At 40.8% G+C, this 54192-nt stretch overlaps 1 protein-coding gene, 1 long non-coding RNA gene and 2 other non-coding genes across 4 annotated transcripts; all 4 read left to right on the top strand.

The window, feature by feature from the left end:
• The first annotated feature begins 13862 nt into the window (after nt 1–13862).
• LOC148665296 (uncharacterized) lies at nt 13863–19906 on the top strand. The gene is made up of 2 exons (XM_088631581.1): nt 13863–14464; nt 17263–19906. Exons 1-2 carry the CDS (start codon nt 14092–14094, stop codon nt 18840–18842), a joined length of 1953 nt encoding a protein of 650 aa, XP_088487707.1. The 5' UTR covers nt 13863–14091; the 3' UTR covers nt 18843–19906.
• A 3812-nt stretch (nt 19907–23718) lies between these two features.
• Nucleotides 23719–25033, top strand: LOC148665297 (uncharacterized). The gene is made up of 4 exons (XR_015936548.1): nt 23719–23865; nt 23941–24496; nt 24695–24862; nt 24942–25033. It is a non-coding gene; the product is annotated as an uncharacterized LOC148665297 (long non-coding RNA).
• Nucleotides 25034–32221: 7188 nt separating this feature from the next.
• Nucleotides 32222–32332, top strand: trnal-caa (transfer RNA leucine (anticodon CAA)). The gene is made up of 2 exons: nt 32222–32259; nt 32287–32332. It is a non-coding gene; the product is annotated as a tRNA-Leu (tRNA).
• Nucleotides 32333–35171: 2839 nt separating this feature from the next.
• On the top strand, nt 35172–35253 carry trnas-gcu (transfer RNA serine (anticodon GCU)). The gene has a single exon. It is a non-coding gene; the product is annotated as a tRNA-Ser (tRNA).
• Nucleotides 35254–54192: the final 18939 nt, after the last annotated feature.

The following is a 54192-nucleotide window of genomic DNA, read 5'->3' on the forward strand; positions in this document are numbered from 1 at the left end:
CCATGTCCTTTTCTCTGCTTTAGAGGCCTCAGCCTGAATATCCTGTAGCTGTCCCCTTTTCACCAACAGAGGTCTCACAGGGGTCTCAGACTCCTGTTCTACCAGGACTGTGCACCTGACAGCTACATCTGCAAAGTTGTTCCCTCGAGTTACTGGAAACATTTCTTTATTATGTGATTTATACTTTACCACAGCTACTTCAGTCAGTAGTTGCAAAGCTTCTAACAGTTCAGAGACAAACCCAGCATTCTTGATTGGAGTCCCTTCCATGTTGGGGAAATCCCTATTCCTTCACTGCCATCCAAAATTGTGGCATACACCAAATGTATATATACAGTCTATATACAGTGCCTTGCGAAAGTATTCGGCCCCCTTGAACTTTTCAACCTTTTGCCACATTTCAGGCTTCAAACATAAAGATATAAATTTTTTATTTTATGTGAAGAATCACCAACAAGTGGGACACAATTGTGAAGTGGAACGAAATCTATTGGATTTTTGAAACTTTTTTAACTAATAAAAAAATGAAAAGTGGGGCGTGCAAAATTATTCGGCCCCTTTACTTTCAGTGCAGCAAACTCACTCCAGAAGTTCAGCGAGGATCTCTGAATGATCCAATGTTGTCCTAAATGACTGATGGTGATAAATAGAATCCACCTGTGTGTAATCAAGTCTCTGTATAAATGCACCTGCTCTGTGATAGTCTCAAGGTTCTGTTGAAAGCGCAGAGAGCATCATGAAGACCAAGGAACACACCAGGCAGGTCCGTAATACTGTTGTGGAGAAGTTTAAAGCCGGATTTGGATACAAAAAGATTTCCCAAGCTTCAAACATCCCAAGGAGCACTGTGCAAGCGATCATCTTGAAATGGAAGGAGTATCAGACCACTGCAAATCTACCAAGACCTGGCCGTCCCTCTAAACTTTCAGCTCAGACAAGGAGAAGACTGATCAGAGATGCAGCCAAGAGGCCCATGATCACTCTGGATGAACTGCAGAGAACTACAGCTGAGGTGGGAGAGTCTGTCCATAGGACAACAATCAGTCTTACACTGCACAAATCTGGCCTTTATGGAAGAGTGGCAAGAAGAAAGCCATTTCTCAAAGATATCCATAAAAAGTCTCGTCTAAAGTTTGCCACAAGCCACCTGGGAGACACCCCAAACATGTGGAAAAAGGTGCTCTGGTCAGATGAAACCAAAATCGAACTTTTTGGCCACAATGCGAAACGATATGTTTGGCGTAAAAGCAACACAGCTCATCACCCTCAACACACCATCCCCACTGTCAAACATGGTGGTGGCAGCATCATGGTTTGGGCCTGCTTTTCTTCAGCAGGGACAGGGAAGATGGTTAAAATTGAGGGGAAGATGGATGCAGCCAAATACAGGACCATTCTGGATGAAAACCTGTTGGAGTCTGCAAAAGACCTGAAACTGGGACGGAGATTTATCTTCCAACAAGACAATGATCCCAAACATACAGCAAAATCTACAAAGGAATGGTTCACAAATAAACGTATCCAGGTGTTTGAATGGCCAAGTCAAAGTCCAGACCTGAATCCAATCGAGAATCTGTGGAAAGAGCTGAAAACTGCTGTTCACAAACGCTCTCCATCCAACCTCACTGAGCTCGAGCTATTTTGCAAGGAAGAATGGGCAAGAATTTCAGTCTCTCGATGTGCAAAACTGATAGAGACATACCCCAAGCGACTTGCAGCTGTAATCGCAGCAAAAGGTGGCTCTACAAAGTATTAACGCAAGGGGGCCGAATAATTTTGCACGCCCCACTTTTCATTTTTTTATTAGTTAAAAAAGTTTCAAAAATCCAATAGATTTCGTTCCACTTCACAATTGTGTCCCACTTGTTGGTGATTCTTCACATAAAATAAAAAATTTATATCTTTATGTTTGAAGCCTGAAATGTGGCAAAAGGTTGAAAAGTTCAAGGGGGCCGAATACTTTCGCAAGGCACTGTAAATTGCTACAATTTTCCATTTAGCATATTTACAAGTTTCAATTAAATATTTTCATTCGGTCTGCTAGTTCTACACCAGATTATTCACAGTTTATACAGCCAGGCAGGTAGCCTGCACAACACATAAACACGGCCCCTTGGCCACCGCATCAAGGGGTCCTGAATAATAATAAACCCACCAGACGATGCCTATCTCCATGCTCCTGCACCAGCACAATGGCTCACAACCCATTTCTTTCACTTACAGACAGATTACATACAGATGATCCGTCTGAGGGAATCCAGTCCAGGGCCAGTGCCTGCAAGAAAGCTTGTTTCAAAACATCAAAAACAGTTTCTGCTGCAGGGGTCAAGGCAATTTTGTCTTTAGACTGCACTACCCCCCTTAAACCAATACGTCACTGGACAAGCTCGTTCTGAGAAGGCATTCACCCTGGCTTTATCATGTAGTTGGTTTTATACTCCTTTTTTTCCTCTTTAGATCCAATACTTGGAGTAGCCCGGCCTTATGGATTCCTTAATTAGGTAAAACAATCACAATATCACATAACTCTATTGAGTTAGTTTACATAAATGCTATTTCATGCAGTAATTCCTTATAAAATGCTGCAGTCTGGGCCTAAAATAGGTCTGGGGTGTCCCCCACCCACATCAGTAGTTGAAACTGTACATCTTTTCCCAAGCAGACTGTGACAGCTTATATTTGCTTTAAACACAACCCTTGCACCCCTTCTCCTGTAGCCTCCTGTTACCCGTTAGAAAACTTTATATCACATCTTTATGCTGTTTTAGTCTAAAAACAGGACAGCTGTGCTCCTGTGTCCCCCAGTTACTGCACACTGTAAGATTTTTTCACTTTTATTTAAATCCTGAGATAAATTTAGGAAGGCTACAGAGGGGTTTACTAGATTAAAACTGTTAGTTCACGCACGGCTCTCGTTTCAGCTTCTGACATGTTCTTTAATTGTGAAATCAAGCCTCTTTCTTACAATTTCTCCAAAAAACACCTTTTTTTTAGTAACTGCACACCAGCTTATTAGTAGTTTTGTCTTTGGGGTTTTATATCTCGGTATAACATTAAAGTCGCACGATAATTTCGACAAACTGGCGGCTCCCTTTTCTCCTCCTTGGGAGTCTTTTTACCTCCCATTTGAAGTGCTCGCACTTCTGCATGCATGCTTCGCGAGTTATTAAATCAAATCTGTCTCCGCTGTCCGTAATATCAGGAAAGCATAGTTGTACATTCTTGGCAACATCAGGTTTTAACCCACTCAAGTAAATTTGTTTTATTACTGTGGAAGTATCTTCATTCACTTCCTTCTCATCGGCTAACCCCGAGTATACTATCCATAAAGCTATAAACCTTTCTGTAAAATCTGAAACATCCTCGCTTCCTTCTGCTGACATGCTGTCTAATCAGTTTTCGGTGGGTAATGCTCTTTCAAAAATCTCCACACTAATTCCCACCCTTCTCCAAGATTCTCTCTTAAGGCGTTCTATTTCTTCTTTTGCTGTTTCTTTTTCTGCATATATAACTTTGTTTCGTTCAGCCATTGCTTTTAGCTTTTCCATCAGAGATTTGTGCGTGTCATCTATGATATTCTGTTGAATTCTCAAATATTCCTCTAAATATTGTTTATTTTTATCCAAATGTTCATACACTTTTCTACATTCTTGTTCAGCCTAAATTCCGTCTGACATATTTCTTTCAAGTTTCACTTTGGATTAATCAAACTTTTTTTTTTCTTCACACCAAACCATTTTCACGTCTCCCACGCGCCCCGCGGAACCCCCCAGTTGAGACAAACTGACGAACGATCACAATTCGGGAACACGGACCAGGTTCCAAATCCTGGCTTTAAACACACAGTTGAATCGAGTTACCATTTTCGGCTCTTCTGCGAGTACAGTTCTAGTAACTACCTTCAGCCGTACTGCAGTCGTGTACCAGGATGCAACACCTGGATTTTTTCGCACGGGCAGGGCGAGATGCTATTCCTTCAGCAATCCCTCCTTTTCTACCCCACCTTCACAAAACAGGCATCTAAGACACATACACCATTAACTCATTTTTCTGTTGTACTCGCTTCAGCTTCAGGAAAACCCTGAACCCACCACAGCAACATGGAGAGGACAAGGGACTTTTTAGAAAAGAGGAGTCCTTACCTCTTTTTAGAAGCGGCCGCCTAACTTTTCCTCTCCATGTCCGTGTGGTTTAATTTAGATGGATACTTCTTCATCATTTGGGTCACGTATCCGCCAATCTGCCTCCTCCTTTTTAGAGGACGTTGTAAACCTTTAGGAACAATATGATCTAGCAACAAGGTTATGTCACTGTAATTAGGCTTAAGACAATCAAGAAAAAGGCGCTTCCCTTTCTTCTAAATTCTTTACGATCATCAGGCAATTTAGGAAAAGACTTAACTAATGCAAATAATTCACCAGGAGACCAATGTCAATGTACTGTACATATGCTGGAGTTCCTTCTGGACCTGGAAAAGTGCACATTGGCATTTCACAAATAAGTGGCTCCGGACCGCTTTCTAATTTCGGTGGAGACTTTTTCTTTTTAGTAGGCATGGCCATGACTTTAGCTGCAGCTTGCTGTTCTTTAGTTTCAAGACTAGTCTTTTTTGAAGCTTCCCATTATTTCTGTGATTCCTCTTTCCATTACATAAGTTTTCCAATTCACTTTCTTTCCTTTCTTCTCCTTCTCTTCTAAGTTTCCCCTTCTTCAGGAAACTTCTTTTTCCTAATTCAACTTTCCTCTGTCCATTCTGATTCACTTACAAAGATCCTTCATAGTTATGGGCCCCTAATTATCATATATAAATTATGTGCAAGTTCCCTTACACCTATTACCCTAGCTTTACAGTTCATGAACATAAAACATTTTTTTTACTCTAACCCAGGCTATAATTGTTTCTCTGAATTTGTCGTACATGTACTTTTGCTGGACTGCTCGGTCCCATTTTCATCTTTGAATTTTAATTTCCCATTTTTACTGATCGGTGCCTTACTTAGAACCTTATCACATCAACTACTCCGCAGAGCAAAAACCACACGTCTGTGTTAAGATAAGTTCTTTATATGAGTCCCAGATTCATCAAACCCGCGTGAGAACACCCCTGTGGCTCGCTTCTCAAACTATGAATTTTTAAGGATCACTTACTGGCGTCAGACAGCTGCCAATTCTCCAGACGCGTCTCTGGAAGGATAAACAATTTATCCTCCGAGGTTCGTCCAATTTTGCTAAAATTGTCAGGGTCCAGATGGAGTTTTAGCAGCCTCAAATTGTCATGGAACTCTCAAGGAAGCCACAAGAGAGAGTTCTCACCTGAGTAAGGTCTTTATTTCAATATTGCAAGCCCTGCTGCCACTTCGCAAAGTGCAACCAGAGACTCAATTTGTTACAAGCAGTACAGGGTTTTTAAAAGATGTTGCGCTGTAAAAAAGCTCAGCGCTTTGTCCCTTCTAAAAGTTCCCCTTTCCCTAAGAGAAAACAGATTACATCAAAAAGCGAGAGAAGAAGCACTATATTTTGTTATTCAAAGCTTATCAGTTACTTTCAGCTAATTCTAACAACCCAGACAGCATATATTGTTTTGGTACCTTGTCTTCTAAAGTAACCTAAACAGTATACTTTGTTGATGCACTGTTTTCTAAAATTCTGCACGTACTGTAGCACAGCATTTACAGTGCCTTGCGAAAGTATTCGGCCCCCTTGAACTTTTCAACCTTTTGCCACATTTCAGGCTTCAAACATAAAGATATAAATTTTTTTATTTTATGTGAAGAATCACCAACAAGTGGGACACAATTGTGAAGTGGAACAAAATCTATTGGATTTTTGAAACTTTTTTAACTAATAAAAAAATGAAAAGTGGGGCGTGCAAAAGTTAATACTTTGTAGAGCCACCTTTTGCTGCGATTACAGCTGCAAGTCGCTTGGGGTATGTCTCTATCAGTTTTGCACATCGAGAGACTGAAATTCTTGCCCATTCTTCCTTGCAAAACAGCTCGAGCTCAGTGAGGTTGGATGGAGAGCGTTTGTGAACAGCAGTTTTCAGCTCTTTCCACAGATTCTCGATTGGATTCAGGTCTGGACTTTGACTTGGCCATTCAAACACCTGGATACGTTTATTTGTGAACCATTCCTTTGTAGATTTTGCTGTATGTTTGGGATCATTGTCTTGTTGGAAGATAAAGGGGCCGAATAATTTTGCACGCCCCACTTTTCATTTTTTTATTAGTTAAAAAAGTTTCAAAAATCCAATAGATTTTGTTCCACTTCACAATTGTGTCCCACTTGTTGGTGATTCTTCACATAAAATAAAAAATTTATATCTTTATGTTTGAAGCCTGAAATGTGGCAAAAGGTTGAAAAGTTCAAGGGGGCCGAATACTTTCGCAAGGCACTGTACATAAACTGTACTGTGTATGGCTGGTCTTGATAGTTTAAAGAAAAAATACACACCAGTTTTCCATTTCTCCCTAAACATTTTAAGCATGAAAGTTTTATGAAACGGTACCCAAATATGTGATTGCTGTATAGAATGAATTTTAATTTTTAAAAATTATTTAACACGAAAATTAAGCTGTTTACATCTTCCGCCTGAGAACAGTCACCCGTTGCTACCCAACGCAGAAACACAGCCACTAACTAGCAAAGAGAGGACATTAGCTAGCCAATATGATAAAGAAATAATTTAAAGAAACAAAATGATTATTTTGTTTATTTCTTTTGCACATTTATTTGAACATTTCCATCGATTGTACAAGCACTTGGAAACTATCCAATCCCTAGTTCATCAAGCATTTACCAGTCTGGCGCCGGTCTGTGTCTTCTAGGATATAATGCCAGCGAACTCTTGTTTTTATGTCCACTATAACTACGCTGGGCAAACGTTCCAAGGTCAAATTCTTCCAGCACGGGGGTACCTTTAAAGCGGATATGATGGCACCGAAATTTTTTGGCGCGCCTTCTCTTTAAAGCTCTGGCTAAATATGAAGACAGTACGTACAGTTATAATTCAAACAAATTCAAATTAAAAACTACACATCCCAGTTACCATGGTGGTGCTTGTGATCATTGCGTTTAACCAACGAAACAGGGCGAAAAATCAGTCACATGACTTTGGGGCAGAGTTTCGAAAGCTTAACCTATCAGCAACAAAGCGAAATTTACACGATAGTGTCACGGACGTCCAAAGGGACTAACCGTGGGGAGCAGGAGAGCAGAAAAAGACCCATATGCGTAGCGGCGAGACGGGAAAAAGGCCCGGGCTCATTAGTGCAAAGAGTTCAGGAATGCTGTTTAGAAACCTATGCCCTCAGGGAGCGGACGTGGGGCGCCCTGGTGCTAGGCGGGTCTCAGGACATCCGAACGTCAATGCTGAGCGAGGACAGAGTACAAGACCCGGAAATATATAGCCCAAGGGAAAGAGAGGAACCGGAAGGACAACAGACCGGAAACCAGGGACAGGACAGAGAAGGAGCGCCCTCTGGCTGCAGAGGGCGTGACAAGTCTCATTGAAACCCAAATACTGACATATCCAGCCAATCAGATGTTTGAGGTTGATCAGCTGCTGATCTATTATGAGAGAGTGAGGTCTGGGCAGAGCACAGCTCTGGATTCCCCAAGACTAGGAATTCTGTTCTCTGACTGCAGAGAGAATTAGTCCAGAAAATACTGTCAAAGTATTTCTTCACTGTGGTTTTAGAGCACTGGAGCTTCATAAGCATAAGTGAAATCTGCACTGAACCATCAACTCTTCCTAAAAAATACAATTTGATTTAAAAAATGTCCTATTCAAGGCTTTTGACTAAATGATTGTAACAACTGTTCTGATTTTGATATTGATTTTGTAGCATCCAGGTTCATAAAGAGAGAGATTTAAGTGTAGGTCGTATTCTATTTGATTTTTAAAAAAGCGGCTACTGTATATCTCTTCTTTTGGCCTGTGTAGGTGTTCTGTAAAAGTTAAATACTTGGTGACACTTTGTGGTTTCTCTGGGTGGTTAGGAAGTAGTTGCCTAAAACACCTTGTTAGTTAATTTGTACAATGCATGTGTGCTGTATGTTTATTCTGTGTGTTGTTTAGTGTGAGTATTGTCATTGTTAACAAATATTTAACTCATTGTGTCTGAAATATTACTTGTTTTCCTAAAGCTGTACCAAAGAACAAAGAACGCATCTGCCTTTAACTATACCAAAAGCTTGGGTATATTCTTAGCAAATTTTTAACAATTTTTACAAGGTGGGGGCTATGATTTTTTAAATTATTAATTTATCTACTCTGTCATTTCTGATATTCACCATTTTCATAACCCCTATTTGTAATTTGTAATATTATTTCAATACCTGACTCATTTGACAAACCGAATTTCAAGTATTTATTTTGTGATACTATCTATTTCTAGCATTGTTTATAGGCAATTAATTCCTATAGATTTTAAAATCGCACATATACAATTAAAAAAATGCATACTGTACCCATGATTAAAAATTGATGGGTCCAATTTTAATGACCTGCTAAACCAAAAATATCAGCTTAGAGTGTCGTCCCTTTCCATCAGCTGTCCACTGCCTGTCTCTTAGGCTGTGTCTCTCTGTCAGGTGTCCCCCACACTTGCCCTGGAGTGGACAGGGTCCTGCCCACAATGCCCTCTGAAGAAGGAGCCCCTACCCCTCACAGGACTGACTACGATGATGTTGGGGACGAGTCTCAGGGAGAGGATGGGTGCTGTGAGACTGACAGGGCTGTCTGGGAGAAGCTCCTCCTGCAGGTCTAGACACAGAAGAGCTTCACCAACAGAGTCACACAGTCTTAGAACAACTGTGAGCACTGAGACTGTCTGACATTGTCTGTGGCCTGAGTCCACTTCACTCCACGGTTTCCACACTGACACTGTCTGTGACCTGAGTCCACTTCACTCCACTGTTTGCACACTGATACTGTCTGTGACCTGAGTCCACTTCACTCCACTGTTTCCACACTGATACTGTCTGTGACCTGAGTCCACTTCACTCCTCTGTTTCCACACTATCCTCAGTGTCTGTGTCTACAGTACCTGCAGCTTGTGTTTTAGAAAAGGGAGGCTTGAAGATCCCATTTCTGCTCAGTCTTTCTTCTTTTTATATTTTGATGTTTTAGAAATTAGAAATAAAACCATTCATTGATGTACAATTCTGAATGTACCACTTTTGATGGTAACAATTTTTATAAATGTTATTAAAAAGATGTTTTGCAATAAACTTTTTAAAACTATTTTTGTTATCTGCGTGTTATTTCTAATGTTTGATATTAAAAGTATCAATAAAAAATTAAGGAGCCCTTGGCCAATCACAATGATAATCTTCACCCCACAGGAAAAGGAGATTTAAATGTTTATCAACTTAGTCATATAAATTGATCTACACAAAGGACACTGTAGACAAAACCAGACACAACATGAGACAACCTGGTATTGAAATTTCCCTACAAGAAGGCACAGAATCCCAAATTTTAAAACTTCAGAAATGTTATAACTACAGACATCTCCTAAAGCATCTGGATTCAAATGACAGGAACACAGGAGAGTTAAAAGTATGCTCAAACAATACACACTTTGACAAGTGTGACAAACTGACATTACAAAACTCATGATCCTGAAAGAATGAGCCTTTTAAGCTCACTTCCTAAAATAATATCAGAATGTTTTAGTTTAGGAGGAAACTGGAGCGCCTGGAGGAAACTTATGCAAACATGGGGGACAACATACAGACTCCGCACAGATAGCACACAGGTCAGGAATGAAATACAGGGCTCCAGCACTACATGGTAGCAATGTTAACCACGGTGCCACCTGTAAAATAAATATAATTTGTGAAACACTAAGGGATTGTGTAAAACTATATTCTATATACTTTCAGTCTGGATCTTTAACAATGTATTTAACCTTTTGTCTGCAGAAAATGTTAGGTTGCCTGGTTTTGGGACGAAAGGGAATTTTCCAAATTAAATGAAATTAGCAATTATTAACAGAATATATTTCTACATATCAACACTATAATAAAATATGCAAAATATTATTTAATGATTTGAGTTCTATAATACTGACACAGTAATTGTATTTGAAAAGGTATTTTCAGTCTTGTTACTGTTATTTCCAGATGTTTTTAGCACCAAAACCAGACAATAACAGTTCAGTTTCAAGTAAAGAATCCTGGCGCTACATCACAGAAAGTCTTTCCCACTTCAATCTGCATCTCTCCACTATATTCTCACCAGTGAGGAAGTTAAACACAGTGTTTTTAAACACACTGACTTCATACAAGTCACCCCACTGACCTGACAGCTCCAGTTTCGTGTGCATTTCTTCTTTTATTATTCCAGTAACTTCACAGGAAAGCAACTCAGACCACGTGTATCCACTTCCAGGAAGTAAGGACACGTATTTGCAAGAGTTTCAATTCTTAGTAAAAGAAGCTCTAAAACACAGTCTATGTTGCACAGTGAGCAATCCTTCCCTCTTCCAAGGAGGACTGGGATAGAAAATCAATGACCATTTTGTCCACTTCCAGAGAGTCCACACACTTAATTGGGAGAGTTTCAATTCAGTGTAGGAAAAAAAATCTCTAAATGAAATTTTATGCTACACAGAGAGCACTTTCTTCTGTATGGCCGGTTAGCTCAGTTGGTTAGAGTGTGGTGCTAATAACACCAAGATTGCTTGTTCCTATACGGGCCAGGAGAGCTCCTTCTCTTCTGCCAAAAGCCTTTGATCTTTCTTTCCATGGTGAAATATGATGCAAAGATACCACTAACTATAGATAAATGAGTGTGAAGAGGAAAGTGCTCAAATATTTAAAATCTGGTATGTGAAGAACAGATAGAGTGTCGCTATTTGCAAAAAATGAGGCTTTCAAATAATTTTTTCGTAAAGACGCTCAAATCCAGCCTATTAAGTCTCAGGACCAGATGATTGGCTCATTACCTAGGTGAAGATGGCCAATTAGAGAACTTAGATATTAAAATTGTGTCAGAGTGGATGTTTATTAGTCTTTTAAGGCAGGAATTTGGGTCTCAAGTCCTATATGGGGTGGGGTGTGTCTCACTTCTGTGCTCAAATCCCAAGATTACACTCAAAGTGAGGAGGAAGTGTGTTGCGGCAAATGTGATGTCAAATCAACTGCTTTTCCAGAAGCCAATGTGATATAAATTAAAGTTCTCGTTTGACCGAGGATCATCGTGTGCTGAAATTGGTCCTGGAGAAGTGCATACAGTAAGGCAGAAGGTTTGTGTTGTTTATAATAATAATAATAATAATAATAATAATAATAATAATAATAATTGCTTACACTTATATAGCGCTTTTTCTGGACACTCCACTCAAAGCGCTTTACAAGTAATGGGGATCCCCTCCACCACCACCAATGTGCAGCATCCACCTGGATATACTGTGTCAGGCCAATAGCTCCCTGTTGTTATTACAATATTTTATATAACTAAATATTTCTTGTGCATCACTGTTCTTATAGTAGTAAAAAGTAGACGTTTTGCTATGAGAAGCTGGAATGGGTTCATGGAATGACAGTGTGACAAGCCTTGGAAAAAGACATGTTGTGTGCCCATCTTCAAGCGATCAAATCCTATGATTAAATGATGTTCCAGCAAAAGTGCTCTGTTTTACTAAGTCATTATTTCTATGTCTTGTAGAGAAATAGGTGTTTCTATCGGTTCAGGTATAGAACACAAACACCCATTGTAAGCAATTGAGCATTCATAATCCTGAATTTTAAACTGCCAGAATATTTATACTTTGTTTTAGTATTTGTGAATATTAGAGCTTTAAAAAAATGTTTTTACAAATTGTGTGAGCATTTTCTGTTACATCACTTCATTGTTTTGTGCATTCTGCTGACTTTTTAAAAATATATATTTTATAAAAATATTGTTGTCTTTTGAATGTATTTCTAAATGATTGCTTTTAATATAAATTGCATGAAACACAAACAACACCCACGAAAAGAAATTAATTATTGATCGTTCATTTTAAACTTTTTTACTGTATTTAATTATGCTGAGTTTTTTTACATACTGTTAGTATATCACTTTTTATCAAGTGTGCTTTAAATCTTTCTCTACACCATTGATATTCAGTTACACCTACAGTATTTAAAAGTATGTTGTACAAAAATATTTACCGTTTTATTATTTTTGCACGTTACTTCCTAGCACTAAATAGCAATGCATGTATTTGGTCCAGCTAAAGATTAGCAAGAAGCAAATCTCTTTCCTTGCTTTAGTAGATGAATCAAGGACTCTGCTCTCAATGTATTTTAACCAGACACTAGGACAGATAAACGCAGTTAATACGTGCCAAATTATAGTATGAAATTGCTTGAGCAAAACATTGTTCATTATTGCAACCATTATTGGTAGCTTAGTTCCTCTCTATTTTTTATACAGTAGTTTCTTTAAAAAAAACATGCCTGTCAGAAGGCCAAAGAAACGAGGTGAACGTAATAACCACCGCGCTACGGAAACGACAGTACACCCCACTCCCAGAGCAGGATTGGAGACTCCATATTCTACAGCTTTCTAGCAATAGAGGAGTTCCGACTAGAGAAATGGGGATAACCTCCTCTTCAAGATGTGGAAATATATTTACCGAGACGAGTCCTTTTTTTGAAGGTCAGCACTCTCTGCCAGTCACTCCTCCCCTCCTCGCGCAATGTATCTCTGTTAACACACCAAAGCGATAACTATTATTACACGTTTTTGCACTACGCATGCTGTTTTACAGGGCTCTCTTCTGCGCTGAGCTGCTCCTTTGAAATCCAAAAGGCAACAGACGCGCTCCTATACCCGAAGTCGAACCCAGTCCGCCTGGGTGACGGCGGTTTAGAGATTACAAATAATTTAAAAAGACATTAAAATGCTAATAATATGTAACAAAATGTTTAAAAAAACGTTAACAAGACTGCAGACAGTTTTTGAAAAGGAGCTCTGTAAAATTCACAAATACTAAGACAAGGTATGTATACTCCATGGGTTTAAAATTCAGGAATTTTAATAATTTCAAATTTGTAATTTGTTTACAATTGGAATTTTTATGGTTCGTATGATTTAGCGACTTTTTTACAATATGTAAAAGAAAACAGTACAGCTAAATAAGAAAGTCTTAGAGCCACAGAGGGAAAAAAAATTCGTTTAAAGTTATTTTAAAGACGAGGTAATATTGCACCATAAACTCAAATGTTTGTCCTCTTTGTGCCGCTTGCTTTTTGTTGCTTTAGCTAATTTCATGCAGTTTATTTCCGACCCATGACGTAAAGAGCTTGTGTATTTACGACAAAAAGCAGGGCAACAATTTTCATCGGTCTTATTGAAACTGTTAAAAAGTAAATGAGATCCTGTGTCCAAAATCCTGAGGTGCCTTTCTTCCTGTCTTGTCATACAGAATGTATCATTAAGGACAATCACATAGGGCTTGATTTTGTTAAATGCAAATATTTATTTCCTATCTTGGAACCACTTGTTTTTCGAGAAATTCAAACAATTTGTGAAATATGAAATAGAAATCTTGCTTATCGGTGCAGGAGAAATACTGCCAGTTGGCAAGAAAACGACAGCATTTTTTTTCTTTAACCAAAAACCTGCATAGGGACATGTAGAACAAAAATCTGCTTGAGACGTTTTCGTTGGGGAGGAGGGATGTGAAAGGGCAAAAAAATGTATCTGTTCCGTTACGAACGGCGAAGGTCGCAGGCGATTCACTCCTCTTGACTAGGTGGCGCTAGGAGGTGCAGTGAAGTTTATATCCGGCTGCAGGAACTCCTCTTTCTCAGCTCCGCTTCTCGGTTCTCTTGAAGCCGCATCCGCGCTAAAGAATGACGTCATCATACTGCGCGACACTGCGTGTATTTCACCAACGTGTGGGTGACTGAATCATTTTCTTATCATTATTCATTATTATTTTTTAAATGACTTCAGGTTCTGAATACGTAACGTCTCGTCGGCTGTGTTTATGCTTGAACAGAGCAGGATCTGTGAAGAATAAAAATAAAGAAGCTATTCTGTTTAAACTTCGGAAGTGAGCCTTTGTTTCTGACCGACTCTGAAGAAGGATGGCGGAGTGCTTGTTAAATCTGCAAACCCAGCTTGACTCTTTCATGCAGGTTTTGCTCAAATCGATCGTGTATGAAGTTTCAGAAGTTTTCCGAAACAGAATTTCTGACTCTGAGGACGAGTTTCAAGACAAACTCCTCAGCGTCTCCCAGATTCTGGTGAGACGGGCCGTGTTTAAAATCACGCAGTGTGTGGAGGACAGTGTCGGGAGTGAAATGGCGCAGCTGAAGAAGGAAAACGAATGCCTGAAGTGGAGATTTCAGCTGTGGGAGAAGGATTCGGGAACAAGAGGAGATCAGGGTCGGACAGATCAGGGTACCCAGACGCTTCCCTGTGAAGTCACTGCAGAAATAAAAGAAGAAATGTTGTCAGGTCAGTGTGGTGACTTGTATGAAGTCAGAGTGTGTGTGTGTGTGTTAAAAACCACTGTATATAACTAACTCACTGGTGAGATTTTTTAAATAACAAACTTTATTTTAAAGAAAACATCTCACAATAGTGAACATTCTCATTCTCATTCTCAGTACGCATTCTAACAAAGTATCTAACAAAGTAACAAGGTATCAAACTGTCATCAAATAAACTTTGAGAGATGCAGAGTGACGTGGGAAAGACATGTGTGATGTAGCAACGGGATTCTTTACTGGAAACTGAACTGTTTTGTCCGGTTACGGTGCTGAAAACCCCTCGTTCACATTCAACAATTGTTCCACTGAATCAATTTGTAATCCAACGTCATTAGGAGACACCATTTATAAATATTGTATTCACGTTGTATCGGTCTAGATTTTTTTATTTATACTAATGATTGTGTAAATAAAAAATATTTTGATTGGTTTAGATATTACCGTCCTCCAGGGTCTGTCTGTATTAACTCCTCTGGAATATTAATCCGGTGTGTCTGTATTAACCTCTCTCTCTCTAAGTGCATTGTTTATGTACTGTACTGTGCAGTAAGTGTGTGTGAATCAACCCCTCTCTCTCTCAGTGCAGTGTTAATTTACTGTAGTGTCCAGGCAGTCTGTCTGTATTCACCCCTCTTTCTCATTGCAGTCTTTATGTCCTGTAGTGTCAGTATTAACCCCTCTCTCTCATTGAAGTGTTAATGTACTGTAGTGTCCAGAAAGTGTCTGTATTAACCTCTCACTTAGTGCAGTGTTTATGTGCTGTAGTGTCCAGTCAGTGTGTCTGTATTCACCCATCTCTCAGTGCAGTGTTTATATGCTGTAGTGTCCAGTCAATGTATCTGTGTTCACCCCTCTCTCAGTGCAGTGTTAATGCATTGTAGTGTTAAGTCTGTATGTATGTATTAACCTGCCTCTCTCTGTGCAGTTTTAAACTACTGTAATGTGTGGTCAGTGTGTCTGTATTAATTCCTCTCTTTCTCAATGCAGTGTTAATGTCCTGTAGTGTCAAGTCAGTGTGTTTGTATTTATCCCTCTATCTCTCTCAGTACAATGTTAATGTACTATAGTGTCCAGTCAGTCTGTCTGCATTTACCCCCCTCTCTCTGAGCACTGTTAATGTACGGTCTGTATAAATGCCTCTGTCTCAGTGTAGTGTTAATGTACTGTACTGTCCAGTCAGCATGTCTGTATAAACCCCTTTCAGTGCAGTGCTAATATGCTGCAGTGTCCAGTCAGTATGTATCTATTAACACCTCTCTCTCAGTGCAGTGTTAATGTACTGTTATGTCCAATCATTGTCTGTATTTACCCCTCTGTCTCAGTGTGGTGTTAATGTACTGTAGTGTGCAGTCAATTTGTCTGTAAACCCACCTCTCTCTCTCAGTGCATTGTTAATGTACTGTTATGTCCAGTGTCTGTATTTACCCCCCTCTGTCAATGCAGTGTTAATATGCTTTTATTTCCAGTTTGTCCGTGTCTGTATAAAGCCCTCTCTCTCACTGTAGTGTTAATGTACTGTAGTGTCCAGTCAATGTGTCTGTATTAACCCCTCTCTCTCTCAGAGCACTGTTAAAGTAAATGTAACGTGATTGTGATATTATTACAGTAGGCTTTCTTTTTAGATGGTAGTTAGGTTTTTGACAAAGCTAAATCAGAACACCCCCTTATACCCATTTATTCCGCTATGTTTAAACAACCCAAATTGATTGTCAGTGTACTAGTACGCATGTGTGTAGTTTAAAGCTTTTTAGATCACATGGCCTCAGCTATCACTACTATGCTGATGATACTCAAATATACATCCATACCAAACCTGACGCTGATGTGTCTGTCTCTATTCTATTTAGTTGCATCTCCCATATAAAATCTTGGATGACTCAAAATGTCCTTCATCTTAACTGTGACAAGACTGAAGTCATGCTTATTGGCACCACCCATCAACTTTGTAAAACCAATGCTGTAACTCTATCTGTAGATAATCTTATACTTGAGCTTCAGTCTATATTGAAAAACTTAGGGATGCTATTTGACGTTTGACCCATATGTGCAGCAAAAATATTGCTCCACTACGCCCTATGTTATCACTAACTGTGGCTGAAAAGTGTTGTCTAATCTTGAATCGACTACTGTAATGCTGTACTCTCTGGGGATTCTAAATCCACATTGAACAAACTCCAGTATGTCCATAATTCAGCAGCCAGAATCCTGACCAGGTCTAGAAGAAGTGTTCACATTATTCCTATCCTGAGTCCTTGCACTGGCTTCCTGTCAAGTTGCATGTCGACTTAACAATCCTCCTGCTCACCTATAAGGCTCTCCATGGCTTGGCACCTCAGTACCTGTCTGGTTTATCACCCTACTCCCCACGTCACAACCTTCACTCTTCTAATTGTGTTCTCCTATCTGTCCCCCAGTCCGTCTATAATCAATGGGTGACATGGCCTTCTCCTGTTATGCCCCCAAGCTCTGGAACTCCCCAAGGATATCAGAGAGTCACCTTCTCTAAACTCCTTCAAATCCAGATTCAAAACCTTCTTCTTTAGAAGACCCTTCATTGAACTGTTCTTTACCCCTCTGCTCCTACTGTATTTAGTACCACCATCTACTGTCTCCTCTAACTGTGTGTTCTAATCGTGCTTATTTTGTGTATTTTTTGTTGTTGGCATTCTGTAAAATGCTTTGAGAAGCCACCTTTAAAGGTGCTATATAAAATAAAGTTTTTTATTATTATTATAAAGATTTTATCTTGTTCTGTGTTTACAGGCTCAGAGGCCAGTGCTCTCTTTGAGGCTGGGGAAAGGGCTGCTCTTGAACAGAAGCATAGTGCGGAGGAGTGGGGCTCCAGTCTGATGCAGGAGACAGAGCTCACTGCTCCAGAAGGGAAAAAGACTCTCAGTGAGCAGCACACAGAGAGCAGACAGATTGTTGAGGTTCTGAACTCTGTGCCCATGATGAAGATGGAGTCTGAGAGTGGGACACCTGGACTCTTAGTATGTGATGATTTTACAGATAAGATGAATAATCTGTACTCAAACAATATTACGCAGGTTTGTAATGAACTAGGCTGTTTCTCTGTACAAGAGCACAAAGAAGAACTGTGTGAGTTTAATCTTACAGAGCAGGACATGGATCCCCAGTTGATTGACCCTGCAGAGCAGACGACTGATGTACCTGGTGAAGAGAACAATACTGAGTCACAGCACACTGAGAAGAGTCAGTACAGGGAGGAGCAACAGCAGCTCCTACAGGGCTTGATAATCATTAGGCCTTGTTCTGTTCAAGTGGAGAGACTGTCATTGCAGAGTCTCAAACAACCATATGATCCCTTAGTATCTGATGACTTTACACACAGGTTTAATGATCTGGTTACTGAGAAAATTGTTGAAAGTTTTAATGAACTGGAGAGTATGTCTGTTCTTCGGCAAAGAGAGGAACAACTGAATGAACTGGATGGTTTTAGTCTCAGAGAGCTGGAGAAGGAGCCCCAGATGATTCACACTGCTGAGCAGCACACTGAGGGACAAGGTGGAGAAAACAAATCTCAGTTTCAGCACACAGAGCAAGATCATTCCATGGAGCATTTTCAGAGTAAGAGACCCCAGCACGATCAGAGGATGAGGAAAGATCAGTCAAGGCCTTGCTCAGATGGAGTGGACAAACTGCCATTATGGCACAGGGAGGAGCAGCGTTTCTGTCAGTCTAGCATTTCAAAACCCTACCAGCACCTTCACACAGGAGAGAGACCTTTCAGCTGCAGTCAGTGTGGGAAGAGTTTTAGTCGGTCACGTCACTTAATAAACCACCAGCGCATTCACACGGGAGAGAGACCTTTCAGCTGCAGTCAGTGTGGGAAGAGTTTTATTCAATCATATGACTTAAAAAGGCACCAGCGCATTCACACAGGAGAGAGACCATTCAGCTGCAGTCAGTGTGGGAAGAGTTTTAGTCGGTCAAGTAGCTTAATAGCCCACCAGCGCATTCACACAGGAGAGAGACCATTCAGCTGCAGTCAGTGTGGGAAGAGTTTTATTCGGTCAGGTGACTTAAAACCCCACCAGCGCATTCACACAGGAGAGAGACCATTCAGCTGCAGTCAGTGTGGGAAGAATTTAAGTCAGTCAAGTAGCTTAATAGCCCACCAGCGCATTCACACAGGAGAGAGACCATTCAGCTGCAGTCAGTGTGGGAAGAGTTTTATTCGGTCTTGTGACTTAAAAACCCACCAGCGCATTCACACAGGAGAGAAACCATTCAGCTGCAGTCAGTGTGGGAAGAGTTTTAGACAGTCAAGTAGCTTAATAGCCCACCAGCGCATTCACACAGGAGAGAGACCATTCAGCTGAAGTCAGCGAGGGAAGAGTTTTAGTCAGATAAGCCACTTGCAATCACACCAGCACATTCACATAGGAGAGTAACCATTCAGGTGCAGTCAGTGTGGGAAGAGTTTTATTCAGTCACATGACTTAAAAATGCACCAGCGCATTCACACAGGAGAGAGACCATTCCGCTGCAGTTAAGAGTGGGTTTTTTTTCAGTCAGGTGACTTAAAAACACCAATCTAGTCAGCAGGTCAGTTGTCAGTCAAGTAAACTAAAATGTCTTTCAGTGCAAGTAGGCATGTGACATCCGAAGAAGGCTCCACAGCCGAAACATTTATTTTCTTCTCTTTTCAGCATGGAACAAACCTTTACTTTAATAAAATATCTATTAGTCACAGTCACTTTGTACTCACCCACTTTTGAGTTCATCTTGTCAATTAAATTATGACTATACTCTTATTTACGATTGACTAAAATAGAAATAGCTCCTGTCACAGAGTTTAATTTATGTGTATAATAAAATGTTTTTAGTTTTATTCAATTTTAAAATGAATGAGGTCTAAATTGAATAAATTTCATTGTCAATTGAATTGGATTCCTTATAGTCTTGGAATGTTAATTTTAGTCCTGTTTAATTTTCCAATTAAGACTGTTCTCATTGGATAAGCTTGTAATTGTGTAACAGCTTTTAACTTACCATGTTATACACAGAATGTGTATAAAACAGATTAAGATCCTTAACTGTCACTCTTAAGGAAAAAAAGTCACACATCTGATTAAATTCTACAAACAAAAGCTCAAAGTCTTTGTTGCACAATCTAAAGTGTATTTTCCCCAGAGAGGATATATATCAAATACAAGAAATATTTATACAATAAAGGGTAAATAATAAAGAACAAGATATCGTATGAATTAGCAATAATTCTATAATAGTCATTTTTTTCAATGCAACTATTTTTTAAACAAGACAAGCAATATATACAGTGCCTTCAGAAAGTATTCATGCCCCATTGTTTATAATGTTAAAATGAAATTAAATATTTATAGTTCTGAAGTCATCTATTAAATAAAAATGGAAAATTACTTAATTGATAAGTATTCACTCCCTTTGTTTTAACAACCTAATTTGGGTCAATTATCTTGAGAGGTCATACTAAATTATGTTAACAAGGTACACCTGTGTTCCTTTCAAGTTCACCGGCTCGATAAATTGCACAATAAATATCACTGACTGTGAGGTCTCACAACTAAAACAGCAGATCAGATCAGTCCTGCTGTCATGAGGACCAAGGAGCTGCCTGTGGAGCTTTGAGATAAAGTTGTTAGGAGGAGAAAAGCTGGAGAAGGTTATAAAAAGATTGGCAAAGCTTTGAATCTTCCTAGGAGCCCAGTGAAGTCCATTGTAACTGAAGTGGGACATGTGTATATATCTCACTTATCCAGCATCACAGTATCACCACTTAAGCACACTGTGAGAGGTGTTGATGGGGTCTGTTAATCTAGCCTCAAACATAAGTTAAACTAAGATGCCATAAAGCTGACCTGCTTTAGCAGCCCCAGTGGCTTAATGCTACATAATAAAAAAACAGGAACAACACCCACAAACAGGATAAATCAGACCAATGTCTGCTGCATATCAAAGGACAGAACCTAGAGCAAGACAGAGTAGGACAAGAAGTAATTACATATCAAAGAACAGGACAAGCACTCAGGTGGTGAAACAAACTTTCTTCTGACTGTATATAAGAATTGGGAAACCCTTGCGGTTTGTCTGTTTTGTGGGGCAGACCCAGCACGCATTGTCAGACTTATTGAGCTCAATAAAACTGAATCTGCACAAGACCGTGTCCTGCTCCTCTGATGAAGAATTTCCCACAACAGTTGGCGTAGTCGACAGGATTCTCCAAGTCTTCGGTAATTCCCAGACAGCACACAGGGTGAGTATATTTTTTATGTTACCACACAATTAGGTTACCGAAAAGGAAGGACCGGAAACATACAGAGAATATAAAGAATCATTTATAGGGAAAAGAGTAAGGACACGCCTCTGAGATTCAGGGTAAAAATCCCTTAACCGAGACAAGACATGATTCCTCTGAGCTTGGTTTTGAAACCAAGACAAGACGTGGTTCCTCTGAGCTCTGGGCGGGTCTCTAAACCAGGGAGCTTTCCCCCTGGGGCGAGGCAAAGTCCCTAAACGGAACAAGGTGAGCTAAGCGACGATATTGTGCCAGCAAGATTCCCTCTGAGTCCAGACAGGCACCCCTAAGGTTAATAATATTATTAAGATTATATTATTAACAATATAAGTATAGACCAGTTGTGCTAGCAGTTTAATCACCAGTGACTGCTGAACTGAGTGTTAACTGAGGAGTTGGCCCTGTACGCTAACACCAGACTCATATTCACTGACTGCTTCACAAGGATACTTGTAAGTGTGCTGGCAGCTCCGCTTTTAACAATTTATTAAAATGCTAACAATATGTAAAATAAAAACAACAGCACCGTTAAATGCTGGGGAGACGGGTAGTTTTTTTTTTTACAATCAGATTCCAATCTCTAATGCTGTGTGTGAGAGCTTGTAGTGTAAGTTTCCTTTTCTCACATTTTCTGACAACTATTCCAAAGGGGCACCCTGTCAACTCCTTATACTTTTTAAAATGTCTGCCTGCATGTTTGATTTTTGTCATTTTATTTAGAAAAAGTTCAATATTGATCATAACTAAAGAAAATTAGGATCACGAATAAAAAAAGGGGCTAAAGATATGAGTCGCTCTTGAATCAGAGCTGGGTGACACGGGCTTCTGTTCTGATATAGTTGTACGAGAAGCAGGAGGAATCACTTCTCTCCTCTGGAGCATGAGCTGAATCAGGAGGGAGACATTTCCTATACTCATGCATATGTCAACGTTTGACCTACATCATAAAACTAAAACTAAATTAAAAACTAACATTAAGTTGTCAGAGACATTCATTTATATACGAACAAGAGACAAAGTAATAATTCTACATTAACTTGTCCTACACTGATCAGACTAATTGAAATGTATGGATGCCCGTTTCCGCCAGGGAGTAAAAATAAAACGCGCTATGGTATCTCAGGATTCCGACTTAGTAACTCAGAATTCCAACTTTATATCTCAGAATTGCAAATTAAAAACTCAGAATTGCGACTTTATATCTCGTAATTTTGACTTTATATCTCACATTCGCAATTTCGAAATAGCCCATATTTCATTGTCTGTCCTTTCGTTATTGTAATGGATTCAGGTTCTAAGGGCTTGTGCCCTCGCCACTCCCACCCTAGTTCGTGCCTCACTGCATTGGCTCGAACCCAGGTCTTGCCAGCTGAGCTTAAGAACACTTTCTTTAGCCCCGGCGGCCAGCATCCCTGTTATGCGCAGGGGAGGGCGGTGCCATCACCACACTGCAACCAGATCGTACAAATTGTATGTTGCAAAGGAACAAGTAATAGGTTTATTCAATGCTGAAAAAAAAGAAAGAAAACACAACGATCATAGGATCTATAGGCCTGAAGACTTGATAAAAACCCGGATGGAATAGCGGCTTTTAAAAAAAAAATTTAAACACCAGAAATACAAAAACGGACACAGAATATGAAATAAGATACAGAAGCGGCGAGGGCACAAGCCCTAGAACCTGAATCCATTACAATAATAAAAGGACAGACAATGAAATATGGGCTATTTCGAAGTCGCAAATGTGAGATATAAAGTCAGAATTCTGAGTGTTTAAGTCGCAATTACGAGATATAAATTCGGAATTCTGAGTTTCTAAGTCGCAATTCTGAGATACCATAGTTTTATTTTTTACTCCCTGGCGGAAACGGGCTTCCATAGGTTCTCAGTGCTGCGAAGCAAAAGCAATCTGAAAAATCAGACAAATTATTATCAGATCATGTCAAAAGCTGATCAGTATTTCTTTACTGGGAAGCAAAGAAATGCTTGTATTACACATTTTAATATGACATGCAAAAATGAAAAATAGTAAACTTATTTTAATTGCGTTACATGTTGATAAAACAGCCCCCTTGATAAAGTAAAGTGTGGACGGACGTGTCGCATGTTCCGTACTCTGTCTGACAGTGAGTTTAACACACTGTCCTCGTAAATTAGAAACTAATTGAACAATAAATTCATCTGAGCCAAATCTACACGTGTGGGTGATTTAATTCTGTCTAAATTGCGTGGAACTCCTCCGCTGAGGTCGGATACACACGGGAAAGTGTTCAGGCGGCTTCCCGGAGTCCCGCCTCAGACTGGAAGCAGGTTCTAATTAGACGCTGAGAACAAGAGTCTCTGTGTGTAATTGATTGTGTTGATTGAGCGGTAGTGTGACCAGGTGTGTGGTAGAAGGTCCTGCCAGTATAAAAACCTAGTCACCGCGTTCACACTTTATGCTTTCTTGCTTCAACACAGTTTGGTGGTTTACTTATTTTACTCCTGTAGCAATTTAGCGGGACGTTAATTTGGCGATGCGCTCGTTTCTCTTTGTGCTGTGCCTGTGCGCAGGGGCCGGGCTCCCCGCACTGATCTCCGCCGGGCCGGCTGGCTGGGACTCTCGGGCATCAAGAGCGTCCTGTTTCCTCCCCAGCGAGGGCGGCAGCCGGCTCGCCCGGCCATCGGGGGCACCCGAGGAGTGGCCGTGTGGTGCGACTCCAGCAGGATGTACGTGAGGGTCAGTCGGCTCCTGTTCGGCTTCAGCTGTCGGCCATCGGAGGTGACCTTGGGCAACTGCAGCGTCAGCCGAACCACAGGCCGTTACTTCTACTTCATCTACGGGCTTCACGAGTGCGGTACCGAGCAATCGGTAAGCGGGTCTTCATCTACAGGCAGTGTATCGATGTGAGCTGTAGGGCTAGTGTCAGGGTTGCCTTTCCTGGGAATACCCCTTCCTCTGTGACCTTGCAGGTTGTCCAGGGCCGCCTGGTGTACTCCAACACTCTCCGCTATGCCCCGCCCTCCTCCAGTGCACCTGTGCATCGCTTCATTCCCTTCTCTGTGCCGGTCAAGTGCTCCTACAACAGGTAGGCAGGGCTCTGCTGCTGCTGAGAAGCCGCTGGGAAAGTGTCCAGAAGCCCCTCATCCCCTCTGTCCTGCAGGTTCCACTACTCCTACAAGGTTGGCTATGTCCCCACGTGGGCCAGGAGAAGGACCTTCTTCAAGGACCTGAAGAACAAGCACAGCTTTGTGCTGCTCACCACCAACTGTAAGCTCCTTGAGTGAGTGGCTCCTCCTGCCTGCAGGGGGTGCTGTGTACAGGTGTAATGCTGCCTCTCTCTCTCCAGCCCACTGGGTCCGGCTCTCTCCTAAGGATGAGTACTTCCTGGGTCAGCCCATGTACTTCCAGGCCACTGCCTACTTTGCCACAGTGGAGCAGAGGCTGTACATCCACTCGTGTTACGTAACAGAGAAACCGGACCAGCACTCCCAGCCCCGTTTCCCTGTGATCGACAACTTGGGGTACGGCCCCTTCTGGGAGGGGAGGTGGGCAGGGGCCCTGAGAGCCTGCAGGGGTTCATCCTTGTCCTTGTCCCCAGGTGCATGGTGGACAGCAAGGCAGATGGCTGCCTGTCCAGGTTTGTCCCCTCCAAGCAGAAGGATGTGCTCCGCTTCACGATTGATGCCTTCCTCTTCCAGAAGAAGCTGTCCAGGAAGGTGCTGCTCTCAAAGGCTGCTCAGCCTTCTTGCTCTACTGATCCATTGTCTGCTTTTTCATTCATGATCTAGATGTGAACTAGACTGTGGCAGCTGTAGTGCCTAGAGCTGCCAGCTTGCCTTCACTGATGGCAGAAGGTCCTTCTCTGTCCCTCTATTGGCCTTGATCCCTTAATGCTGTGACCTTCCCTCTTGCAGCATGAAGTGACTGAGCTGTACATGCACTGTGTCATGGCTGTGGCTCCTGCTAAAGCAACACCAGGGACCAAGTCCTGCACCTACAGCAGAGCTCCAGTGAAGATGCTGAGAGCACCAGTGAGGATGTGGAGGGAGCAGAGGACTTTGGAGATGTTGGCCAGTGGACAGGTAGGGTCTGGCAGGAGGAGCTCCTGTAGGGGTGCGTGTCCTGCAGTTCAGTTGGATTGTTCTCCTTCTTCCTCCCCAGGTGCCTGAATGAAGGCTCCAGCCTGGCCCTTGTGACTCTCCTGCCTCCACTTGCCTTGTAATGGCAACATCTCAATAAAGCTGTGAAAGACCCTTCTGCCTACCCTTGTTTCTTTATGGTTTATAGGTTTGAATGGGGTGGAGGAATTCAAGGGAAGTATTTGTGGGGGTTCCCTTTCAAGAATGCTTCCCGTATTGCTGCCAATGAGGACTGAAAATGGCTGGAGTAATAAAGCGTTGTACTGGGGGAAGATGGCCGCACTATTCCTTGGGCAGGGCAGTGTGACTTTTTTTTACTGTGTGAGAGACAGAGGTGTTCAATATACTGGAAATCCTCCTGTTTCCGAGAGGGGTAGTGCTTATGGAGTGTGAGTTGCTACTGTAGTGCCCAGTAAGAGTGAGATCTGGTTTCCTATTCTAGGCTGCACAAACTGACTAAAAGAAACACAAGGAAGGGATTGTCAACAGGGGCTTGGTGTAAAGTAGGCCTTCCCTTCCTTGGCAGAGGAATAATACTGGTGCGTGAACATCAATGAATAATGGTACAGTTAGAATCTTGGAGGTCTTGTCTTATGGGTGTTGGTTTTACAGCAGTGGTAGTGGACAGTCATGAGAAGTATTAGGATTGAGACTGGATATCCCAGTACTTGACTGGGAAGACAGGTGTTCACAACCACTTTTACCAGCAGCACAGACTGCGTAGATTGAGACTGAACCCTTACTACACAAAGCCTCTCCCCTGTTTCAGTGTCCCATGTCATGATTTTCAAGTGAATCCTAGTCTTCCTTTGTGACTACCTATAATTTGCACAAATCCTGCTGGCCCACTAACACTGTCAATTATTAGCCCTACTGCACTGCCCTATTAAAGCTTCAAGGATTTAGGATAAACTATTTTATATAATGGTTCCAAAGGTGGCTTCTCAAAGCACTTGACATAATTACAGTAAGAATTCACAGGATAAAACAATTCCAATAGACAGAGGAGACCATGGATGGTGGTACTAAGGAAAGTAGAAGCAGAGGGGTAAAGAATGGAACCAGTTCAGTAAAGGCTCTACAGAACAAGGTGTTGAGTCTGAATTTGAAGGAGTTTAGGGAAGGTGACTCTGGTATCCTTGGGGAGAGAGTTCCAGAGCTTGGGGGCATAACAGCAGAATGCCCTGTCACCCATACAGTGTAGACGGGCTTGGGGGACAGGAGACCAGAATTAGAAGAGTGAAGGTTATGAAGTGGGGAGTAGGGTGATAATAGATTAAACTGCAACTGAAATGTGAAGGCAAGTTCTACAGTTTATGCAAGAAAGGGTAATGTTAGGCTTTTATGGGACGGGGGTAATGGCAGCACTTTTGAGGACCGTTGGTACAACAGCAGTGCTCAAGGATTCATTTCCAAATATTGAGGACAATGGGTTATATACCCATCGTTCTTACCAAAGGCTCAGAGACCTTTCCACCACTAATTTATACAGGTTTGGTTCATTTGGGTTTTATCAGTTAAACATTTAATATTGTATGTCAGTTTGTTGATGCCTGTATATCACAGTGATCTGCACACACACCTTTGACTGAATATGGGCTGCCAAACCTCTCCACCAAACTTATGTATCACGGTAGGTACACAAGAAGTTTATTTGTAATAACAGGGTTGTTGGTGCCAGTAGATTGGGTCAATTGCAAGGTAAGAACAGCATCACATTAACTGGAGATGATCCAGAGATTAGCATGCAGCTCTGTACGCCAGATTAATACCGATTTGCAACTCGCTCGTCTGCTGACTTTAGTCCCCTGCTCAGTAATCACAATGTTCCCAATTGCAATGAGCCCAAGGAAACAGCTGCTGCTCTCTAGAGGACACTACAGGACAGGACTAAGTACAATTTCTGCAATAGACTAAGCAGTTTAGTGCCAAACTGATGGAACACTGAATCCTATGGGACAGTTCCGAATGTAGTAGCATCTTAATACTGAAATAATATCATAAACACCTCGTGATCTTAGGAATCTGTCGCTGTTAAAAAGTATTATAATAATAAGCTAAAATTGTACTGCAGCCACAACACAGTGGACTTGCAGCTCCTGTCCTGATCATACAGAAAGATGTCATCACTATAACACCTGTTAACAAACATAGCGCCTGCAGTCTGTGAAAGAGAGCTCTGAGGTAAATATTCCTTGCAGGGAAGTGAACTGAAAAACAGGCAAATACATCACTCAGATGAAGAGCAATGACTGTCGCTAAAGTAAGTGAGAGAGGGTACATCTACTGTATAGTAGTTCATCCACAGAAATTCAAACATAAATTTGTGACGCACCAGAGTACCACAAAGCTAGAAGCGTGCCCTCAACTGGAGTATTGTAGCACGACTATTTATAAGTAATATTAACTTATTCCAGGCGTTCATCTGGTTTAAGAATACGAATCGATGCCTTCAAATAGACCTTTAACAGTCCTTTGATGTAGAATTAAGAAAATGGGGAACTATCTGATCCCGTTCTCAATCCAGTAGTTTATGGACAAGCGCTCTCAGCGGACTGTGCGCAGGAGTGATGGGTGATGTGGAATTCTATGGGCTCAGTGGGACTCCGGGAGTCAACTCAGGGCTCTGCTGTAGATTCCTGTAGAACCGGTGTGAAATGATAATGTATCGTTGGCTGGTATTATTAATGTAACGTTTACTGGTACATTTCGGCCAAAACATATTTTCTTTCTTCCTTTTTTCAGGATGGAATAAACCTATTACTTGTTCCTTTGCAGCCTACGCATGCTGACGCAGCTACCCACCTGAATTACAAATTGTATGTTGGCCGTTCTGTTACACTATATTGATGAATCGTACAAAATCATAGGATCTATAAGCCTGAAGACTTGTCTTGTACAGTGACCTGATAAAAATCAAATTAATTACATTAATTTTTATGGAATTCCATTTCCAGTAGTGAGGCTTCCATAGTACACGGATGGAATAGTGGACGGTGGGCTTTTAATTTTTTTTTTATTTAATCATCAGAAATACAAAAACGAAGACAATATGAAATAAGATACATAAATAGACACTTCACATCCAGGAGAATTCACAATTATAAAAGCTGAAACTTTTTAAATATTTCCATTGTATGTCCTTTTTTACTTAAAAAAAAAACTCTTCTTTAGCTCAGCTGGCAAGGCCTGGGTTCGAGCCAATGCAGTGAGGCACGAACTAGGGTGGGAGCGGTGAGGGCACAAGGCCTGGAACCCGAATCCGTTACAATGACAAAAGGACAGACAATGAAATATGGGTTAATTCGAAGTCCCAAATGTGAGATATAAAGTCGGAAAGTTCTGAGTTTTTAAGTCGCAATTCTCAGTTACTAAGTCGGAATTCTGAGATACCATAGCGCGTTTTTATTTTTACTCCCTGGCGGAAACGGGCTTCCATAGAAATGGTCAGATTCAGAGCCATTGCAGTTCGTGCTAATTAGAACAACGCCAGTACTGAACCCTCAGCACCGTACTGACTACTGAGCACAAGTTCAGCTGCTCGCCAGCTTTGTTACGCACAGTTTTGCATTGCTATTGAGCTCAGAGCAGGAGCTGATCTTCAGACAGTACCGTGTTAAAAAAGCAACATAAGCCAGGCAGGAGTCAAACCTACAATCTTCTGTTTCAAAGTCAGATGCGTTATACATTACGTCACTGGCCCTAATCTTATGGTGCTCAACTGCACCATAGTGACCTCAGCGCCACTACTAGTAATACATCGCCCCCGGCCAAAATTGCTTAGTAAAAAAAAACATTTTCTATACTGTCTGTTTAAAAATATTATATCTTTAAAAAAGACAAAGGGTTTGTGTGTCGCGCTAAAGTTTCGATTCATTTCGAATGCAAAGAAAAAACATTTTCTTCCAAGAAATCATAAATTTGTCTCATCCTCCATACTATAATTCTCTCTTGTAGTAGTAAAGCAACAAGTAATAGGTTTATTCCATGCTGAAAAGAGAAGAGAGAAAACACAACGTTTCAGCTGTAGAACCTTCTTCAGGTTTGTTTTCTCTCTTCTCTTTTCAGCATGGAATAAACCTACAGTAGTACTTGTTCCTTTGCAGATACGCATGCTGACGTAGCTACCCACCTGAATATATTAAACGTTTCATCCATACGATTAACATAATGTTCTCCTGAATAACTACAGTGAATGACAAAGCCTTAGAGCCACAGAGAAAAACAAATTGCATTTAAAGTAATTTTAAAGGCTCGAGATAACATTGCACTATAAACGCAAATGTCTGTCTTCTTTGTGGCGCTTACTTTTTGTTGCTTTAGCAAATTTCATGCAGTTTATTTCTGACACAAGACATAACAAGCTTGTGTATTTATGACAAAAAAGCAGGGCAACAATTTATATCGGCCTTGAAATTGAAATTGTTAAAAAGTGAGTTAAATGCAGATATAGTAAATATATTTTCTCATATAATGGTGTGTTTTTTTGTCTAAAAATCCTTCATGAATGGTTTAACAGACACTTTGTATAATAAAAAAAATATATATTTACGAATTTTAACTTTTTATACAGTAAAGTTTTGTTGTGAACATGAGCCCTGTTTATCGATATTACCAACACAGTTCTGGATTTTATTCTGCCTTCCTACGCACATATGAATTTTCTTTCATACAACAGCTCCCATGTGTGGTAGCTTATTAGCGCCAGGGAGAAAAAGATTATTGTTGGCTTTTAAATGAGAAACCATTTGCGTTTATACAAAATCACAATGCGTTGTCGCAGACATTGGGACATACTCTGTTTAAACACCTGTCGTTTTCTCTAATATTGGCTCCTGTGCTTCGGTCCATTTGAGAGAGAAGACTGAAAAAGTCGTGTGAAAGTGGATTTTGCACCTGCGCCAGTGCTATAGTGGTATCATACAGACACCCATACAAATCCATCACACGTTGGAAGCTCTGGAAGGCAACGTAAAATATTGCTCTGTCCGTTGGTGGATTAGGTATGCATGCTACATTTCAACGTAAAATGCAATGTAAAAAGATCAAATTTGTTTCAAAGTCGATTAATGTAAAAACCGATAAAGCTCATGTTTTTTATCTAGTTTTATCTATATCTATATCTATATCTAGTTTTTCAAAGGTCTTTGAAAAAAAAAATGTTTATCGCAATTGTGAAAGTTCGAGAAGGTGTACCAGCGCGTGCCTTTATATCGCCAGCTTCAGTCTCGCCTGTAGCTGCGAGAAGGTTAAAAGCGTACAAGTGATCTGTCTTTCGTCAAAATAATTGCTGGAGCAGCAGGACGTAGAGTACCATCCAGCAGCTGTAGATGGTGCTCGGGTAAGCGCTAATTCTGTTTTCAGCACAGGGAGCAAGAATGAGCTCAGTCCGGCTCCCAGCAGAATCCATTCTGGTTTGGTTGCTGTCAGACTGTGCATCTGAGGCTTTTTGGATCGCAACGTGAAAAAAAAGAACAAAAAACAATTGCTCACATCGTGTTACTTCCACCAGAGGAAGGGAAGATATAACTTTAAAAAAATCAGAACTGAATATTTGGATCCGGGGCCTCATACTTATCAAATTATTAAAATAAGAATTATTTAACTATCAGATTGTGTTTCTGCAACATTTCATGCACAGTATGCCGTATTCAACAATAAAACAACAGTCACAACGAGGCCTTTACACCCAGTCTGGGGTATTTTCCCCTTTTATATTTTTGCCACTTTATATCGAACCTGTTATACTCCCAGAAGTGTGCAGTAGCTTATACTTAATACAAATATACAATTCAACGCTGGTATAAACAGATGTGTGCCATGTCTGCCTTTGTAAGCATTTGTTTAAAAAATAAGTTCACAATATGTTAAAAACACAAAAAGCACAAACTTAATAATACAACGATACAAAATCAAATCCAAATCATAAAGCCAATTAAGTACCTATCCTTTAAAAACAGAGAACACCTTTATATCTAAAATAAAAATGTGACATTTGTATCTACTTTTGAATTACTGTACAAAGCAGACAGAGTAGTCCCTGAATTCAAAGATCAGATCTTGGCCAAAACAAGACAATCAGACGTGAGCTGAATTCGGAACAAGAGCCTCTGCTTCGTCGTTTATTGAGCTTTTGATCAAAGTCTGAGTGAAAAAAGATCAGCTATTTTAACAAAATACACAAAGGGCACCTTCCTTCAAGCCGGAGTCAAACTGGTGACCTAAGGATTCCCTCTTGTTTCAACTACAGTCCTCCACTCTACCAACTGAGTTATCAACAGATGTCAGGAGCTGCTCTCTGGCACATACTGCCCAATGTAGTGAAATGTTCCGGATGATTTAAATCCCAGATTGACATCGTTTCCAACTCGTTTCCTTAGTCTTGTTTACCTTGAATTTAAGCCACAAACCAGGATTCTACTGTATAAACTTCCGGAGATATTACAAAATGTTTGATGGAGCATCAATCATTCCAGGCGGAAATTGACTCCTTTTTCTTTCTCGAGGGATCATATTAAACATTTAATTTGGATCAAGAAGAGGATCACCATGAGACACAAAACAAACAGTTTCATTCTGTCTTTATTAGAATCTGTATCACAGCTAATGCATGTAAAGCCTTTAGTATGCGAGAGTGAGAGTTCAGTTATGCCAGGGAGTGTGAGAAAAGAGAACTGAAATTTAGTAAATTAATATTTAAATAGAGTGTAAATCTTCAAAGTGTCACTGCAAAATTATTACAGGGGTCTACCAGCTGCCGGACGTACTTGTTTTGGGACTATTTCCAATAAGTACCGCATTAGTAGTTGTGTGTCCTTACTGGTATCTTTTAAACATTCGGTTATATACAAACGGGACAGAGACACAGTAATAATCCGATTTTAACATGTCCTGCATTTTAACTTACTGATCAGATAAATTGAAATGTTCTGATTCAGAGCCCCTGCAGTTCGTGCTAATTAGAACCACAACAATACTACTGAGTCCTGAGCACCACACTGAGCAAAGGTTCAGCTGAACTCTGACTTTGTTCAGCACGACTTGTTGTTGCAGTTGAGCTCAGAGCTGGAGATGATCTCCATATTCTACCACACTAACTAGTCCTAAACGTAGTACACAGTACACACTTTTTTAAAACAATTTAAAATATTACAAAGGCTGTAAAGCACACTCTAAATCGATCCGAATATTTGATTTCCGCGATCCGTTTAGGCAACATTAGGCAACGTGGCGCTTCTCCAGCAAAGCATTTCTCAGTTTTGTGAACTACTGGTGCTTTTAACACACCAACTTACGTATCTCGTCAGGATGGCCGAGTGGTCTAAGGCGCCAGACTCAAGGACTCCTGTCTTTCCATTGCTTGGGTGTTCTGGTCTCTGAATAGAGGCGTGGGTTCAAATCCCACTCCTGACAGCTTTTCCCTCTCTTGCATTTTTCCTGTCTTCTTGTGCTCGCTGACAACGACAGAAAGAAGAAAACGGAGAAACCGGCTTGCGGGCACATGATGGGCAGGGAAATGCTTCGTGAACACTTCAATGTGATTAGCAGAAAGTCAAATAGGCTTCGATTTCTCCCTTAAGAACTGTTTGGGGTGCCTGTAATCGAGTAAAGATTTACGGTCAATGTATGCATTCAAAGGTGAAAGACCGAAATATAAATCCAGAAGAAGATGTATTAAAACATATTGTAACGCTTACGGCCGACAGGCACTGTGTAAGAGCCGGCGTACCAGAGCAGGTGATGTCACCGCCCTTCCCTGTGATAGCAGGACTACAGCTACTGGGCTGTAGAGAGATCTCTCTTTGGCTCACGGGGCTGGGTTGCTGCAGAGAAACGCGGGAGTCCCGGGTTCGAGCCTCAGTCGGGATGGGGCCGACCTAATGCGGCAAGGGCGCCTGCCTGAGCCCCCGTTGCGTTGCAATACCGTTTTCCTTGCGGTTTCCCCTGTATTTCATTAAATGTGGCATTGTGAAATCAGCCTGTAGCCCTACGGAATGCAGCCACTCTCCCGGTGACAGCGGCAGGAGCCGAGAGGATTAAATCAGAGCTCGAACCGAGAGTTTAAAAAATATGGGCAACTAGAACATAGATCATAAAACATTTTTATTAAACTTTCCTATCTGCTCGGCCTTACTGAAGTATTTTAGCTGCATTTTAGCTTCTATTTATATACTTTACAGTAGATAGTGTTTAGTAAGAGAAGAGAGATACAAGCGCTAAACCCCCACAATAACCAAACCTTAACTAAAGCAGGAAGATCAGTTTCTGCTCGAGACAGCCGTTTTCTGAACTGTAAACCTTCAAAACTGGCTGGAGACGCTGTGTGTCCGGACTCAGAGGTTGTATAAGAAAAGACTCGGAGAGCTGCAGTCGCGGCTCATTGCTCTGCGCTCCCCGTGCGGAATGCGCGTGTCCTCCCTCCTTCATTACCTTCATACACTCCTCTCAAACCACAGCAAACTCCTGAAATATTTCGGTGAACAGATACTGGGTCTTTCTTTCCGAGATATCATAGGCAGAAACAATAAACACGGTGAAAACAGGAAGGTATTCTGATCGTATAGAGAAATGCGCAAAAATACATTTCCTAAAATCCAATAAAATCTAGATACATTTTGATGCTATTCTGATGTATCTGAATAGTTTTGGCACAGTTGTTACAGCAAAGAGACAAATAAACTTTTTTTTTATTTCATTCGAGCTGTAGTTTTGAAAATGTTTTTTCAATTCTCTAAATAATTCAAACACAAACACCCGTTGTAAGCGTCTGACCATTGATACTCTTGAATTACAGTATAAGCCCGTACACACGCTGGCAGGCAGTTCAGCGAATATGATGCCCCTGCAGGGGCCGAATATTAGACAGACGTATACATACAGTCATCGTGTGGAGTTTATTCCTCCTCTACCGCAGTCTTTGCCTCTTGTCACATTTGCGCTTAATTGTCGATTTTTTGTATAGAACACCGAATATATTGAGGAAGCCTGTCAAGCGAAGACTGATGGATTATTGAGGTGCAAACACTGGTTCAAAATCAACACCCTCTGCTATTGCCGTTGTTTCTTCGATAGTTTCTTCAAATTCCTCATCTGACCTTCAATATCAAGGGATATTGAGCATAATACCATACAAATTGTAACTTTCTTTTGATTGCCAGTTTTATTAAAATGCCATCCCCTTTTACAGTTATTTTAGATGTTTGGCAAGGCGTAATATCCCCCCTCTCACCCTCAGCTAAAATATTTTAAAAGTACAACAACATTACATTATATTGAACAGCGTTTATGTTAACATTTATATTCAAATTAAGGTAAATATACGAAAATATTAAAATAGAACTCCGGCGACCTGTTGTTTTTGCTTGTCAAGTTCTCGGACAATTTTGCATTGTTTTTTAAATTACTTTAGCTGAAGATGCAACGGGAGCATAAGTGAATTCTCCCGCCACTCACTGGAACATATAATTCCATGGGTGAATACTAACTGCTCGCAAGTTGCCAATGTCGGTAATTATTGGAAATTCCCGGTAATGTTGACTCTGGTACTCAATTGTTTACTACTGCAAATATCAAAATAGTTCAGGTTTTGCGGAACAATTAAATTTTTGCAGTGATGATGTTTACTATAGGAAGAAGTGTGTCCCTGGGTGGGATCAAAAAACCCACCTGGGGGTTAATAGCCGAAAACGCTAACCGATTGCACCACAGAAATGCTTACACCTTGCTTTTTTTCATTTACATACTTTTGGTGAACAAAAAAATTCGCTCGCATTTCATCTTTCACAAGCTGTATGATTTAAAAAAACAAGTTGTTCTGCAAAGGAAATGAATAAACGCATTAAACCAAATCAAGACCTCTTTGAGTGTCCCAAATTACATGTTCTGTAAAACAAGACAGGAAAAAAAAGGTACCGCTGGAATTCGGATCCAGGATTTCCTCTTTATGAAACAGGTGTTTTAACCAGCTTTACCACAGCACCGGCATTATACTATTCTTATACAGGTGGGTAACCACCCTCAAACCTTTGTTCTCTCGCTATTTTACCTTTGCCTACTGCCCTGTTTCTCTCAAACCTGAAGAAGGCTCCACGGGCGAAACGTTGTGTTCTCGTTCTTCTTTTTTTCAGCATGGAATAAACCTATTACCTATTCTTATACAGCCGCTTGGACACACCGCTCTGAGACATCTGAGGTCGATGTGCGCTGAGCCTGGTCGCCGAGCAAAATCATGCCCAAGGGGGGTGGCTTTTGTGACGAGGTGGCCGAGTGGTTAAGGCGATGGACTGCTAATCCATTGTGCTTTGCACGCGTGGGTTCGAATCCCATCTTCGTCGGTTTATGTTTTCGACTTGTGATCCGTTTCTAAGTCGAACTTGCTTTCTTTAGCTACTGTAGTAGAGCAGTAAAATTTCTAGCGTTGGCTGAACATGGCTTACAGCAGTAGCTGACAGATGTAATCTCTTAATATTTAGGTTAAATTTATGCTTTGTACTGCTTTCACCTGATATTAATAGTAGTCCTGATGAACGATTTAGGGACATGGCACATCTTGAAAATGTTCTTGTTAATTTCAGCTTGGAAAAGATGCACTCACCAGAAGCAGAAACTGGTCGTATCTGCAAAATGCACAATGCAATAGCAATGTCTTGCTATGAGTCCTTACCTGTAACAGGAGGCGTTGTAGGACTTTTTTAGCTCAGAAAAAGCTATCAATTCATCTTACATTTCTACTCCATCAATATTAACAATGTTATCTTTACTAATCTCTAAATATAGCTCTAAATAAATGCAAATTTTAAAATACATTTTAAAATAAATTCTATTCCATATATTGTAACTTTGTGGTATTTAGAATTTTTATCTGAGGATGCAAGGGAAAGTACAGATGCAGCCATTCAAAATGCGCGGTAAAAACCCGCGGTACGGTAACCTACCCACAAGCCACCGCGGGGCACCGGAGCATACCGCAGGGCAAGTGATTGGCTGGCCAAAATGACCGACAGGGGCACTCGTGGTGCATTGGTTGGTAGTGCAAAGATTGAATCATTTAATGTCTTTACTGTGCACATTTTAATCCGCTTAGTTTTGAATATTTATATGGATTTTACCACTAAAGGGAAATTTTAGTAGCTGAGCATAAAAAGAAGAGGAGCATAACGCATCTGAAGGTCATAAACGATATTAATTTAAAACATTACTGTATGTATGTAAACTGTACTGTGTATGGCTGGTCTTGGTAGTTTAAAGAAAAAATACACACCAGTCTTCCATTTCTCCCTAAACATTTTAAGCATGAAAGTTTTATGAAACGGTACCCAAATATGCGATTGCTGTATAGAATGAATTTTAATTAAAAAAAAATATTTAACACGAACATTAAGCTGTTTACATCTTCCGCCTGAGAACAGTCACCCGTTGCTACCCAACGCAGAATGGTGATTGGCTGACACCATCTGACACCCCTCTGATTGGAGAAAAAAGACGTGCTGGCGTGCTATACCAGGAAGAGGATTCTTTCCATTCAAAACGTGTATTTTAAAAGTTTAAGAAGTAAAAACCTTACAGCGTACACAGATTTCTAAACTGATCAGGATCGTTATCTTTGTCTTATGCATAATAATGTTCACCGCTCTGTCCAGCAAATTAATAATAAACTTTATTTTATATAGCGTTTTAAACGAATAAGTAATTAGATTGCTCATAAACCTAATCACTTGCTTTTTCTTTTTATTTAGGCTCAGATTACAACTATAGATCGAATTATTAATAACCATAATAACAACCAACCAACAAAAACAACCATATAAACATAATGGTGGTGCTGGACCTTCCAGTTTTATTTATTTATTTTTTAATCGCGTAACATAAACATATTACCGTATGCAAACTGTACTGTATACAATATGTACATGTATATTTAATGTCTTAACTGTGCCCGTTTAAGTATTGAATATTCATATCTAATTTTACCACTGAAGGGAAATCTTAACATAAACATACAGTATATGGCTGGTCTCGGTACTTTAAAGAAAAAAATACACACCGGTATTCCATTTCTCCCTAAACATTGTAAGCTTCGAAGTCTTTAACTAACGTGATACCGGAGTCAACAAGCATACTTTTAGAATTTGATTAAAAGGGAATATAATATGGAATCGCGTATCTCAAGAAATTAATAACGATATAATTATATTCATGTTGCAAAAGAACTGCAACGGACATAAAAACTCCCTTGCATGGTTTCATTACGACCAGAATCGGTCTTGAGATATTTTTAACTTGATTTACAGTATTTGAGAGGTATGTCTTAACACCGATACTACAGTGCTTAAGTACTGCTCACGTATATGTTTCTAGGTTTATATTATGCATTTCATACGGTCAAATTACTTTTGAGCAATAAGAAGCGAGAAACGGTATGCGTTTTACTTTCGTTTTGTGCTGGGACCCGTGGATTGATTAGAGATATCAAGTACATACAAGTCATTTTTTAAATGTTGTAGTTCGTCTTGAAAAAATGTTACGAGTACATCATCTATCAACAATTACACAGGTTCTGTTTCCATATTGCGGATTTTGGTTACGTAATATTATTTTCTAGATTTCACGTTGTGAATATGATGGGATGTCTGATGGGATGTTTCTAAAAATCCATCCTCTGTAAAACGTCTTCTCCAGTTGTCCTGCATATGTATTCGCTAATGAAGCTGTGTGTTCTGAGCCTAGATCTCTACATTTCTGTATGAACCAGCTTAGAGGGCTAAAGACAGCTTGTGTTTAAATTGAGTGTAAGGCAATTTATGCTTCTAAAGTCATGGTCAGCATTTATCTTTGTACTGTGTTGTAAACTTGTTCTGTGCCAAGTCACATTATTTTATAGCGTTTTTAAAGCGTTATCAAATACGGTGTTACTGTAGTTTACTGAGTCCCATGTCACATGGTCTGTGATTGAAACCTGTAAAACCGGTTTAATTCGTCACAGCCAGCACTCTTCAGGTGTGAGAGTCTTCTGCTCAGAATGAAACGCTAAAATGTTTGTGTATATTCTAATGGTAGTGGGGGCGGGGTGTGTGGGAATAAGTTTGGTTGAAACATTTTCTCTGAAAGCATTTTCTTCTTGTAACCGATCTTGTTACAGCATGTTACAGTTTACTATTATTAACCATATTAATTTTAAGTGCTTAATGTAAAATCTTGTAAAAATATATTTTCATTGTTCAAATATACATTAAGTCTGACTATCATATAATAAGTTAAATACAAAACTAAAGAAAAAATAGGGTTAAATATAATTCAAAATATTTTGCTAACAATGTTAACTGTTTATGAATAATAAAATGTATTAACTAAGGAGTAGGATGGCACAGTTGTTAGTATGTTTTTTGTTTTTTTTAACCCAATCTCCGGGAAACCATTAGTACGATGGTGAATCGGAGATTCTCAACCCTTGCTGCGTACGACTGGAAAAGAATTCGTGATCGGATCAACGAAATGCTTCGTAGGAGGAGGCAGTCTTTTCCTCTTGTCTAACAGTCTGTCCACAAACAAAACATTCCTGTTAGACAAGAGGAATTGAAAAAAAAACAATGTTGTCAATGAAAACCGGTGTGTGTGTCTCTCCCTGCTGGATGTCCCTCTCACAAACTGCTGAATGAATAAAATAATTTTATTGAAAACGAGTTTGCGATTGTCTGGTCTTTAAATTCTGTAGATACGCGATTCCATATTATATTCCCTTTTAATCAAATTCTAAAAGTATGCTTGTTGACTCCGGTATCGCGTTAGTTAAAGACTTCGATGCTTAAAATGTTTAGGGAGAAATGGAATACTGGTGTGTATGTTTTCTTTAAAGTACCGAGACCAGCCATATACTGTATGTTTAAGTTCCAAAATTAATATCGTTTATGGGCTTCACACGCGTTGCAGTATGCTCAGGCACTAAGTAAAAGGAGATGCTTCGTATTGCTTGACTAATTTTAAAAACTAAGTTATAAATATAAAAATTGCAGGCGCTGCTCTGGTGCGTCGGCTCCTACACAGTGCCTGTCTGCCGTAAGCGTTACAATATACATACAGTACCCAACACTGCTTGTACCCATCTGTCATGTAAATAAAACACCTTGAATTGAATTGAATTGAGGGGAGAAGGGGGGGATACTAAAGCCAATACTGGCTCAATGGGCTTTGACGTGCTAATGCGTTAACGGTCCGGGTGTGGCAGGCTTCCAATGTCAACTCGACTCGATTAGAAGACAATGAACGTATTTTAGCCCTAAATGAATTAATAGCAAACATGGTTTACATAAAATACATTTTTCCAAGAAAGTTTATAATAATACGATCTATAGTTGAAATCTGAGCCTACTTTAAAAATAAAGGAAAAGCATTTTCAAAGAGCAATCACGCTGTGTTTATGAAGAAAAAGTGATTAGGTTTATGAGCAATCTAATTACCTATTCGCTTAAAATGCTATATAAAATAAAGTTTATTTAGAGATGAATGATCAGTGTCGCAGTTTAAATAATGTGAGTCAGGAAACTAACACAGCGCCACCGGATTTAATAACGCAATAAAAACGCTATAAAATAATGTGACACAGTACAGCACAGTACAACAATACTGACCATGACTTTAGAAGCATAAATTACCTTACACTCAATTTAAACACAAGCTGTCTTTCTGTATGAACCTCTAAGCTGGTTCATACAGAAAATGTAGAAATGCATTAGCCTGATCATGATTAAAAAACACATAATTAAACACGCGTTTGCGATTTAAATCAGAACACGATTTAAATCAATATAAATGTTTATATTGTAACGCATACTGTCCCGCCTCCATTTCTCTATAACAATTTACTGTTGCACACACACACACAATAGAAGCAGGAACCACTGTCAGAAGGGAAGATATATTCAAAATATCGCAAATATCGATCATGTTGCGATATTTTGAAATATAAAAGTCAATTGATTGTCCATAATATCGCTTACCTATTTTTTCGAAGAAATGTTTGTTAAAATAAAAGTCCAGCACCAGCTGGATTCGAACACACAACCTACCAGTTGGAAGTCACGCACCTAGACCAGTAGGCTACAAGACAGCTCGCATGTTCAGGTAGGCGAAACAGCCTTACACAGTCCTGCCGCAGTACACGGATATAATCATACCGTTATTAAATTCTTTAGATACGCGATTCCATATTATATTCCCTTTTAATCAAATTCTAAAAGTATGCTTGTTGACTCCGGTATCACGTTAGTTAAAGACTTCGAAGCTTACAATGTTTAGGGAGAAATGGAATACCGGTGTGTATTTTTCCTTGTGATATTTTAAGCTCTAGTTGAATGATAGGTGTCGCATTTTAAATCATTTTCGTAGCTAGAAATTATGAAACGCCCTGTTAAAAGCAAGGAAGTTTTTATGCCCCGTTGAAGTAAAACAAAATGCCTGACAAAGTATGGCTTGGACAGATTCCAAGTGCTTGTACAAATGTGCTAAAGAAATTATACTTTGAGTATACAGCTTGTCCAAAGTCATCCATTATTAATACTATTAGTAATATCTTCAGTAAAGGCTTTGATGCATAAATATTTCTGATAAAGGTAGGTTGTGTACTTCTGTCCAACTGAGCAATCTTGCTTTCATAATATATACCAACATTTTAATGACTGATGATTAACATGCTGTAATACACAGTTCAAAATTAAAGGCTCAAATGCTGTACATGAGAGGTTAAGCTCCCCCTGGCGGTTTTACAAGGCGACGCCGGATAGTTAGTCACGTGACACACGTGAAATGCGTGATACCGCGTGATACTGTGACACGCCCACCGGGGTATGCCGCGAAATACCTCACCCATTTTGAATGGCTGCATCTGTATTATACAAATGTGAAAGAGGCTTGTATTTTAATACAATTTTCGATCAAAAGAAAACCAAAATCCGTATGATATTACCGTCAATATCCCTTGCTACTAACGTTCAGTTGAAAGGTTTGAAGAAACTCTCAAACAAGCAACTGCAGTAGCAGAGAGTTTTGATTTGAACCGATGCTTGCAGATCAATACTCCATTCGTCCTTGAAAGAAGCAAAGACAGGGATGTTTTGAGTGTCTCCATGATCCTCTTCTCAATCCAAAAGAAAGGTTTTATATGATCCTTATCCCACTAGAAAAAGGGTCAATTTCAGCCTGCACTGATGTCCCTTCAAACGTTTTATAAGAACTCTGGACGTTTATACAGTGGAAGCCTGGTCCATTTCTTCTTCTGAACGAGTGAGTATTTTGACGTCGAACTGGGATTTAAATAGAGGAACACTACACTACTTTGGGCTACACGTGTGACAAAGCGTTTACTTTCCGACCTCTCGATAGCTCAATTGCTAGATCTTAAGACTGTAGACAAAAACAGTGGGCATTTCTTATGTCCCTGGTTTGAATCCAGCTCGAAGGATGGTGTTTTCTTGTTCCTTAATCAAAAAGTGAAAATTGCGAATTTGTCTTTCACTTTGACGTTCACCCGAAAGCTCAGTATACAAAGAAGTAAAGGCTCCTGTTCTGGATCCTAATCCTAATCCTCACGTCTGATTGTTTTGCTTAGACCTTTAAAATGTACACTGTGGACTGTTTGCTCTTCCTAACACAATTAAAAAGCCGCCGACGAACTTACCGATCGGGAGTTTAGTGATAGCGCGCACTTAAGACGCTCCGTTTTCTATCGCCGGCATCTCTGTATTCTTTTTAAAACGCGATATTTTTTATTCTTCGTGTGTGAATTTCAGGGAGACTCATAAACCCTTTGTCTGTTTTAAAGATACATTATTTTAAACCAGACATAATGAAAGACGTAGTAACTAGACACACATACAAGACACATGAATAGTAGCGGCTCTGAATGCAATACAAACGCCAATGGCGCAATGGATAACGTGTCTGATTACGGATCAGGAGACTTTAGGTTTGTACTCCTTCCTGGTTCATGAAGAAGCTTTTAAACCTCACTACTCAACACTGACATCGTAGGGTGTGCGGTCCTACACAACCTTACTATCGACTAGATGAGTCTTCTGTTCTATCTCCGATTCTTTCCGCACATTCCTGCTATTTCACCACCGTTATTGTAGGACAACAGCCACAGACACAAGAAGATATACTATTCCGAACAAATGTCTTAAAAAATCACGTTGAAAAGGGTGACAATAAGTTTTTGTTTCTTTAACGTAACCTAACTTTTGCCTGTAAAGTTCACATTATTTTCTGTAGCCGCAAATCCCCAATATTTCTGCTGTCTCCCGAGAAACACAAGCGTGGAGTCAAATCATATTAAATAACACAACACATCTATTAATTTAACACCCAGATGTGACAGAACACATGTAAGACTTACACACAGCTTTTAATATGCTATAGTGAATTTGCAGGTATCCTGGGGAGGGAAGAGAACTGATATTAAGGAGATACATATTTAAAGGGGATATAAGTCTTAAATGTGTTTTGTCACATCTGGGTGTTAACTGAATAATTTTCTAGCATTATTTATTGTGTTTTAACTCTATACTTGTGTTTCTCAGGAGACAGCAGAAATATTGATGTTTACATTTATATTCACATTCCCGGTGATATTGACATAGGTACTCAACTATTTACTTTGACTCGTGTCAAAAGTTGAAAATCTCTGCAAACATCAAGATGGCTAAGCACGTGCAAAGAAACTCAATCACATTTAGAGAAGGTAATGTTTAGATCGGATTAATTCGAAGTGTGTCTCTGGGTGCGTTTGATCTACCAACATTGTGTTTAACTGAAGCACACCCCGACTGAGTATGCCATAGAAACTGACACATGTCGTATTTTTCTACATTCACAGATTTTTGGCTAAAGTAAAAAAAAAAAATCGTTGTCATTTTCTTGCCAGCTGGCAGTAATTCTTTTGCACTGATAACAAAGATAAGCATTTTAGCTTTCGCAATGTGTGGAGTTTTTGAAAAACAAGTTGTGCCAAAAACGAAATAAACACCTCCATTAAACTTAATGCAGAAGCATGTTGTCTATAACAATAAACGATGCAAGAAGACAGGAAGAAAGGCACCGCTGGGATTTAAACCCAGGATCTCCTGTTTACTAAAGAGGCACTTTAACCATCTAAGCCACGACACAAGCAGAACTCTCTTCTTTTACTGCCACTTGGACACACCGCTCTGAGACACCTGCGTTTAGTAAGCACAGAGTCCGCCGGCTGAGCAAGTTGCCTCCTTTACACGGAACAGGAGCCCTGACCGTAAGAGAAATGAAGAGAAATGGCTTTTATTGGGCAGTTTTCATGTCCAATGCGCTTGACATCTCCCAAGGGCGGTTCATTTACGACACTTTTCCTTTCTTTCTTCTTTCTGTACACTTTGATGAAACAAAACGAGAAATCATGTAAGGGAAAATGTCTTTTTTCATGGAGAAAAACCTAATTTACCGGAGCAAATGCTCACCAAGCAAGATCTGCTTTACTACTAGAGAGAAGTAGAGTGAAAGACGTGATCATTTCACGCCACTGTGGAACGAAACGCTTTTGTCTTGGAATTCTAAATCAATTAGAAATTCAGAGCGACACATAAAGGCTTTGTCTGCTTAAAAGTGATGATTTTTTAAAACTAAAAAAAAATGTAGAAAACACGTTTCTCACTTAGAAATTTAAGATGGGGGTGGGGTATTACTAGTAGCGGCACTGAACTCACCATGGTGCAATTAATTTACGTGACGGGCTAGTGGTTGAATGGATAACGCGTCTGATTTTGGTTTATAAGATTGTCGATTCGACTTCTACCGGGGTTGTGTGATTCAAATCAGGCTCCTCAGAAATAGATGTGCGTTATGTAAATGAACCCCACCTGAAAGCAAACGTTGGGTCTGGGTTCCTTTCTTTCCTGCATGAAATAGCAAATCGTTACAAAAAAAAAACACCAACTAATGTCCAATAGTCCAAAAGTTAGTCATTTAAGTAAATATGAATATACTGTAAGGTCTTGGTACATGGGAGTGGATTTCAACCACAATTAAAAGAAGGGCAAATTATAATTACAGGCTTCAGACACTTTTTCATACAAAAGTGACCAAACACTCCCTAACTTTCAGGTTTGCTTGAACCTGTAACAAAAAAGCAGTCTGAAACTTCCATTCTCTGATGTCACCGTCTCTAAAGCCAGACGTGATGTTTCATATTTGTGCAGTATGCCTTTTCTCTTGTCGTGTTCAAGATGACCTGCTGCATAAGCTCCTATCTGGGTGTTCTGTACTGCGCTGTTATTTCATTCAGATTACCTATGTGGTGTACAGAGAAAACCCAACTGCATGGTATAATTTTCAGGTTCAGCACCAGCAGCACCTGCAAACACATTCCCCCAAAGAGAATAACAGTAATGCTAGAATAACTAGTATTAAAACTAATACTACTACTGTTAATTCTCTAACAGTAACACTATAATTATAAATAATATTTACATGAATATTAACATTAAAACTAAAACTATCAGTAGCGCTATCATCATTAATACTCACATGAACACTAGCATTAAAACAACCAGTTGTACTCTCATTAATATTAATATGAATACACTAGTATTAGTTTTTGTTGCTACCCATAACGTTACATCGCTCTTTGTGATGAACGCGATACACCTAGACGCGCACAGTGACGTGGCGCCTGTCCCCGTGGTTACCATACTTATGATTTATAAACATGGGAAAAAATACATGTAAACTGTTACTTACATACATTTATCAACTTGGAATATATTTTTTTAGCTCTAGGATACAGTTACCTAAATAATAATAAGAATAATCATTGTTTAATTTCGGTTTGAACATTTTTTACACTAAACGCACTGTGGTAATTGATCGATACAGTCTTTATTGACTGTTTTTTAGATATTTAAAACAGGATCAAAAACAGAAAAAGAACCAGTACTCACCAATCGGTGAAGTTAATCGTTTATTCTACGGTTTTTCAATTGAATTAATTGGTTTTCGATAGATAAGTGATCAATAACTCCCCTCCGTGCGCGCCCTGCGCCTCCCGCGGTCTTGCTTTCGGGTCCAGATGCTCAGGCTGGTGTCTGTGACGTCACAGCGCTCTTTCTAACAGAGCAGAGCGCGTCTCCGCTGGAGGAGACTCCTGTCCGGAGCCTGGGGGGCTTTTCTTACAGATATAACATCCCCCCCAAAAAAGAACACACCGGGCTGTGAAGAGAAGCAAATCATAACAGTTGTAAAAGGAGAGCGACAACCCAAGGAATGAAATTCATTAAACAGGAAAAAAAATAGTTTACTTCGCAGATTAATGTGTTACAAGGCGTACCTGTGTGGAGCAGTAGAGAATGAGTACAAGTCCCTGTAATAAGTGCTTTTAAATGTTTTAAACGAATCATCAGAGTATAGAAGCCAGGAGGATCAGGAACCTGATCCTGGAGGTTAAAATGTGTATCCTGGTTTTATTTCCAGCCTGCTCTCAGTTCCATAGGCAGTCTGATTATTTAAATTAAATGTATAACTGTTACAATAATTCATCTAATTGTAAATTTATAAGACTGTGAGACACCTGTGAGAGACATATGAGAGCTGGTGATTCCCTGGGCTGGTGTGGAATCACACACAGACAGGTCTTCTTCTGTGTGATCTGAGTCCCACTGCTGAGAGCTACAGACTGGTCAACTGGTCACTACTGTAGACACGGCCATTGGCCCATCGGCTACTAATAATCAATATACAGTGTACTGACCAGAGTGTCACTACTTGTGTTTATTACATTAAAAGATAATTCCACACTCACGTGTGTTAGAAAACATTTATAAAACATGTTTGGAGATTGACATCTGAGATGACATTGAGATGACATTGAGATGACAGTAAAGAAAGTAATACTGAAGGGCTGGAGGTCCTGGAAAGGGTTAATAGAAGCTTCTTGCTTCTGACCTGGAACAGAGTCCACAGCTGACAGATCAGTGAGTCTTGAGCCCAGTTCACAGAGAGGAGAACCAGGAGCTCTTCTCTGTCTCTAAGTGGCTGTGAGGAAGGAGAAAATGGGGAGATGTGACCTGAGTCCAGGCTGTTCCAGGATTGTCTGAACGTCCTCTGGTTCTGGATTGACGGATAAAAAGAAGTATGGAGCTTCTGTCCGATTGTCTCTGAGCTGTGAATCAGACTGAGAAGAGAATAATGATTTATTATTCTGCCTCTGATAATTTTTCTCTTTGCCAAGTGGTGTTACATCCCCTTCAGAAACTCTGCACAGACTGTCAGAGTGAGAGAAAAGTAGAGAGATGGACAGATAAGAGCACACGCGGCGAGAGATACATATGTCTTGATTTACTTTGAACCAAGTGTTCATTTCCTTTGTGGAACAAGTTGTTTCTGAACTTCAAGAAATTCATACAACTTCTGAAAGATAAAATATAAGTCTTGCTAATCAGGACAGAAGAAATACCGCAAGAAAATGTCAGTGATTTTTCTCCTTTTAACGAAAAGTGGAGAAAAACAACGGCAGTGCATCTCCGTCATCTTAATTTAGCTTAATACAAGTATTCACTTCCTTTTCTGTGGATTACAGACTGCGAAAGATGAAATAAAGTTATTGGTTATTCATGGTCAGTGCAGAAGAAATACTGCCGGCTGGCAGGAAAATGTCAGTATTTTATAATTCTTTAATTACAAACGTGTGAATGGCAAAAAGCAATGGGAATGTGTCTCTATGCAGCTATTAAATGAAGGGCTGGTGGTTCAAACCCACTAAGGGATGAGCTTCAGACTGTTCCGCTGTAACCATAACCTCTGCTAAAACTTGATGGGATTTCTTTGCAAGCCCTCCTGAAATTTGCAGGAAATATGGATTTTACTCGTGTGGAACTACAAGTAAACAATTAAGTACCTGTCAATGTCCTAGAAAACCATTTTCACATGTGGAATTTTATCTTCAACTGGCTGTCAGGAGAATTCATTTATACACCCGTTGTATCCTTAGCAAAAATATTTTAAAATTAGAACACAGATTTGTTGGAGAACTTGACAATCCTTGACAATCATTATTAAATGAGCATTATACAATTGTGTGTTGATATTTTGTATATGTACCTTAATTGTAATAAAATTAAACATAATTGCTTTGATATGGATGTTCATTTGAAGGATTTGAGGAAACTATCAAGGATCTCAGAACAACCAAAGATACATCTGGGCATCTGCTATTGGTAAAGATTAAAGAGTACTGTAAGTGTGAAGCTTGCACACACACGAGAGAAAAATCAGTTTTAATGTACTTCATTAAACTGATGGTGTGCTTATCAATCGTGCATAAAATGTACATAGCTAAGGATGGTTTCAATCAGTCGATTTCTGGATTAAGGGCCCAGCACGGTTCCGCTGCACCACTCTGCTAACAGATGTCTTAGTGTGATTCAACACAACTACTCTATCTTTGCTTTCTAAAAGTGTGCCCGAGATGGAAAAGTCTAAATGGTAAACGCAGACGTCACTTTGAGCACTTGGTCTTTTATAGTACAAATCATCACACGCTGCCTTACATGGCATGTCTTCAAGATCGTTGTGAACCAAACCTTCTGCCAAACTGAATCTTTCGTCGTTAATTCCCAAATCTTCAATGAGAATCAGTGAAACAAAAACCAAGCCCATGTACACACTCGCGTCCTAGCGTGAAAGAAAAATGATGGAAGCATTTGAGAAATAACGAGAGTAGTCTGAACATCTCCAGCCTGTCAACTACTCTACAAAGAGATCGCTCCCTCTACACCCACTTTATAACACTGAAAATGATTCAGGAAGCACAGCAAAGTTCTAGAACCAGGGAATGCATCTGCATACATAAAATGTCAATTTTTCAAAAGTAAAATCTTCAGCTTTGAAAGATTGTCATCTACAGTGCCTTGCGAAAGTATTCGGCCCTCTTGAACTTTTCAACCTTTTGCCACATTTCAGGCTTCAAACATAAAGATATAATTTTTTTATTTTATGTGAAGAATCACCAACAAGTGGGACACAATTGTGAAGTGGAACGAAATCTATTGGATTTTTGAAACTTTTTTAACTAATAAAAAAATGAAAAGTGGGGCGTGCAAAATTATTCGGCCCCCTTGTGTTAATACTTTGTAGAGCCACCTTTTGCTGCGATTACAGCTGCAAGTCGCTTGGGGTATGTCTCTATCAGTTTTGCACATCGAGAGACTGAAATTCTTGCCCATTCTTCCTTGCAAAACAGCTCGAGCTCAGTGAGGTTGGATGGAGAGCGTTTGTGAACAGCAGTTTTCAGCTCTTTCCACAGATTCTCGATTGGATTCAGGTCTGGACTTTGACTTGGCCATTCAAACACCTGGATACGTTTATTTGTGAACCATTCCTTTGTAGATTTTGCTGTATGTTTGGGATCATTGTCTTGTTGGAAGATAAATCTCCGTCCCAGTTTCAGGTCTTTTGCAGACTCCAACAGGTTTTCATCCAGAATGGTCCTGTATTTGGCTGCATCCATCTTCCCCTCAATTTTAACCATCTTCCCTGTCCCTGCTGAAGAAAAGCAGGCCCAAACCATGATGCTGCCACCACCATGTTTGACAGTGGGGATGGTGTGTTGAGGGTGATGAGCTGTGTTGCTTTTACGCCAAACATATCGTTTTGCATTGTGGCCAAAAAGTTCGATTTTGGTTTCATCTGACCAGAGCACCTTCTTCCACATGTTTGGGGTGTCTCCCAGGTGGCTTGTGGCAAACTTTAGACGAGACTTTTTATGGATATCTTTGAGAAATGGCTTTCTTCTTGCCACTCTTCCATAAAGGCCAGATTTGTGCAGTGTAAGACTGATTGTTGTCCTATGGACAGACTCTCCCACCTCAGCTGTAGTTCTCTGCAGTTCATCCAGAGTGATCATGGGCCTCTTGGCTGCATCTCTGATCAGTCTTCTCCTTGTCTGAGCTGAAAGTTTAGAGGGACGGCCAGGTCTTGGTAGATTTGCAGTGGTCTGATACTCCTTCCATTTCAAGATGATCGCTTGCACAGTGCTCCTTGGGATGTTTGAAGCTTGGGAAATCTTTTTGTATCCAAATCCGGCTTTAAACTTCTCCACAACAGTATTACGGACCTGCCTGGTGTGTTCCTTGGTCTTCATGATGCTCTCTGCGCTTTCAACAGAACCTTGAGACTATCACAGAGCAGGTGCATTTAAACAGAGACTTGATTACACACAGGTGGATTCTATTTATCACCATCAGTCATTTAGGACAACATTGGATCATTCAGAGATCCTCGCTGAACTTCTGGAGTGAGTTTGCTGCACTGAAAGTAAAGGGGCCGAATAATTTTGCACGCCCCACTTTTCATTTTTTTATTAGTTAAAAAAGTTTCAAAAATCCAATAGATTTCGTTCCACTTCACAATTGTGTCCCACTTGTTGGTGATTCTTCACATAAAATAAAAAATTTATATCTTTATGTTTGAAGCCTGAAATGTGGCAAAAGGTTGAAAAGTTCAAGGGGGCCGAATACTTTCGCAAGGCACTGTAAACCTAGAAACATATACGTGAGCAGTACTTAAGCACTGTAGTATCGGTGTTAAGACATACCTCTCAAATACTGTAAATCAAGTTAAAAATATCTCAAGACCGATTCTGGTCATAATGAAACCATGTTTCGTGTACCGAGACCAGCCATATACTGTATGTTTATGTATGTTCCTGTATGTTCCAAAATTAATATCGTTTATGGCCTTCACACGCGTTGCAGTATGCTCCTATTCTTTTTATGCTCAGCTACTAAGATTTCCCTTCAGTGGTAAAATTAGATATGAATATTCAATACTTAAACGGGCACAGTTAAGACATTAAATATACATATACATACTGTATACAGTACAGTTTGCATACGGTAATATGTTTATGTTACGCGATTAAAAAATAAATAAAAATGAAAAGTCCAGCACCAGCTGGATTCGAACACACAACCTGCCAGTTGGTAGTCACGCACCTAGACCAGTGTCTTTTAATACACTCTTTGCTGTGCTCTTGAGGATCCTTGTGATATTTTAAGCTCTAGTTGAATGATAGGTGTCGCATTTTAAATCTTTTTCGTAGTTAGAAATTATGAAACGCCCTGTTAAAAGCAAGGAAGTTTTTATGCCCGTTGAAGTAAAACAAAATGCCAGACAAAGTATGGCTTGGACAGATTCCAAGTGCTTGTACAAATGTGCTAAAGAAAGTATACTTTGAGTATACAGCTTGTCCAAAGTCATCCATTATTAATACTATTAGTAATATCTTCAGTAAAGGCTTTGATGCATAAATATTTCTGATAAAGGTAGGTTGTGTACTTTTGTCCAACTGAGCAATCTTGCTTTCATAAAATATACCAACATTTTAATGACTGATGATTAACATGCTGTAATACACAGTTCAAAATTAAAGGCTCAAATGCTGTACATGAGAGGTTAAGCTCCCCCTGGCGGTTTTACAAGGCGACGCCGGATAGTTAGTCACGTGACACACGTGAACCGCGTGATACCCCGGTGGGCGTGTTGCGGTATGCCGCGAAATACCTCACCCATTTTGAATGGCTGCATCTGTACACCGATACCTAGTGTTCTCGGTGCACTCCCAGTGTTCAGAGGATACCCAGTGTTCCCAGTGCACACCCAGTGTTCAGAGGATACCCAGTGTTCCCAGTGCACACCCAGTGTTCAGAGGATACCCAGTGTTCACAGTGCACACCCAGTGTTCAGAGGATACCCAGTGTTCTCAGTGCATACCCAGTGTTCCCAGTGCACGCCTAGTGTTCAGTGGATACCCAGTGTTCCCAGTGCACCCCTAGTGTTCAGAGGATACCCAGTGTTCCCAGTGCATGCCTAGTGTTCAGAGGATACCCAGTGTTCCCAGTGCACGCCCAGTGTTCAGAGGATACCCAGTGTTCCCAGTGCACACCCAGTGTTCAGAGGATACCCAGTGTTCCCAGTGCACGCCCAGTGTTCAGAGGATACCCAGTGTTCCCAGTGTTTGAGTTCTGCTTCTCCGGTGTTTCCTCTAAAGCAGCTTTCCTCCCCCGGAAATGCAGTCGGCCTTTCTTACCCAGAGGGGAAAGCATTCCTTCTCTGATCTAGGGTGTTTTTTTTTGTCTGTCTTCTATATCTGTTACCTTGTTTAACAATCGCTAGCTACCGTCATTAGCCATTTTTAATAAAGGTCGTACTTTCGGGTCATTGCAGTTTGCACAGGCCCTGCTTCCTGTCGAAGAGGACATCTTGAACAAGAGTTTAACCTGCCCAGTGTAGACTTCAGAAACCCTTAATAGGTCTCCACCAACCTGTCCTGCGTTTTTCTGAAGGAAATACAAATGAAATGTAATATGAGCGTTATGTAACACAAGCATGATGTAGTATTGTGAGGATCACTTAGGGATAATTGTGTCTGGGCTCTGCCCACGACATCAGGGCACAACAAAGGCATCCCTTCTGTCCCCTTTAACCAATGTGCAAATAACTTTTCTTTTATTCCTCATTTATGTAGAGGCTGGAGATCCTTAATGAAGTTATATACTTTCTCACCTGAACAATCAGTGCAACATGCATCACGATCTGAAAGAGAAACAGAGTTTGATGACGCCCTGCACAGCCATCCTGGCTACCTCAGCCCCTGCTGTCCCCTTTAAACAGCATATAATTTATTTTTAATTTATATAGAGGTCGGAAACCCTTAATGAAGTTATATACTTTCTCACCTGAACAATTAGCGCTGCTTTTATTAAAGTCTGAAAGAGAAACAGAGTTTGATTAGGTACAGAAAAGCCATCCTGGCCCAGTGTTCCCTAGTGCCTAGTGTTCAGTGGATACCCAGTGTTCCCAGTGCACGCCCAGTGTTCAGAGGATACCCAGTGTTCCCAGTGCACGCCCAGTGTTCAGAGGACACCCAGTGTTCCCAGTGCACACCCTTGAAGTGGTGTTCCAGCCATACTCACTGTGACTTGTGGGAGCAGGAGTGGTGGTGCTGGATGTTCTTAAGTCTGGGAATGAATGAAAGACGTTAGTTCAGCACCAGCTCCAGACACCAGGTGGAGAGCTGACTTTGGTGTTGCAGGGAGAGCTTTTAAAAAATCGTTTGACAGCCCAGACTGATTAATTGATCGGTTCAGTTAATCCGGTGTTCAGAGGGTGCCCAGAGCACTCCCGGTGTTCACAGGATGCCCAGAGCACTCCCAGTGTTCAAAGGATGCCCAGCGCACTCCTAGTGTTCACAGTGTACACCCAGTGTTCAGAGGATATCCAGTGTTCCCAGTGTTCAGAGGATACTCAGTGTTCCCAGCGCACCCCCACTGTTCAGAGGATATGCAGTGTTCCCAGTGCACGCCCAGTGTTCAGAGGATACGCAGTGTTCCCAGTGCACCCCCAGTGTTCAGAGGATACCCAGTGTTCCCAGTGCATGCCCAGTGTTCAGAGGATACCCAGTGTTCCCAGTGCACGCCCAGTGTTCAGAGGATACTCAGTGTTCTCAGTGCACGCCCAGTGTTCAGAGGATACCCAGTGTTCCCAGTGCACACCCTTGAAGTGGTGTTCCAGCCATACTCAATGTGACTTGTGGGAGCAGGAGTGGTGGTGCTGGATGTTGTTTAGTCTGGGAATGAATGAAAGACGTTAGTTCAGCACCAACTCCAGAAACCAGTGGGAGAGCTGACTTTGGTTTTGCAGGGAGAGCTTTTAAAAAATCATTTGACAGCCCAGACTGATTAATTGATCATTGACATTTTGACTGATCTAATTGCTTGCTGGGTTGTCAGAGGGTTGGCTGATCTGACAGATCGATTCACTGATTTATCCCAGGCAGTTCCTGGTCCAGTCAGTCCGGGGGTCTGTGACTCTGATCCAGTCAGTCCGGGGGTCTGTGACTCTGGTCCAGTCAGTCCACGGGGTCTGTGACTCTGGTCCAGTCAGTCCAGGGGTCTGTGTCCCCGGTCCAGTCAGTCCAGGGGTCTGTGTCCCCGGTCCAGTAAGTCCAGGGGTCTGTGTCCCCGGTCCAGTTCTGGACACTCCACTCAGAGCTCTTCCCAGGTCAGGGGGATCCCCTCCAGACCCCCCAGTGTGCAGCCCCACCTGGATGATGCTCCAGTCCGCTCAGCACACAGCAGCTCTCAGTGGGGAGGAGAGCAGAGGGATGGAGCCAGTTCAGAGAGGGGGGTGATAAGGAGGCCATGATGGGTCAAGACCAGGGGGGGAATCAGGCCAGGACACTGGGGTAACACCCCTACTGTCCTCCAGAAACACCCCGGGATTGTTAATGACCACAGAGAGTCAGGACCTCGGTTTGACGTCTCATCCGAAGGACAGCGCCTGTTTACAGTCCAGTGTCCCCGTCACTATACTGGGGCATCAGGACCCACACAGACCGCAGGGTGTGCGCCCCCTGCCGGCCTCACTAACACCTTTCCCAGCAGCAACCTCAGTTTTTCCCAGGAGTCTCCCCTCCAGGTACTGACCAGGATCCCACCTGCTGGGCTCCAGTGGGGAGGGGGCTGCCAGCTGGGAGCTGCAGGGTGAGATGGCTGCTGGGCAAACGAGGGCTAAAGAGTTTCCTAGGACACCCTGGACTTCGTGGTCGACTTCCTGCTCTTCAGACGGAGGTGGCTTGAAATCTGTCCCGTTTCAAGGAGTATTGGACACGATGCCCCCCCTGCTATATCCCCGCCAACTGGTGGCACGCCGACGATGAGGGCTCTCGGCCTCAATCCATCAACCACAAACTCTCCGGGATGAAAGAGAAGGACAGACTCTGTTCGTTAGTTTCGGGGGGGAGGGAAAAAAACAAAAGCTAAACAGATTTTTTTAAATTTTTTTATTGATGCTTAACAAAAGAACAAAAATTACAATACAGATTAATGTCAAGGGTTTATTTAGTGACCCCCCCCCATCTTACAATCATCACAGGACCTTAAAATAATACTTAATAATACAAGGTCATGCAGACGATCTGAGGACTCAGGTGGAGATAATGTGAAAGTTTTCCACAGTCCAGTCTGGGGTCCCTTAGCTTCAGTCCAGACTGGGGTCTGGGGTCCCTCAGCTTCAGTCCAGTCCAGTTTGGGGCCCCGCAGCTTCAGTCCAGCACAGACTGGGGTCCCTCAGCTTCGGTCCAGCACAGACTGGGGTCCCTCAGCTTCGGTCCAGTCCAGTCTGGGGCCCCTCAGCTTCAGTCCAGCACAGACTGGGGTCCCTCAGCTTCGGTCCAGCACAGACTGGGGTCCCTCAGCTTC

The sequence above is a fragment of the Lepisosteus platostomus genome, chromosome 5 (assembly GCF_059453375.1).
Source record: "Lepisosteus platostomus isolate fLepPlt1 chromosome 5, fLepPlt1.hap1, whole genome shotgun sequence".
Taxonomy (NCBI): domain Eukaryota; kingdom Metazoa; phylum Chordata; class Actinopteri; order Semionotiformes; family Lepisosteidae; genus Lepisosteus; species Lepisosteus platostomus.

Coding starts and splice junctions, on each gene's coding strand:
- LOC148665296 (XM_088631581.1), top strand. CDS start 14,092: ATGGCGGAGTGCTTGTTAAATCTGCAAACCCAGCTTGACTCTTTCATG. Junction 14,465..17,262: donor AAAAGAAGAAATGTTGTCAG/GTCAGTGTGGTG, acceptor CTGTGTTTACAG/GCTCAGAGGCCAGTGCTCTC.